This window comes from Phoenix dactylifera, chromosome 3 (genome assembly GCF_051530095.1).
Source record: "Phoenix dactylifera cultivar Ajwa chromosome 3, Ajwa_hap1_PhDact_Kaust_v1.1, whole genome shotgun sequence".
NCBI classification, from domain to species: domain Eukaryota; kingdom Viridiplantae; phylum Streptophyta; class Magnoliopsida; order Arecales; family Arecaceae; genus Phoenix; species Phoenix dactylifera.
In genome coordinates, this window is record NC_143192.1 from 32,657,959 (window position 1) to 32,713,155 (window position 55,197).

The window sequence follows — 55,197 nt, forward strand, 5'->3', positions numbered from 1 at the left end:
CCGGAGCTTCTTATGGGGCTCGTATGCTGGTGGGCATAGGGTGCACCTGCTTGCTTAGAATATCGTTTGCCAGCCGACTTAGGAGAGGGACTTGGCGTTCAGTCTCTGCTCAAGAGGACAGAGGTATTGGTCACCAAACATACCGCGAGGTTGTTCCTTGAGCCACAGAGCCTATGAAGTCTAGTGATGACAGCTTGGTACGACCTGGGGACCATTGATAGAGTATTCCAGAGAGGTCAAAGGTGCTCCTTTATTTGGAGAGAGATTTGCAGGCATGTACCTATTATCTTGGCCAACATCGAATGGCTGATCAGAGACGGGCACAATGTGCATCTAGTGGAGGATCCCTGGATAGACACCTTTTTGGTGAGACTCTAGCTGACAAGGTTAACGTTGAGGTTATGGATGGTTTGCAGGTTTGTGATCTCCTCCATCTGGATGAGACTGGGTGGGACTCTAGCCGGATTAGTCATCTATTTGGAGAGCACCTTGCAGAGAGAGTGCATTCACTGGTAGTTCCTGGATACGATGTCCCAGATGCGAGGGTCTAGAGTACTTTCTGCAATCTGAGAATCAATGTCAAGGACATCTACGACCTGTTCCAGAGTAAGCAGAGTCAAAGGCTGGATTGTGCCTGGATTTGGAGATTCGGTCTTCATCCAAGGGTTGCATTATTCTTATGGAAGGTGACTTGGGGACGTCTACTAACTAGGGCCATCCAGAGCAAGTGTGGACCGAGTATTTCGCCGATTTGCCTTGGGTGATAGGCGGAGGAGTCCGTGGATCACGTGTTATTCTAGTGTAATTGAGTTGTGAGGGTGGGGAGGTTGTTTGATATCCCGCTAGAGGCACTACGCTAATCTAGTTTCTTTACCTAGGCACTCAGTAGGTAGTCTGGTATGCCTTAGAATCGGTATGTGGCTATCAGGGTGACTTATGTTGCTTATCACATTTGACTAATTAGAAATGCTTAGATTTTTGGGGAGAGCAGTTCGACATGTAGGCTCGTCATGAAGAGGGCCCGAGGGGAGGCTACGAAGATTCCCTATACTGGTCCATCAGGCGAGCCGTTGATAGCTTGGGGTACCTGGAACTCTTCTTCTGCTCATGTAGCGTCTCAGACGGTGTCATCACCTGGAGCGTTCCCCCTCAATTTTTCTCAAGGTCAACTTTGATGGATATATTTTGGACGGTGGCAGGAAGGGTAGTGCGGGCTTTGTGATCAGAGGCCCGGACTCTAAAGTAGTAGCAATCGGAAGAAGCTTGATTTTCAACATCTCAGTCCCTAGGGCAGAGATGAGAGCAGCTTGGGCTGGCCTACGTCATGCTCAGCATGTGTTGCATGCCGGTGCCATCCTGCTTAAAGATGACCCGGCCACTGTGATCGGCTAGATCCGAGAGTGTCCTGGCGTAGCTGGGAGACACCACCCTCTACTTTCGGGATATATGAAGCATGGCTAGTGGTGACATTATCTTCAGGGCAAAGCATGTATTTAGGGAGGCCAACGGAGTTGCGAACTAGGTGGCCTCTTTTGTTGCAAATCACTTTAATTGGGGGAGTTCTTTAGACAGGCAACGAGGAACTGCCTCAGGCGCTTCATGACTTGTATTTTATTTTTTTTGGATGTATTCATACTAGAGTGGTATGATTCATCTAATGTAGCACAAAAAAAAAAAAAGCCCACTCATGCTTGCACATGCCTCTTCACAGATAAAGGTGACTTAGCATTTGAACTCTTTTTTCCTCTTTATGCCTACTCAAATTTATGTCTAATTTGCAACATTGCAGTCTCTCGAACATTATTTTAAAAAGAGACAATCCAGAAGAAAAAATCCACTCTTGAAGCTAGGTAGATTTATTTATTGATTCAAGCAACTTAAGCTTGAGTTGAAATAAAGCCCAAATAAGAATTGATTTGAGTGTGATTGAGTTGAACATGAAACTAATTTATAGGCTTGGAAGTAATTTCAAGTGGGGCCTAAGAAGAAGACTGATAAAGCTACGTAGGACTGGAAATTGGTCTGGTATATTATAATTAATATTAGATATAATAAAAGCAATTGTCAGATCTAATCGACTGACCAATCACTGAATCAAGTTTGAACTTAATTTAAATTAAGATTGTCTCAGGTTTGATTTGATATTAACTTAAATTAACAGAAGTGAGTATGGGGGGAGGGTGATTCTAACATATCCTTATAAGGCGAAACATTCAAACATGGTTCCCCGGCTTAGAGCTCTACTGTGGCCCCTCAAGACACATATTCATCAACAAATTGGTTTAGATTAACTTCAAGTCCATATAAGGCCAAACATTCAAACATGGTTCCCGGATTAGAGCTCGACTATGGCCCCTCAAGACACATTCATCAACAAATTGGTTTAGATTAACTTCAAGAAAAATGAATTGATGATGGATCACTTAGGTTTGGAAGATGAGTCGAGCCAAGAACTAGCTAGGATAATCAAACCTGGCTCGGTTTAATTCTAAACAATCTATTCAAGCTCGATGTGAAGTTGAGCGACTTTGAAAAACTTTTTCGAGATCAGCTTGGCTAAGCTTTGAGCTAAATATTAGTCCGGCCGAATCAAGCTTCCCCACTATATAACCGAACCAAGCTTTGAAATGTGTTAGCTGAGCTCATTTTCTAATTGAGCCTGAGCTCGTAGCAAGCCTAACCTGATTTGTTCATGAGCAGTAGGGTTAGTTGAGTCCGGGTCAAGCAGCGATCACGGTCCTAATATAATGGGCTAAGATCATGAAATATCTATAGTTACCACTTTTAAAATGGCTTAGTGAGGAGAAAATGGCGAGATGCCATAGGCCAGACTTTACAAAAGGCATCTTTGCGGTCTGTTTAATATGTGATGGCCTTTGTTCGTGCATTCCTGCCGCAATACATGGTGAGAAACCTCATGTTACCAATATTAACTAGAATTCTATATGGTGCAGTCCACAGAATATTGTGCATCTTTGGATGGTCATGATCATCGAAAGATAGACAGCCATCAAATAATGTGTATGGTGTATGATATAAGATGTTCTCGTAAACTGCCTTATTTGATAGCCGTTCATCTTTTGATGACAGTCATTCATAGCTGTACAGCATTTTATGGTACCATATGTGCATCGTAAAGGATCCATGCTCCACCAATACATCGTCGTTGTTTATTAGACAAATGACCTTGGTCTCCGTGTTCGCTTGACTCATTCCCATGCCAATACCAGCTTTTCGAATTTCCAATGTTTTTTTTTTCTGGATCATGTGGGTATGTTATATTTTCTCAATGGTTTCGTTAACGTGTACGTAGTCGTTTCTTGAACGTAAGTTTGTTGCTTTCTCCTGCATATCTAAATAAATTATAAATAATATTATAAACTAAATATATAGCTCAGTATAAAAATACTATAGAAAACACAACAGCTAGTATTGGAAAGGGCAAATGAGCCAACGGTATCAGTGGGCTAGTGGGAAGTAACCATTTGGAAGCCCGGCCATGGTAGAACCTAGGCTAATGTGACCTTTTTACACAGACAACATCATCAATAACAATATATAATTAAAAAAAAAAAAGAGAAACTATCACATGGACAACGTAACAGAGAGAGAAGTTTTAATTGAAGGGTCAGAGTGAATTTAGTTTAATATTGTATGCCTCAATCAATTCAAGTAAATATACATATAAAAGTTGCTTTAATAGTTGTGCTAGAGATGGCCATCCCATGCATTAATTGCATGCATATGCCTCCATGTAGCTAGCCACGAGTAAGAAGGATCCTTTTGCAACCCAGCATGAGATCAGTCAGATCAGATCGGAATGGGCAGTGCTCAAGAACTCGCATAAAAGCTTGAACCAAGGATGGGAAAGAAAGTCACAGTAAATTCTGAAACAAACTTACGTCAGTTAGCATTGACGCACTTGCCATGCATGCAATATGCCGAAGATGTGTGCTTGGGGTAACGACTAACATACTTGCTAACCAAGTTATGAACCGTATCGACTCACTGAAACACATGCCATATCATGAACTTTTTTTTACTATATTTTAAAAAGAAAAACACCTTAGTACTGCTATAACAGTGTAAGAAGAACGGAAGCGTAACATGCGCCGGGACTCCGTATGATAGGAAGAGTTCCTTGGCTGTTACTCAATCCTATGTTGATAACCAATTAGGTGAATTGGTGAGGAGAAATTTCTTATGAAATACTTTCTTTCTTCTTCTTCTTCTTCTTTTAATACATCAACTCAACTTATATTACCTTCCCCGAGGGCATTTTTCGGTGGTCATATATTTTATTTTTGGCTGGCCATACCATTAATCAAGTTGCAGCAAATCTTAGCAGCAAAACAGGAAACTAAATCTTGTCCTCTTGCATGCCCTGGAGCTCTATATAAACCTCTCTCCACCATAAGAACTCTCACCATCCCACACCTCAAAACATCGAGTCTTCTTTGATATCGATAGCATTTCTCCTTCTTTTCCACAACGCACATTGTTACTCCTCGCTCTCTGGTATGAAGATGGTGGGGAAGCAAGTTCTTTTCAGTCTCGCAGTCTTCCCTCTGCTTGTGTTCCATGTTGCCGTTGCCTATACTGGCTCCGGCTTTGCAAGGACAACCGGAACCCATTTCGTTGTGGACGGGCGCCCGTTCCACTCCAATGGATTTAACGCGTACTGGTTGATGCTCAAGGCATCGGACCCGGCCGAGAGGGGCAAGGTGTCCACCGTCCTCCAACAGGCGTCCGCTTATGGAATGAGAGTGGTCAGGACCTGGGCCTTCAGCGACGGTGGGAACAGTCCCCTGCAGTGCTCCCCTGGCTCTTACAATGAGGCTATGTTCAAGGTATATATTTACCACACATATACCTGTCTCGTCTTGGCATTTGACACCAACTTTAAATAGTTGACGTCAAGCCAAGAGCTTATTGTAGAATCTGCTCGATCTTTACGGAATCATCTCAACTTAAAGATAGTGGAACTGAAAACATTTGCAAGCAGGTAGTATGTAAAGATATTTATCAATTTATACCATACTTCATATCGGAATTGGTGATAAATTTCTTGAAAAATAAAGAAAAGGAAATTATAAAACATGCAAGTACGTAATAGTGCACGCATGCATGTAATTACTTCTATTTTCAAACTGCTGATGAGTCCTCCTTTTGCTTGGCGTTCTTTTCCAGGGTTTGGACTTTGTGATCGCGGAGGCTAAGAAGAATGGAGTGCATCTGATACTGAGTTTGGTGAATAACTACGCAGACTTTGGAGGGAGGAAGCAGTACGTTCAGTGGGCAAAGGGCAAGGGACAGTACTTGGGTTCCGATGATGACTTCTATTCGAACGATGTCGTCAAAGGATTTTACAAGGATCATGTGAAGGTGATTATGAGATCCTACCTTTTTCCCATGCACGCTATCATGCCTTTCTGCTTGCACCTAAGTGCTGACTCAAACACTTCACTTTCTTCTGCCATTTTGTAGTAGTAGATATATGGTAGAAATAGTTGGTTGAAGCTTGGGCATTATCCTAACATCTAGTACTTTTGTATTGTTTGATCTAGACGGTTCTTACGAGGGTGAACACGATAACGGGAGTGGCATATAAGGATGATCCCATCATCTTTTCATGGGAACTCATCAATGAACCATGCACGATGCCAAAGTGACCTCTCTGGCAAAACTCTCCAGGTTCATAACCCTAGTTCATTCTTTTCTACTAAACTAATTTCGATATTCTTGTTATGCTATTGTTGCCTTAAATCTCATTTAATTGCAGTTACAATTAAGCGCTCAAGCTATAGGAAGACGTAGTCTAAAATTAGCTCTATGAAGCAAAATTAAAGCCAAACTTCCATATTTTTTTTTGTGTGACAGGCTTGGGTCACAGAGATGGCTGCTTATGTTAAATCCATAGATAGCAATCACATGCTTGAAGTTGGGTTGGAAGGGTTCTATGGGGAATCTAGGCCTGAAAGGAAGCAATTCAACCCTGGCTATGAGGTCGGCACCGATTTCATCGCTAATAATATGGTCCCTGAGATTGACTTTGCCACCATCCATGCATACCCTGATCAATGGTAAGCCAGGTCTCTCTGATTGCTAACTCCTGTTACGCTTTAATTAGCAGAAAGAGTTGATACATGTGATTGAGTAGTATAAATTTCTGAACTGAAACTATGCATCATAATTTATAAGCAAGCAATTCTTTTCACCAGCCCATTAAGTTCAAAGTTGCAAGTTGTTCATGGTCATGAGTCCATCAACCAGCAACAGAATTCACGGGGGGAGTAGTCCATCAAATAACACTCGTTTTTTTTTTTTCAGGATTTCAGGTTCAAATGAGGCCCAAATGGCATTCCTCAAGAGTTGGGTTCAATCACATACTGATGATGCTGGTGCATTCCTTGGAAAGCCACTTATGATCACAGAATTTGGCAAGTGCTCCAAGACTTCAGGGTACACCGTAGGCGAAAGGGATGCCTTTTTCTCGGATGTGTACGGTGAGATCTACGGCTCAGCCAGAGCCGGGGGCCCGTGTGCAGGTGGGCTCTTCTGGCAGGTGTTGGCCCCAGGAATGGATAACTTTGGAGATGGCTATGAGATCATATTTTCAGAATGCCCCTCGACGACGAGTATCATTGCCCAGCAATCCCACAGGATATCGAGCCTTTAATTAGCTCCTAAATAGAGATGAAGAAATAAAGGAGTCTAAGTATTAAAGATATATATGAACTTTATTTGTCCTTATATAGAGACTAAATATATGGTCTCAGTAGAAAATATATGGTCTTCATTATATTATTATGTTTTATTAATGATATTTGTTGGATTCATCCCCTTGAACCAATTGAAACTAAGGACCCAAATGTTAGTGTTGCATGATTCTTTGATTGTACCAAGGGGACCAAATTATTGTTATAAGAACTAATTATTTGTTTCCTTGAAAGAAAAATAGACTTCATCTATGATGCAACTTTTTTTATAATATTGGTAAATTCAGTCTATTCATTTCATGAAGGGTATAATGATAATTTACATTTGTTCAGCTTCATGTGGCCTTCCTCTAGATATTGCTTTGCGGATCATGCTTTTGATGTTGTCTCAATTAACAAACAATAATTTGGTTTCTAGAGAAAACAACAAAAATGTTTCGAGGTGGTACCTTTTTCTTCATTGTGACCTAAATTAATCCTCGAGCACAAACTTGTTTTGGACTAGGGAACCCAAGGATGAGCCATAATCACAATCCAAATCATGTGCCTATTGGTTAAAATAGCTAGGTATCATGTACTCACAACATTTGCATGCCTAGAATGACATATTATGATAGCTTTTCTGTTTTTGATGAAAGATTGGGAGATTCATCAAATTCATTAGGATCATGAAATAGACATAAGATTGGGTAAGAAGTAATAGGTAGGTAGATGGAGAGAGGTTTGTGACCACCGCTACTGCTCAGTACTATCTAGTTTGCTCCTTGATCACCTATATGCTCACATTGGTGCCAACAAGAAAAAGAAGGTCACATGTGCATCAAGTACAACTTTTCAGTACCGGAAATTAATGGAAATCGACCAGAAGGACTATATTAAATCACATTTGAAAATCAATGGACCTAATTAGAGATTTTTAATCTAAAGGGCAATTTAAAACACTACCAGAAAACATGCCGGGGATATTCGGAACCTTGGCATTCTTAAAATTCATCTCTCGTCCTCCGCTCCACCTCAAAACTCCAAAAAATCTAGAGAAAAAGAGAAGATGCAGACCAAAAAGTCGAGGGTTTGGGGTGAAATGGAGATCGAATTCCTACTGAGGGAGATAATTTGGGAGGAGGAGGAGAAGCGGCGGCGATGGGGTCGGTGGACTGTTTGGGTTTTAGGAAGGCGACGATGTCCGCCTTCTCCTTGGTTTGGGGTTTTAGTAGGAGTAAGCGGGGTTTCGTTAAAATTGGGTAAAAAGAGATATGGATGGACAGCTTGAATTTGTTGGGTTTGGGGAGCTTGATCAAATGGCCACGGGTTGGGGTGCAATGATGTTGAGTATGGAATAACGACCATACCATAAAGTTGATGCAAAAAATCGTCGTAGTCATCATACTACCTTTATATTTTACACTTGTTATGAATTGAAACATCCCTAATAATCATATACAAAATTTGCCACATCAGTTGTATGCCAACAGTATAATAAAATAATACCGGTACGAAGCCCAATGCCGATATTTAAAACTTTGATTAGATGTATTGCCTAAATTATAAGTTATTGATAATTAATAAATTTTAAATTTTAACTAACATGATCAACACATACCTTATAGAAATGTTTACAAGGAGATCAAAGTTTTTAAATCATGCTACTTAGCTTGTATCTAGCTTGTATCTTGTTCAAACCGAAAAAACGTGGCAAGTTCAACTTATGTTGGCAAAAAAATAGCTGAGAGTGCCAATTCAAAACTAATAACTCCTGCTAGCGACTCATTGGATTTGGGACCAAAACATTTGGCTTTGATATTATGTATCCAGGTTGGGTTTGGATCAAGATAAACCTAAACCAGACCAGATCCATTTGTAGCTTGTAGTGTCCATGGCTCATCATTATAAGATTGTTTACCATTTGTAAAGTTTGCTCCACTATGAAAACAAAGCACTAAACACTTGGCAGCAGTAAAGTGTCAAATAAGAAGTAGTATGGTAGCCAGAAAATGAAAGCAACCAAGAAACTTTTGAATGGCAAGCACTAATCTTCCATGTCTTAATGCATCCTTGGAGCACAATGATTGATCTAACTTTCCGATTAAACCTGTAAATACACCTGATGTCCTTGAATATTTTTGAACTAACTATCTGGATTCGATCGGATGAAGAAAATAGTATCCGAATCCAACCCAAATCAAATACGGAAACGGATACGGTCGGATAAAATCCGACCCATTTTCAGCCTTAGGCGGAGCATTCCAAATAGTTTACTACCATTAATCACTAGGGGTGCAAAGGGGTCATCGTTAGTGGCCGACGCCATGGGATTTGGGAATGAGAAGAAGGAATTTGGGTTTTCTGGAGAACGATTGGGATTTGGGCTATCGAAGGGATATTTGGGCGGGGCAGTGGGCACACTTAATTTACCTTTTTTACTTGTCTATATCTGGCATTGTTGTAGAACTCTCGTACCAAGTCTGGGTAGGTTGGCACATTCAGTGAGCATAGATATTCCCAACCCATCTCCTTTAGATTCTGCCCTAATGGGAAGTTTTCCTTTTCTAGAAACTCAAAATCCACTCTTCTTCCGATAGAAACATTTCTTATAGAGAGGGGACCTTGCTTTAAAACTGAGGAACGAGGTAACAGAGGGGCCGTAATGGGTTGTGGTGGCGGCATTTGTTCCTTTTGTGGATTCATTTTCTTCTCTGCCCTAGCCTTTGTTCTCCTCTCAGTTTGTGGAATGATGTTCTTGCTCTTTGGTCCGGATGTTACTTGCTTTATTCTCACTATTGGAAGATCAATCAGAACCTCGGAAAGGTTTTCTAGGGTTTTGGAGATTTTTGCTCGAAAAAGAGTTTGAGGACTAAAATGCACTCTAAAGGGTATGCAACGTTTCAGGTTCAACGTTTCAGAGAGAGAGAGAGAGTGCTTTTAGAGTCCGTTTCAAATAGTTTTCACTTTAATCGACTCATTCAACTTATGAGTCATCTCCTGTAGATTAGGAGTCGACTCTTTTAACTTGAGAGTCGTCTCCTATAAGTTAGGGGTCAACTCTTTTAGCTTAAGAGTCATCCCTTACTACATGAGTCGACTCCTTATTCACATGAGTTTTCTCCTCAGATAGTTCAAGAGACAAAATCTTTTTAAATATGATTTGAAAATCAATTGTAAACCATATATCAAATCAACTAAAATTCAACCAATAATAGTCAATCAAAATATGCAATTTATCATTCATAATCAGTCATCAAAAAGGATCACAAATGCATAATTCACCTCTAAATTTACAAAAGACTTCTTCATTAAGAGGTTTAGTGAAAATATCTGTAATTTGTTTATCTGTATTTACAAATTTCATTTTTATATCCCCTTTTTGAGCATGATCTCGTATGAAATGATGTCTGATTTCTATATGTTTAGATCTTGAGTGTTGTATGAAATTTTTAGTCAGATTTATGGTACTAGTGTTGTCACACCTTATAGAAATTTTATTTTGTTTTATGCCATAGTCCTCGAGTTGTTGCTTAATCTATAGGATTTGGGCACAACAACTTCCTGCAGCAATATATTCAGCCTCAGCTGTAGATAATGCTACGGAATTTTGCTTCTTGCTAAACTAAGAAATTAAATTTGTTCCAAGAAATTGACAAGTTCCACTTGTATTTTTTGTCTAATCTACAACCAGTAAAATCAGCATCTGAATATCCAATTAAAGTCAATTGTAGATGTCTTAGAATACCATAAACCTAAATATTATGTTCCTTTTAAGTATCTTAATATCCTTTTAACAGCAATTAAGTGTGATTCTTTAGGATTTACTTGATATCTTGCACACATACAAACATTATACATTATATCATGTCTACTTGCTGTAAGATGAAGTAAAGATCCAATCATTCCTCTATACAGCTTTGAATCGAAGGATTTACCATGCTCATCTTTTTCTAATTTACAAGAGAGGCTCATAGGAGTACCTATTAATTTTGAATCTTCCATACCAAACTTCTTTACGATTTTTTTTGTGTATTTGCTTTGGTAGATGAAGATTCCATCTCTTGTTTGCTTGATTTGGAGTCCAAGAAAGAAGTTGAGTTCACCCATCAAACTCATCTCGAACTCACTTTGCATGAGCTTAGCAAATTCTTCACATAAACTTTTATTAGTAGCACCAAATATAATATCATCAACATATATTTGAACAATCAGAATATCAGCATTTTTCTTTTTAATAAACAGAGTTTTATCAACATTTCCTCTTGAAAAATTACTCTTTATTAAAAAGTTGCTTAATCTATCATACCAAGCTCTAGGAGCTTGCTTCAAGCCATAAAGTGCTTTGTTCAGTTTAAAAACATGATCTGAAAGTTTATGATTTTCAAATCCAGGTGGCTATTGTACATAAACTTCTTCAGTTATGAAACCATTTAGAAATACGCTTTTGACATCCATCTAAAATAATTTAAAATCCATGAAACATGCAAATGCAAGTAATAGCCTAATAGCTTCAAGTCTAGCTACAGGTGCAAAAGTTTCATCAAAATCAATTCCTTCTTCTTGATTATATCCTTCAGCAACTAATCTAGCCTTATTTCTAATTATAATTCCATCTTCATTCAATTTATTTCTAAAAATCCATTTTGTTCCAAATATAGAAATATTTTCAGGCATTCTAACCAAATTCCAAACATTGTTTCTTTCAAATTGATTCAGTTCTTCTTACATTGCCATTAACTAATTGTTATCTATTTCAGCTTCTTCAAAAGATTTTGGTTCTATTTGAGAAACAAATGCAAGATGATTACAAACATCTCTAATAGAAGATCTAGTCCTAATGTCTTGTGAAGGATCACCAATTATTAAGTCTCTAGGATGACTATATGCATACCTTCATTCTTTTGGTAGACTACTTCTATCTTTAGGCATTTGATCTTCTTCTCACTTGATTTTCATCATGTTCTGAATTTTCAGATGCAGAAACATCCTTTAGGGTTAACTCTTGAATTTGTTTGTTGAGTTCTTCTGCATCATCATTGAGATTTATATTCTTTTTTGAAGAAAGGTCATTAGATTCATCAAAAATAACATGTATTGACTCTTCTACAACTAGAGTTCTCTTGTTGAATATTCTATATGCTTTGCTTGATGAAGAATATCCAAGAAAAATGGCTTCATCTGATTTAGAATCAAACTTTGCCAAGTTGTCTTTGCCATTATTTAGAACAAAATAGTCGCAACCAAAAACATGAAAATATGAAAGATTTGGTTTCTTATTTTTCAAAAGTTTATAAGGAGTTTTCTTTAGAATTGACCTAATAGTAACTCTGTTAAGAACGTGACAAGCTGTATTTATAGCTTCAGCCCAAAAATACTTAGGTAAGTTACTTTTACATAACATTGTCCTAGCCATTTCAGTAAGAGTTCTATTCTTTCTCTCTACAACACCATTTTGTTGTGGTGTTCTTGGTGCAGAAAAGTTATGATCAATACCATTTTCAGTGCAGAAATTTTCAAAGTCATGATTTTCAAATTCAGTTCTATGATCACTTCTAATCTTGATAGTTTGCAATCCATGTTCATTTGAAATTTTTTCATACAATTTGGTGAAAGCTGAAAATGCTTCACTTTTGTGTGCCAAAAATAAAACCTATGTATATCTAGAAAAATCATCCATAATAACAAAGCCATAAAGTTTTCCACCTAGACTTGCAGTTCTAGTTGGTCAAAATAAGTCTATATGCAGAAGCTCTAATGGTCTATTTGTGGAGCCAATACTTTTAGATTTGAAAGAAGTTCTGGTCTGTTTTCCTAATTGGCATGCGGAGCAGATTTTATCCTTTTCAAATGATAATTTTGGCAAGCCAAAAATAAGTTCTTTTCGAATAAGTTTTGAAATTAAGTCCATGCTTGCATGAGCTAATTTTCGATGTCATAACCAGCTAGCTTCACTGTTTTTGATTTTCATAGCTACCAAACAGTCCATGTTTTTCATGAGTATTTGATCTAAATCAACCAAATACACATTTCCATGTCTATGTCCAGTAAATATTACACCACTGTTATTAGTACTTGAAACTAAGCACATAGATGATTCAAAAGTCACAATATATCCTTTATCACAGAATTGACTAATGCTTAGCAAATTATGTTTTAATCCATCTACCAATAAAACATTTTCAACAAAAGTTGTTGGATTAATCCGAATGTTACCAATACCAATGATTTTGCCTTTTCCATTATCACCAAAGGTAACCATTTCTTCATCTTTCTTTTTGAGGGACATGAATTAGGATTCATCCCCTACCATGTGTCTAGAGCACCCACTGTCCAAATACCATTTTCAGTTTAATGCTTGGGATGCTAGACACACATGCAAAACAAAAATTTAATTCTTTATCTTTGGTACCCAAGCTTTCTTGGGTCCTTGAATGTTAGCAATGATGGTTTCCTTTGGAACCCATATTTTCTTAATTAAAATATTACTTACAAGTTTTTGGCTTTTAGGATTGCATGCAGTGTATTCTTGTTTCAGTTTGTCTAACTTAAATAGTGCAAATTTCGGTTGAACATAAGTTGGCTTCCCAAATATGTTTTTCAATGATTTCTGATTTCTCCAAGGATTATATCCTAAACCAGCCTTATTATAAACAGCTTTCTGATTTTCTAGAATTAGATTTAATTTCTCAGAGCTTAGGGTGAATTTATCTATTATAGGTTTCAGTTTTTCAATTTCTTTAGCTAACTTCTGATTTTCTTCATGCAGTTCCTTCTTACTATCCAGAAGCAGAGCATTTTCTTTTTTCAATAATTGGTTCTTAATCTTCAGCTCCTTATTCTTTAAACTAAGCTTTTTATATTTAATCATAAGCTCAGAAAAAGCATCTTGAAGTTCATCGAAAGTGAAATCATATTCAGTATTTAAATATACCTCAGTTTCGTGTGCCATTAGACACAGATTTGCAGCTTCTTGTTGCTGTTCTTCTTCTCCAGAGCTGGATTCATCACTGTCACTCCAAGTAGCCAGCATAGTTTTCTTTCTTAACCTTTTCGGAGCCTTTTTTAATAGAGGACAGTCAGTTCTGAAGTATCCAGGCTTTTTGCACTCATAGCAAACATATTGCTCCTTATGATTATTTTTTTTGATTTGTTCCCCCTTGATTACATGTCTTTTTTTGAAGTTTTCTCCATTTCTTCTTAAGAATTTTCTGAACCTTCTTGTAATCATGGCTATTTCCTCACTGTTTTCAGATTCAGAATCCTCGCTCTCATCTTCATGTAGTGTGGACTTAAGAGCAATGGTTCTGTGCTTCTTGGGATCGTCCTCCTCAAGGTTCTGTTTCATTGAAAGCTCGTGAGTCATTAAGAAACCCAGCAGTTCTTCCAGTGGGAGTGAGTTGATTTCTTTGGCTTCTTAAATGGCAGTGACCTTTGCTTTCCATGCTCTAGGAAGAAACTTAAGAATTTTCCGAACAAGATCACTGTTAGAGTAAGATCTACCAAGGCTTTTCAACCCGTTTATAATATCAGTGAATCTAGTAAATATTTCAATTATAGATTCACTGTTTTCCATTTTAAATAATTCATATTTATGCACTAGCATACTGATTTTAGATTCTTTGACCTGGTTAGTGCCTTCATGTGTAACTTCTAGCCTATCTCAGATTTCTTTAGCAGTCATGCAAATAAATATACGATTAAACTTATTTGCATCTAAAGAACAGTAAAGAACATTCATGGCTTTTGCATTCAGCTGAGCCATTCTTTTATCATGGTCATCCCATTCAATCTCAGGTTTGAATATGGTGATGCCATCTATAATCTTAGTTGGTGTGTGAGGTCCATTGACAATAACAGTCCATAAATCATAGTCAAGTGCTTGAATAAAAATTCGCATACGTGCTTTCCAATAAGTAAAATTTGTGCCATTGAAAAAAGGTGGTCTGTTGGTAGATTGTCCTTCGGCAATAGAGGATCCCATGGTGGCTGCCATGACCTTTAACTCTTGATTGTTAGATCAAAAAAGTTTCTGTGAGTACCAGGCTCTGATACCACTTGTTGCCTAGAGGTACAACCCAAGAGGGGGGGTTGAATTGGATCTCTTAAACCTAAAGTGTGAAGAATATGAGTTACCGTTATCTTTCAGTAACTTGTAGATTTAGCAGCGGAAATAAGATTGCACAAATAAAGCTGTTGCTAAGATGATGAAAGCAAACAAAAATATGCAGTGGAGGAAGAGATAAATCACACACACAAACATCAGAAATTTATAGTAGTTCGGTGCACTCCCAGCACCTACATCCACTCCCCAAGCAAGGCTTGAGATTTCACTATAACCCAGCAGATTACAGCCTGATTGTTTTCCGGGCTCACAATCAAAAATTCAGTTGGTTTTTCAGGCAACCAACCGAAAACCTATCTCCGTTTGTTTTCTAGGCTCATAAACAACCCAGTTGGTTTTTAGAGAAACCAACCAAAAACTTTACACCGTTTGTTTTTCGGGGCTTACAAACAACCCAGTTGGTTTTCAGATAAACCAACCTACAACTATTTTCCTTGTTGAATACTTCCGATTCAGCAACTTCCAATCAAGGCTTGGAAGAGCCTTTACAAGTTTCAAATGAATGAAACTGTTACAGCAATAGTTAATCTAGATAAATGAAAGCTATAACCAAGATAACTTAAAGCTTCAGAATAAATAAAATGAATCAATAAAAATAAAGGCTGAAGCCGATGAAGAAGTTGGCTGTGGAAGACTGTCCCAATGCTCGAACAGCAGCTCTTCTCGGTGCAATGAGAAGCTTCGACTGATTTTCTCACAGGAATGAGATTCAGATGAATGCCGGTGAGGATGATGAACTGTTAAGCTTTTTTTTCTCTTTTTCTTGGCGGAAACTTTTCTTTCTTGACAGAATTTTTCTATCTTCCTTTTGTTTCCCTTCTAAGGTTCCCTCGAATTTACAGGCGAATTCCTCAGCAGGATTTGAATTTCTTTCTTTCCGTTCTGATGAAAATCTTTTCTGTTACAAAGGAAGACAAAAGTTGTTGCAAGCTTTCCGTTGTAGTCCCAGCAGTACAAGGGTCGGCTCATGTAACTCAAGGGTCGACTCATGCTTATTCTGGGTCGGCATTTCAAAATATTGAGATGGCTCTTGCTGTGACAACTTCAAAGGGTCGACTCTTTAATCTTAAGGGTCGGCTCATCTTCTTCAGGAGTCGCCTCTTTAAACACAAAGATCGACTCATCATTTTCAGGAGTCTTCTCTTTAAACACAAGGGTCGACTCATATTATAATTTTTGGCTGACGCTGAGACTGAACTGGGGTCGACTCTTCAATTTTGGAGGTCGACTCATCAATTTCGGGGGTCGACTCTTCAAACTTTGTTTCAGGCGGTAAAAGCTTTCTGTTTAATTTGAACTACACAAGGATCGACTCATGTTTTGCGGGGGTCGACTCATTGACTATGCTGCTTGAATAAAACTTATCAGAATCAACTCAAACTTTGTCCTTGTTTGCTTAGGGGTTGGCTCAAGCTTTTCAAACAGAAAACTTTAGACTTCATCTTTGATCTCCATGGATTAGATTAAGATCATTTTTCTTTTAGAATATATCCAATGAAGTGTTTGCGAAGAACTTATGATTTTGCAGTGCTTCAATTCTTCTGATTTTTCTTGACTTATAAAACTTCACAATTAAACCAACATCATTAGTACATAACATCATCTCAAGTGTTTTGTAATCATCAAAATTCATCCTTTAGGGTTGACATATCTCCAGCAGGTTGTAATGGTAATCTCGGAACCCAATGAACTTTCTTGGCTTTTGTCGGGTGTGTATGCCAATACTGACTATAGAGTGAGGAGAGCCCTTTGGAGAGAGGTGACTAACCTTGTTGCACAGGATATCCCGACCATGGTTGCTCGTGACTTCAACTGCATCCAGGAGCCCATAGAGAAAAGAGGTGGCAAGGCCTATACTGATATGGCAAAAAGAAGGGAGTTTTGTGACTTTATTGCGGCCAATGGATGGGTGGATCTCAGATTCTCCGGGCTAAGGTTTATATGGTGTAATAACCGATTGAGTGATGCCAGAGTGTGGGAGAGGATCGACAGAGCCATGGCACGACTTGACCCAACCCATTTGCACCCCTAGGTCTCGGGGGGCGATCTAGGCCTTAGCGGAGGACAAGGCTCCGAAGCCTGACAGATTTTTTCCATTCTTCTTGAGGAGATATTGGAGCATTATTAGAAAGGAGGTGGTGGAGGTTATTCAGTTGTTTTTCAGTATAGTCTCAATGCTGAATGCTTGGAAGGCAACCTACATTACCCTGATTCTAAAGTGCCAAGATGCAATGGAGCGCAACCATTTCAGACTAATCAGTCTTTGCACTACCCTATACAAGATAGTAGCGAAGATTATGGTGGCCAGGATGAAGCTGCTGCTATCTAGACTTATCAGCTAGGAGTAGGATACTTTTGTTAGGGGTGGAGCATCACAGATATTATCATGATAGCCCATGAGATGATGTGGAATATGCAGCGAGCCCCGTGTTAGCAGAGCTTCATGGTAGTAAAGCTCGACATGGAGAGAGCCTATGACATTTAGATGGAACTTTCTTCAGTATGCCCTGGAGAGCTTTGGGTTCCATGAAACTTGGATTAGTTGGATTCTAGGCTATGTACGGATGCCATCTTTTCTCCATCCTCATCAATGGCATGCCAACACCTTTCTTCCATTCCACTATCGGGTTGCATCAAGGTTGTCCCCGATCCCTTTACCTGTTCATTATTTGTACTAACGTGTTATCCCATGCCTTACGGGCAGCATGTCAGGAACGTGCGATGGACGTCTATGAGCTTGCCCCTGAGGCCAGATCGATCTCTTACCTACTCTTTGCAGATGGTTGTCTCCTTATGGTCAGGGCAAGGACAAGAGACACAATGGTTCTTAGATGCATTTTGGAGGACTACTAGGCGACCTTAGGTCAGAAGGTGAACATACTCAAATCTACTATTTGTTTCAGTCCAAAGACCAAGTAGGGGGTGAGGCAGACTATCAGGGAGCTCCTTGGTATGAGGGAGCACGAGAGGTCATGGAGTTACCTGGGTGTACCTATTATCGAAAGGAGACTTCGAATGATGGAGTACCTTGGTGTGGTGCAGTGTATCCAGGAGCGGCTGGACGATTGAAGAGCTACTTCATTATCCATGATAGGTAGGCTGCCCCTTGTGACATCGCTTCTCAACTCTATGCCGATCTACCTCATATCCAACATGATGGTTCCAAAGTCGATGCTGCTAAGGATTGACCAGATGCTTTAGAGCTTCTTGTGGGGCTCGTATAGTGAAGAACACGAGGTGCATTTGCTTGCTAGGGATGTCGTTTGCCAGCCGACTCGGAGGGGGGGTTGGGTGTTCAGTTTTTGTTCATGAGGAGAGAGGCACTGGTCGCCAAACATGCTGTGAGGCTGTTTCTTGAGACACAGAACCTATGGAGTTAGGTGATGACAGCCCGGCAAGGCCCTGGGACCTTTAATGTGGTATTTTAGAGGGGTCAGGGGTACTTCTTTATTTGGAGAGAGATTTGCAAGCATGTTCCTATTATCTTGGCCAACATCAATTGGCTGATCAGAGATGGGCACAGTGTAGATCTAGTGGAGGCCCCCTAGATAGATACCCTTTCGGTGAGACTCTAGCCGACCATGGTCAACATTGAGGCTGTGGGTGGTTTTGCAGGTTTTTGATCTCCTTTGTCTGGATCGGACTAGATGGGATTCTAGTCGGACTGGTCATTTATTTGGGGAGTATGTACCTTGCGGAGATAGTGCATTAACTAGCGGTTCCTGGATGCAACGTTCCAAATGTGAGGGTCTGGAATATGTCCTACAGTCCGAGGATCAGTGTTAGGGATATCTATAATCTATTCCAGAGTGAGCAGAGTCACAGGTTCTAGATTTGGAGGTTTGATCGCATCTGAGGGTTGCATTATTCTTGTGGAAGGTGACTTGGGGACCTCTACCAATTAGGGTCGTCCTGAGTAGGTGTGGACTGAGTATTTCGCCGATCTGCCCTGGGTATGAGGTAGAGGAGTCTGTGGATCACGTGTTATTCTAGTGTGATCGAGCTGTGAGGGTAGGGAGGCTATTTGACATCCCACCAAAGGCACTATGCCAGTCTAGTTCCTTTACCTAAGTACTCAGAAGGTGGTCTGGTATGCTTGAGACTTGGTATGGGCCATCAATGCGACTTATATTGCTTATCACATTTGACTGGGTAGGAATGCTTGGATTTTTTGGGGAGAGCAGTTCAACACCTAGGCTCGTCATGGAGAGGACCCGAGTGGAGGCTGTGGAGATCACCCACGCTGGTCCATCGGGCGAGCCGTTGATAGCTTAGGGCATTTGGGACTCTTCTTCTACTCATGCAGCATCTCAGACGGTATTCATCACCTGGGAGTCCACACCCCTGAGCTTCCTCAAGGTCAACTTAGATGGATGTGTTTTGGACTCCAAAGTGGGGGCACAAAGGGTGGTGCGGGCTTCATAATCGGAAGCCTGGACTCCAAAATGGTGGCAGCGAACAATCCGATCTTCGATATCTCAGCCCTGGGGGGAGCTGAGAGTATTTTGGGTTAACCTGTGTCATGTTTGGCATGTGCTGCATGCTAGCGCCATCATGCTTGAAGGTGACTCGGCCATTGTGATCGGCTGGATCCAGAAGTATCCTGGTATAGTTGGGAGACACCACCCCCTGCTTCGGAACATATGAGGTATGGCTAGTGGTGACATTATCTTCAGTGCAAAGCATGCGTTTAGGAAGGCCAACGGAGCTGCGGACTGAGTGGCCTTCTTTGTTGCAAATCACTTTGGGGAAGTTCTTAGGACGAGCGAAGAGGAGCTGCCTCGAGCACTTCATGACTTGTATTTTGATTTGTTTGGATGCATTCATACTATAGTAGTATGAGTCATGTGGTGTAGCAAAAAAACAAAAGCCCACTCATGCTTACACATGCCTCTTCATAGGTAAAGGTGACTTAGCATTTGAACTCTTTTTTCCTTTTTATGCCTACTCAAATTTATGTCTAATTTGCAACTTTGCAGTCTCTCGAACATTGTTTTAGAAAGAGAAAACTCAGAAGAAATTAAAAATCCACTCTTAAAGCTAGGTAGATTTATTTATTGATTCAAGCAACTTAAGCTTGAGTTGAATAAAGCTCAAAAAGGAATTGATTTGAGGGTGATTGAGTTGAACATGAATCTAATTTATAGGCCTGGAAGTAATTTCAAGTGGGGCCTAAGAAGAAGACTGATAAAGCTACGTAGGACTTGAAATTGGTCTGGTATATTATAATTAATATTAGATATAATAAAAGCAATTGCCAGATCTAATCGACTGACCAATCACTGAATCAAGTTTGAACTTAATTTAAATTAAGATTGTCTCAGGTTTGATTTGATATTAACTTAAATTAACAGAAGCGAGTATGGGGGGAGGGGTGATTCTAACGCATACTTATAAGGCCAAACATTCAAACATGGTTCCCCGGCTTAGAGCTCTAGTGTGGCCCCTCAAGACACACATTCATCAACAAATTGGTTTAGATTAACTTCAAGTCCATATAAGGCCAAACATTCAAACATGGTTCCCCGGATTAGAGCTCGACTATGGCCCTCAAGACACATTCATCAACAAATTGGTTTAGATTAACTTCAAGAAAAATGAATTGATGATGAATCACTTAGGTTTGGAAGATAAGTCGAGCCGAGAACTAGGATAATCAAACCTGGCTCGGTTTAATTCTAAACAATCTACTCAAGCTTGATGTTAAGTTGAGCAATCGACTTTGAAAAACTTTTTCGGGATCAGCTTGGCTAAGGTTTGAGCTAAATATTAGTCGGGCCGAATCAAGCTTCCCCACTGTATAACCAAACCAAGCTTTGAAATGTGTTAGCTGAGCTTATTTCCTAATTGAGCCCGAGCTCTAGCAAGCCTAACCTGATTTGTTCATGAGCTGTAGGGTTAGTTGAGTCCGGGTCAAGCAGCGATCACGGTCCTAATATAATGGGCTAAGATCATGAAATATCTATATATAGTTACCACTTTTAAAATGGCTTAGTGAGGAGAAAATGGTGAGACGCCATAGGCCAGACTTTACAAAAGGCATCTTTGCGGTTAGTTTAATATGTGATGGCCTTCCTTCATGCAGTCCTGCCGCAATACATGGTGAGAAACTCCATGTTACCGATATTAATCAGGATTCTATATGGTGCAGTCCACAGAGTATTGTGCATCTTTGGATGGTCATCGTCGAAAGATGGACGACCATCAAATAATGTGCATGGTGTATGATTCAAGATGTTCTCGTGAACTGTCTTATTTGATAGTTGTTCATCTTTTGATAGCGGCTATCTATTGTTGTACAGCATTTTATGGTACCATATATGCATCGTAGAGGATCCGTGCTCCACCAATACATCGTCATTGTTTATTAGACAAATGACCTTGATCTCCATGTTCGCTTGGTTCATTCCCAATACGACCTTTTAGAATTTCCAATGTTTTTTTTTTTCTGGATCATGTGGGTAATGTTATATTTTCTCAATGGTTTCGTTAACGTGTACGTAGTCGTTTCTTGAACGTAAGTTTGTTTCTTTCTCCTGCATATTAGATAAATTATTAAATAATATTATAAACTAAATATATAGCTCAGTATAAAAATACTATAGAAAACACAACAGCTAGTATTGGAAAGGGCACATGAGCCAACGGTATCAGTGGGCTGGTGGGAAGTAACCATTTGGAAGCCCGGCCATGGTAGAACCTAGGCTAATGTGACCTTTTTACACGGACAACATCATCAACAACAATATATAATTAAAAAAAAAAGAGAAACTATCACATGGACAACGTAACAGAGAGAGAAGTTTTAATTGAAGGGTCAGAGCGAATTTAGTTTAATATTGTATGCCTCAATCAATTCAAGTAAATATACATATAAAAGTTGCTTTAATAGTTGTGCTAGAGATGGCCATCCCATGCATTAATTGCATGCATATGCCTCCATGTAGCTAGCCACGAGTAAGAAGGATCCCTTTGCACCCCAGCATGAGAGTCAGATCAGATCGGAATGGGCAGTGCTCAAGAACTCGCATAAAAGCTTGAATCAAGGATGGGAAAGAAAGTGATCACAGTAAATTCTGAAACAAACTTACCTCAGTTAGCATTAATTGACGCACTTGCCATGCATGCAATATGCCGAAGATGTGTGCTAGAGGTAACAACTAACATACTTGCTAACCAAGTTATGAACCGTATCGACTTCACAGAAACACATACCATATATCATGACACTTTTTTTTTATTAAATTAAAAAAAAAACACCTTAGTACTGCTATAACAGTGTAAGAAGAACGGAAGCGTAACATGGGCCGGGGCTCCGTATAATAGGAAGAGTTCCTTGGCTGTTACTCCATCCTATGTTGATAACCAATTAGGTGAATTGGTGAGGAGAAATTTCTTATGAAATGCTTGCTTTCTTTCTTCTTCTTCTTCTTCTTCTTTTAATGCATCAACTCAACTTATATTACCTTCCCGGAGGGCATTTTTCGGTGGTCATATATTTTATTTTTGGCTGGCCATACCGTTAATCAAGTTGCACCAAATCTTAGCAGCAAAACAGGAAGCTAAATCTTGTCCTCTTGCATGCCCTGGAGCTCTATATAAACCTCTCTCCACCATAAGAACTCTCACCATCCCACACCTCAAAACATCGAGTCTTCTTTGATATCGATGGCATTTCTCCTTCCTTTCCACAACGCACATTGTTACTCCTCGCTCTCTGGTGTGAAGATGGTGGGGAAGCAAGTTCTTTTCAGTCTCGCAGTCTTCCCTCTGCTTGTGTTCCATGTTGCCGTTGCCTATACTGGCTCCGGCTTTGCAAGGACAACCGGAACCCATTTCGTTGTGGACGGGCGCCCATTCCACTCCAATGGATTTAACGCGTACTGGTTGATGCTCAAGGCATCGGACCCGGCCGAAAGGGGCAAGGTGTCCACCGTCCTCCAACAGGCGTCCGCTTATGGAATGAGAGTGGTCAGGACCTGGGCCTTCAGCGACGGTGGGAACAGTCCCCTGCAGTGCTCCCCTGGCTCTTACAATGAGGCTATGTTCAAGGTATATATTTACCACACATATACCTGTCTCGTCTTGGCATTTGACACCAACTTTAAATAGTTGACGTCAAGCCAAGAGCTTATTGTAGAATCTGCTCGATCTTTTACGGAATCATCTCAACTTAAAGATAGTGGAACTGAAAACATTTGCAAGCAGGTAGTATGTAAAGATATTTATCAATTTATACCATACTTCATATCGGAATTGGTGATAAATTTCTTGAAAAATAAAGAAAAGGAAATTATAAAACATGCAAGTACGTAATAGTGCACGCATGCATGTAATTACTTCTATTTTCAAACTGCTGATGAGTCCTCCTTTTGCTTGGCGTTCTTTTCCAGGGTTTGGACTTTGTGATCGCGGAGGCTAAGAAGAATGGAGTGCATCTGATACTGAGTTTGGTGAATAACTACGCAGACTTTGGAGGGAGGAAGCAGTACGTTCAGTGGGCAAAGGACAAGGGACAGTACTTGGGTTCCGATGATGACTTCTATTCGAATGATGTCGTCAAAGGATTATACAAGGATCATGTGAAGGTGACTATGAGATCCTACCTTTTTCCCATGCACGCTATCATGCCTTTCTGCTTGCACCTAAGTGCTGACTCAAAGCACTTCACTCTCTTATGTCATTTTGTAGTAGTAGATATATGGTAGAAATAGTTGGTTGAAGCTTGGGCATTATCCTAACATCTAGTACTTTTGTATTGTTTAATCTAGACGGTTCTTACGAGGGTGAACACGATAACGGGAGTAGCATACAAGGATGATCCCATCATCTTTTCATGGGAACTCATCAATGAACCACGATGCCAAAGTGACCTCTCTGGCAAAACTCTCCAGGTTCATAACCCTAGTTCATTCTTTTCTACTAAACTAATTTCGATATTCTTGTTATGCTATTGTTGCCTTAAATCTCATTTAATTGCAGTTACAATTAAGCGCTCAAGCTATAGGAAGACGTAGTCTAAAATTAGCTCTATGAAGCAAAATTAAAGCCAAACTTCCATATTTTTTTTTGTGTGACAGGCTTGGGTCACAGAGATGGCTGCTTATGTTAAATCCATAGATAGCAATCACATGCTTGAAGTTGGGTTGGAAGGGTTCTATGGGGAATCTAGGCCTGAAAGGAAGCAATTCAACCCTGGCTATGAGGTCGGCACCGATTTCATCGCTAATAATATGGTCCCTGAGATTGACTTTGCCACCATCCATGCATACCCTGATCAATGGTAAGCCAGGTCTCTCTGATTGCTAACTCCTGTTACGCTTTAATTAGCAGAAAGAGTTTATACATGTGATTGAGTAGTATAAATTTCTGAACTGAAACCGTGCATCATAATTCATAAGCAAGCAATTCATTTCACCAGCCCATTAAGTTCAAAGTTGCAAGCTGTTCATGGTCATGAGTCCATCAACCAGCAACAGAATTCATGGAGGAAGTAGTCCATCAAATAACACTCGTTTTTTTTTTTCAGGATTTCAGGTTCAAATGAGGCCCAAATGGCATTCCTCAAGAGTTGGGTTCAATCACATACTGATGATGCTGGTGCATTCCTTGGAAAGCCACTTATGATCACAGAATTTGGCAAGTGCTCCAAGACTTCAGGGTACACCGTAGGCGAAAGGGATGCCTTGTTCTCGGATGTGTACGGTGAGATCTACGGCTCAGCCAGAGCCGGGGGCCCGTGTGCAGGTGGGCTCTTCTGGCAGGTGTTAGCCCCAGGGATGGATAACTTTGGAGATGGCTATGAGATCATATTTTCAGAATGCCCCTCGACGACGAGTATCATTGCCCAGCAATCCCACAGGATATCGAGCCTTTAATTAGATCCTAAATAGAGATGAAGAAATAAAGGAGTCTAAGTATTAAAGATATATATGAACTTTATTTGTCCTTATATAGAGACTAAATATATGGTCTCAGTAGAAAATATATGGTCTTCATTATGTTATTATGTTTTATTAATGATATTTGTTGGATTCATCCCCCTGAACCAATTGAAACTAAGGATCCAAATGTTAGTGTTGCATGATTCTTTGATTGTACCAAGGGGACCAAATTATTGTTATAAGAACTAATATTTGTTTCCTTGAAAGAAAAATAGACTTCATCTATGGTGCAACTTTTTTTTATCATATTGGTAAATTCAGTCTATTCATTTCATGAAGGGTATAATGATAATTTACATTTGTTCAGCTTCATGTGGTCTTCCTCTGGATATTGTTTTGCGGATCATGCTTTTGATGTTGTCTCAATTAACAAGCAATAATTTGGTATTCTAGAGAAAACAATAAAAATGTTTCGAGGTGATACCTTTTTCTTCATTGTGACCTAAATTAATTCTCGAGCACAAACTCGTTTTGGACAAGGGAACCCAAGGATGAGCCATGATCATCAATCCAAATCATGTGCCTATTGGTTAATTAAAATAGCTAGGTATCATGTACTCACAACATTTGCATGCCTGGAATGACATATTATGATAGTTTTTCTGTTTTTGATGAAAGATTGGGAGATTCATCAAATTCATTAGGATCATGAAATAGTCATAAAACTGGGTAAGAGGTAATAGGTAGGTAGATGGAGAGAGGTTTGTGACCACCGTTACTGCTCAGTACTATCTAGTTTGCTCCTTGATCACCTATATGCTAACATTGGTGCCAACAAGAAAAAGAAGGTCACATGTGCATCAAGTACAACTTTTCAGTATCGGAAATTAATGGAAATCGACCAGAAGGACTATATTAAATCACATTTGAAAATCAATGGACCTAATTTGAGGTTTTTAATCTAAAGGGCAACTTAAAAAAGGTACCAAAATTTGGAGGACAAAAAATATAATTTACCCAATTACTTATGAATGGGACTCTTCCAAAGTAATTTAATTGGACAAAAAATATAATTTACCCAATTACTTATGAATGGCTTCTTAGTGTCGTTGTTTCTTGAGATTTCCCGACGCTAAGGAAAAGCGTCGGCAAAAGTTGGCGCTGAGCAAAACTTTACCGACGCTTTTCCCTAGCGTCGGAAAAAGTCAGTCGGCAAAACCCACATTTGCTGTAGTGTTCTATTCCATTTGGTTTTGATCACAAGAATCTCAGCCTTCTTTCTCTCTTCCAATTACTTATGAATTTACCCAATTACTTATGAATGGGACTCTTCCAAAGCAATTTAAACGGACTCTTCTATTCCATTTGGTTTGATCACAAGAATCTCAGCCTTCTTTCTCTCTCCCATGTTTTTAATCCCCTTGATCGCGCCCCCCCCTTCTGCTTTCCCTGTCCCATGTCCATTTGGCTATTCTCCCACTGATATTTTTATTGACCTCTTCCGAATTAGCCAGAATTATGACATGGCTGAATATATGAAGTTGAAATTCTTGAAGAAGTTGGTCAGGTCTTGTATTCTTCTGTCCTACATTTTCTCCAGATTCCTTTTTATTTGGTGGGTACCCCATTTTATTTTATTTTATTTTATTGAGACTAGGAATGGGTCCTCCGGCTTTCATATTTGAACATGGTCGCCATGCTTCTCTTAGTTCAAGAAACATGAGAATCTACAATGGAGTAGAAGATTGTCCCACATGAGAAACTGCAATGGAATAGGCTCACTTTTTCAGCTCTCAGATCTTTCGGCCAAGCTTAAATTAGGTTGAAATATAGAGAGAATTCAGATTGTATCTAAAATCCCCTTAGCTCTTTTAATTTAGAGAGAATTCTCGCATATTTTCTATCTAAGCCCTAACATCCTCGCCAGAGAGAATCCAATCAAAATCATAAATACAAATGCCATAATTGATTGGTGGTCAACACTAAAAATGACCATCTATAGTGTTCCCTACATCACATAAACCATATATTATGTTTGATTTGATTCCATTTATAACCATCCAAAATTAACCTAAAAAGACTAGCAGCAGTTAGTTCTTAACGCTGCTTAAATATCTAAAATCTTTCTAATATACAATCAATGAGAAACTAAATAAGCACCTACATGGGTTTTCACATGCAGCTTTTTACTATTGTGCAGAGAGGGCTCATGTAGTAGTCCACGGTGAGAGATCCGAAAAACTATACTTGAGTAGTCCGAGCTGATGGTAATATTCTAAACGTTGATAATAATATGTAATTATATTCTAAAGCAGTCGTTGAACCAAAAAATGTTTGTCTGGGTGGTGTAGTTGGTCATCACGCTAGTCTCACACACTAGAGGTCCCCGGTTCGAACCCGGGCTCAGACAAGTTTCATTTTTTTTTAAAAAAAAAAATTGATTCCCTTAAAGCTTGCTAATTGCTGCTTGGAACATTATTTTCATTATTTTTCCTCAGCAGATTCATGGCTCCACACCTGTATGTATATCTATCTAACAACTGATGTTCATCTACCTATTTTAGAGATAAAAATTTAAATTTTAGTTGATTTAGATGCTTTTTTTTTTATCATAGATCAAATAGAAATATGATATGATGTGGTTAAGGTTGTTCATTTTTTATTCACTTTATGAATGATTAAAAGACCTCAACAATGCGCACCAAAAAGCATAGGATGATAGACCTCCTGCCTGGGACATTGTTCGCGATGCGTGGCGCATCCCGGTGCGGGGGAATGCGATGCAACGGGTCTCACGCAAACTTGAGATGACCAAACGTTGGCTTCGCCGTTGGAATCGCGAGGTAGTGGGCGATATTTTTCGGAGATTGGATGGGGTGGAGACTGCGATTACTGAACTGCAGAGGAGAGAAGACCTAGGAGGTGAACTCCCAGAGGGGGACATGACCGACCTTCGGGGGCTTCTAGCGACTCACCACTCATTACTACGACAGCATGAGATATTCTGGCGACAGAAATCTCGAGTCCAGTGGGTATGCGAGGGTGATCGCAACACTAGGTTTTTTCATCGGACGACGGTTATCCGGAGACAGCGGAGCATGATCCATTCATTGCGTAATGGGTCTGGACTCCGAGTGGAGGGTGAACCTGCCGTCAGACAGGTCTTACTTGATTTTTTCCGCACTAGATGGACGGACGATGGAGGCCCTGATGATGGTGACCACCTTCTGAGGGCTGATGTGGGTATTGATGATGACGAGAACACGACCCTGGTTCGGCCGGTGTCGGCGCAGGAGGTGCAGGACGCAGTCTGGGCTCTGGCGGCAGATAAGGCTCCGGGACCCGATGGGTTCCCCCCATTCTTTTTTTGAAGATATTGGGGCATCATTCAGGGAGAAGTGGTTGAGGCTGTGCAGTGTTTCTTTACTCAGGCAGCCATGCCTGAGGATTGGAAGGCCACCTTCATTACGCTCATCCCGAAGCACCAGGAGGCGGTAGAGTCGGGTCACTTCAGGCCCATTAGTTTGTGCACTACCTTGTATAAGGTTGTGGCGAGGATTATGGTGGGCAGGATGAAGCCCCTACTGTCGGGCATCATCAGCCAAGAGCAGGGGGCCTTTGTAGCGGGGAGGAATATCTCCCAAAATGTTATGTTGGCTCAGGAGATGATGTGGGACCTTCAGCGAGCACCGAAGCGGCGCAGCTTGATGGCAATCAAGCTGGATATGGAGAGAGCGTATGACTGGATCAGGTGGAGTTTTCTTCGGAGAGCACTGGAGGCCTATGGCTTCCATAGGCGATGGATTGGATGGGTCCTAGGGTGTGTCCAGAGGCCAAAGTTCTCTATCTTGGTCAATGGCACACCGTCAGCCTTCTTCGAGTCCACTATGGGGTTGCGGCAGGGATGTCTCTTATCCCCTTACTTATTCATTATTTGTTCTGACATCTTGTCACGTGCTTTGCAGAGTGCGTGCACTCGCCGGGAGCTGGAGGCCTATGTTCCAGCACCGGGGGCGGGACCCATCTCTCACTTACTCTTTGCTGACGATTGTCTTCTTTTGACTAGGGCGCGGGTTTCTGATGCACGGGTACTTCGCAGGGTGCTGGCAGATTACCGTGCGGCGTCCGGCCAGAGAGTAAACTTCATGAAGTCAGCCATTCAGTTCAGCCCTAGCACGGAGAGCAGAGTCAGACAGGAGATCAGGCGGATTTTGCAGATACCAGAGCAGGAGGGGACACTGGTCTACCTGGAAGTCCCCATCATAGGCCGGAGATTACGGGTGGCAGAGTGCTCGAGGTTGGTACAGCGGGTCGAGAGCAGGCTGGAGGGATGGCGGGCATCATCTCTCTCCATGATGGGGAGACTGACACTAGTTAGATCGGTGTTAGGATCCATGCCGGTATACCTTATGGCCAACACTGTGATCCCAAAGACGACCCTATTGAAGATTGAACGTCTCCTCAGGAGTTTCTTGTGGGGGTCTCATGGTGGGGGCCATGAGGTACATCTGGTGGCCTGGGAGCAGGTCTGTCTTCCCATCAGTGAGGGCGGTCTGGGAGTGCAGTCCCTTTTGGAGAGGTGTGAGGCCCTTGTCACTCGACACGCAGCCCATTTTTTGTTGGAGCCACAGGGGCTCTGGAGCCGGGTGATGGCAGCCAGATATGGCCGAGGGGGCTCTGAGGTGGTAAGGAGTGGCCGCCGAACCTCCTTTATGCGGCGTGAGATCGGGAGGTACTTGCCGACTATGTCGGCTAACACCAGATGGCTGATAGGCAATGGACGGAGCATCGATGTGATTTGTGATCCGTGGGTGGATACCCTTCCTTTGAGATGCTGGCCGACGATGGTGGATACTGAGGCAGCAGAGGGGCTCCGGGTATGCGACCTCCTAGCACCAGGGAGGACAGAGTGGGACGAGATCAGACTACATCAGTTGTTCGGGGCACATTTTGCTGAGAGGATTTGCTCCCTCCCAGTACCTGGATGCGAGGGGCCAGACGTCCGGGTATGGGGCACCTCATGCAGGGCCAGTGTCAGGCTGGGTGATCTGTCACGAGTTATCCAGCAGGAGCATGAGCGGGGACCGGACTACACCTGGATATGGAGGTCCGGGCTCCACCCGAGAGCAGCTCTCTTTTTGTGGAAGGTGATGTAGGATCGCCTTCCGACGAGAGCAGTGCTGAGTAGGCGTGGTTTGGGGATCCCTGTGGAGTGCAGGGCTTGCGGCGTAGACGAGTCTGTGGACCATGTACTATTTCGGTGCACTTGGGCAAGGGCGACATGGCAGTGGACAGGTATCCTGGAGGAGGCATGGCGGGAGAGGAGATTCTTCCTTTAGATGATACGACAGTGGTTGGCCAATCCCGACACGTCAGGAGGCCATCAGAGCGACTTGCACAACCCATCAGATCTGGCTGGCAAGGAATGCTCGTACTTTCGGCGAGCGCAGGATGTCACCGAGGTTTGTTGCGGAGTCTGCTCGTGCACTGGCGATGGAGTCCAGACTCACCATCCCTTCAGATATACCCTTGATAGCTCGGGACAACTGGAGTTCCTTCTCTGCTCAGGCAGCTTCTCGGACGGTGTTTTTCACCTGGGAGCCTCCACCCCCGAGTTTCCTCAAGGTCAACTTTGACGGGTCGGTGTTGGATGGAGATACGCAAGGCGGGGCAGGCTTTGTTATACGGGACCCTCATTCCAGGGTAGTGGCAGCAGGCGGTTGCCAGTTGTTCGACATATCAGTTCCAGGGGCGGAGTTGCAAGCTGCTTGGGCAGGTCTTCGCCACGCGCGGCAGGTGCTGCGGGCTAGCTCGATCATCTTGGAGGGCGATTCGGCTACAGTTACTGGGTGGATCCGGCAGGGACCGAGTGGTGAGAGAACAAACTACCCTCTGATCCGGAACATCAGGATGATGGTGAGGGATGGCGCGGCCTTTTAGGCCACGCATGTATTCAGAGAGGCCAACGGGGCGGCCGACTGGGTGGCTGCATACGCGGCCTACCACTCAGGATATGCCCTGTGGGTAAGAGAGAGGGAGCTGCTATTGGCACTACGTAAGATTGTGTATTTTGACTTTTTTGGATGTATTCGGACACGTGTTGCCTGAAAAACCCGTTAAAGCAAAAAAAAAAAAAAAAAAATAGACCTCCTGCCCGTACACCATCTTTAATTGGTCAAACAGGTTACTTTATTTGTCATTATCATGTGAAAAAGTAAGAAAAGGAAAGATTTATTTGTGCCATTTTGCCTTCAGCAATTGATCCATTGTGGCATGCATTATGTTCATATTCATCCATGTAGTTGATTTTTCTATGGTTTTTTTAAGATTTTTGGTGAGGGGTAGAGTTTTCTTTCTCCTATTCGTTTAATAAATCTAGAGGTTTGTAAAGAGAGGAATTAATAATATTCTAATCAGAAAATTTAGATGAAATTTAGATCAACTTATTCCTCTCTCATTTAATAATATAATATAGATGTGTCTATATATAAAGTAGGATATCCTTCTAAACCAAGACCCAACTAATCAACTAGTCATTTCCCTTTTTCTTATAGAAGGAAAAAATAATAAGCTTAGAGCGATTCTCATTTTTTTCCACTCACTGGCTTCAAGTCTTAAAATTTGAAAATGTAAATCTGCTTATTCTGTGTCTGATTGCTGCATCACCATGGTTAGTCTTTATCCTTTTTTCTCAAACATAAGTATATAACTTAGCAAGGCCAGAATTAAAAAAAAAAAAAAAAAATCATAGACTATTCATTATATTAAGGGTATCAGATTTGAATCATCTATTCAAAGGATATTGCTAACCTCTAGCTTATTAATTTGCATGATTAACCACTAAAGTATGAGCAAAGGTGAAAGCATAACACGCACAAGTAGTAGTATTTAGCTATGAATGCAGAATTTTTTATGAAGAGAAATAGGTTAAATTTTTCTTCTTAGTCGCAATTTGGAAATCCTTCTCGAATTAGAGTATCTTAGATGTCACTAAACTTGTAAAAGGAGTCATGAGGAGCCAAAATCCGAAGTGGATTAGAGACCAACCTTAATTTTTATATTTACTAGAAGAAGACCCCATTGAAAAGCTAGCTAGACATACCAGGTCTTCCAAGAACAAGTATTTTGATGGCTAAAACATGTGACCCAACTTAACTGCCAAGTTGACGCCCTAAATCCCCATAGTGCCATTGATATTAACTTTGCTACCAAGCCTGTCAATTATCAAACTATATTTTCTGTAAACAAGATTTAGCTAAATATCTCCATTAAAAGGTTAAGTATTCCAAACATCATGTTTAGAAGAGAGGCAATTAAGCTGGCGTGTGAAGAAGCTGCAAAGAATCTATACAATCTGTCTCCATAATGATTCACAATACAATACCATCATGATTCATTTTCCTCAAGAAGAAATAGAGATGCCCATCGATCATGTATTGAGATCATGAATTATGATGAAGGCATGACTTGTTTAATGGATGTCTTGAAGAAAGGCAATTCATAGATGAAATGAGTCAAATCCCTGCTAAAGACTACATAATGGTAATTCGGATGAGTTCACAGGCTTGCATCCATATGAACTAGGATAAATTGATTACACTTGCTATTTGTTGAACATAGAGCTGATCATAGGCCAGGTCTCGGGTCTAAATTCTATTTATTTTTAATCCAGTTTCAGACAGGTCTATTTAAAATATATATGTTTTTGTCTCTAAGCCTGGCTCATGGTCAGCCCCGTTGAAGATATTTTGGAAAAAGTTGGAAGAGAATAGAAATACCTAATCCGGTCCAACTTGATCCTTTGGACAGGTAGATTAAGCAAAGCCGGGCTGCATAACCTATGTGGTAAGCGAGTTAGATCTGGGTTTGGTTTTGTTGACATGTTTATCAAATAGATTGTGTCTGAGTTGGCTTGCGGTCAAGCACCCAAATTAGAACTAAATAATTGTGGTGCGAAAGTTAATATTCTAATAAAGAAAGAAAGGAACTTCCACAGAACCGCACCGAATGGGGACCTTTCGTGCGTCCCTCGTCATGTGATAAGATTCCATTGGAAATGGTATGTGCCAAACCGAACAATGCAATCACATCCGTAGCCTCCCACAAGCTTCCAAGCCGCTGGTCCCACCATGTCCTCCTCGGGCCAGCCGCCCCCTCGCCATATTCTTATCTAACTGCTGCTTCTCCAGCAGTCCAAAGTCCATATACCCATTTCCCTACTCTCCTGTGTCTCTGTCTTCTTTCTCGATGCTGTCGTAAGAGCTGAGCCATGGAGAGGCTTCCAGCAGTGGAAGAAGAGGAGCAGCAGCAGCAGCAGCAGCATGGATTCTTCTCGTGCTGGGGGTCGTTGTGTGGAAAGATAAGAAGGTTAGGGAGAAGGCGACGGCGGCGGCGAGGAAAGTTGTATGTGAGGAGGGGTAGTTTCAAGTATGACCCACTAAGCTACTCACAGAATTTTGATGAGGGTGGAGGTTGGGAAGAGGAGGAAGAGACGGAGAGATCCTACCGTGGGTTCTCTTCGAGGTATGCCGCGCCTCAGCCTCTGAATTCAGGTCGGCCACAGAGTCCATGAAGAGCTCTCTAAGGTGGGTTGCCCTAGCTCTCTTCTCCTTCTCTCCTTTCTCTTTGGTGATTGGTAGTTTTGGAGGTCAGTAGATGGGTTGGTGGGATGAGGATGTGCTACCAGAGCTACCTTAATTATATATTAAAATAACACAATTTGTTTGGATATATTGTAAATGTTGTTTGTCATGTAACATTTGTTTATGATGATTGATATGCACTTGCCAACTTTCCAAAACACACAAAGAAAAGGTTAATTTCTTTCCAAGCTACTGCTGACTAGTCCTGCTTGTAAGTTCAACTATTTTTGCTTTTTGAAGAATTTTCAAGGTGGAAAATCTCTTCTGGCTAAAGCCAGGTAATGAGACATCTTGTAACTAAGGGGGCAAGTGGTGATGGAATAAAAAATATTAACGAGTGTTCTCTATTATTCTCTCCTACTCTCCATCTCAATATTAAAATAGAGTGATTTAGAATTGTGTTTGCTTCCATTGTCCTCAATATATATATGAGTATCAGAGTAAGAATAAATTATGGAATGAAATAATATTAGAGTGTTATGTTCTATCTACCCTCTCCTACTCTGTTATCATATCATTTAGAGTGGTATTAGACCTTGATGCTTCCTTTACCCCAAATATACTTTCAAAACACTATTTCTAAGCTTGACTATCGTCCTCATGCTCTAATTGATGATGCTCCTTACCCCAACTCCACGAAGTCTCATTCGAGAGAGTGGTGGCAACTGGGTCAGAATTCCTACCTGCATAGCTTAGGGATAATTCCTTTACGATTACACTAAGGGCTCGTTTGGTTTGCGGGAAGCATTTTTCCTCTTAGGAATATGATTCCTGAAAAGCAGATTTCTAGAAAGGATGCCTAAGAAAGTACTTTTGGCATGTTTGGTTAACCATCGAAAAGTGACAGATTTCCAAAGTGCTTATATTTGGTTGACCATCCACTTTCCTGGGAAAGTTATATATAATTCCTATTATACCCTTAATAAAAATTAGGTCTTTAATGCCTCTTTAATGCTTCTTTAATACTGAAGGGCATTTTTGGAAAAAAATAAAAATGGAGTGATTCCCGCCTCATGGGAAAGTAACTTTCCCATGTTTCTCATGGGAAAGACTTTTCCATGAATTGTGGAAATCATATTCCCATGGCAATGCAACTTTTCCGTCTCTCTCATTTAAAAACTCCAACCAAACAAGAGGCATCTCATTACTTTTCCGTTGACCACACTTTTCCTCTTTTTTTCCCACGAACCAAACGAGCCCTAAAGGAGCCAATGGCAATTTCATCTGGAAAGAAAGGAGCATCTGCTTCACCTAAAGAGAGGAAAAGCATGTCAACTTTGTCCGACAACGCAGCATCCATTCCTATCGAAATATCATTGGCTGCACAATCCTCCATGGAGCATACTTTTTATATCGCAAGCCATCTTTATCGCATTATCGAGTGTATTGGCATTTTTTAAGGCTGTTCTTACCAAGATGCTTGCCATGGCGTGCATCATCAAATTGGAGACATCAACACTGCTGTTGCTCCTTTCATGGCCATTGCATCTGAGAGAAACGTTCCTGATGAGCTTGTTGTTGCACTTGGAGGCTTCGAACTCCCACCATCCTTTCCATCAGGCAAGAGGAGGCATCCCTTCACAACTACAGGATAGATGGTTGGGGTTGTTGATTTAGTTCCACATCAATTATGTATTAGGTAGTTCTTGTATATAAAGCCAAGAAACGCAAATAATATTTTTTAACTAATACTTTTGGATGAAGCTTTGGATCATTAGAAATAGTATTAAAGTGAACACAACCTATGGCTTATATGGATCAAGAAATATTATAGCATGTGCCCTTTTGGAACTGACCATGGATTGATCGTGGTATTTGTGATTGGATTTGGTCGGATTGAATACTTAGCTAAGTAAGCATGTCGAGATTTAAACAATGTAAATACATGAAGACTCATACAAATATGTATGTAGTCTTATATAGTTATATTGGTGGTCAGGATCCTTTAAGGTCAGCCTCACACCAAGCCACTAATTGAGTTTTGAGTTGTTGTAAGAGTGGACCATCCGTAACCCTTCTAAGCTTGCGGTAGTTGCTCATAAGAATGATCTATACCAACTCTGGAGCTTGAACAGTTAGTCTGGCATGTACGAATTAACCTATCCATCTTCTTCATGTCCTTCACTTCCTCCTTGGTTAGCCTCACAGTGAAGCCACTAACCGAGTTCTTAAAAGAGTAAACCATTTGCGACCCTTCCCAGCTTACTCTTCCAGTCACAAAAAAAAAAAAAAAAAAAATTTCTTTTAATTCTGTCTATCAATTTTTATATTCAGAGTTCTACTCTTGTTTATCTTAAAAATACAATACTTATCTTTCTCCTGCATACTTGCTTTCTGCTTCTTTTCCAGTTATATATGACCTCAAATGAACTCCTAAATAAATTAGACTCCAACTTTTTCTAATTCACCTAAACAAAGTTGACTCGGATGTCACTTCTAAATAGGTGGCATGCACTTTATCATCATTTGTTCCCCTTTCTCTCTTCCCTCAAATGTGTATTGCACGCGACCTTAGGATTGATGTAACCAGTACTGTTACTGAAAAACGAAAGCTTGATATATATTGTTGACCATTTTTATAAACTTAGGCTTCTGGGTTCAATCTGATTAATTAGGAACAGCTAATGCCACAGAAATAAGGAGGGATAGAAAGAGAGGTAAGGGAGAGGAGGGTGAGAGAGAGGGAAAGTACAGGAGAAGCTTAGGGGATCACAAAGAAACAGAGGTAATAATTAGGGAAACCGGGCTCTCGGCTTTGGGATGTGGCGTGCCTCTCCGTTTTCTATTTTTTTTCCTTAAAAAAAGTTCTCTTCCGGTTCAAACTTGAACCATTTGGTTTGATGGTCCAATAAGTTTTAGATAATCCAGACCTTGAGTTGCCCAACACTTACTGGCCTGCAGGTAATTGGTCTGACAGTTTTTTAAAAATTAAACTTGGTATCCAAAAATCAACTGAATAGCAAAATAAACTTTTTGTACAATAGTCACATAATTTGAAATCTTGAGATTGTGTGAGAGGTCGTGTGGACATTTGTTTAGTTCCACATCGGTTATTCATCATGAAGATTTTGGATATTTATACAGAACTAATGAATCCAAAATAATACATTCTGGCTCGCCATTTTGGATAAGATACTGGGTTTTTACAAATAGTATCAGAGCGAACTCGGCCCATAGCCTATGTGAACTAGAGGACACTGTAGCACGGATTTGTGGAGGCTGATCATAGGCCTATCGTGTTGCCTGTGATTAGATTTGAATGAATTTGAACTCTTATTCTGATGAGAACGTCCGGACTTGAATAAAGATAATATATTGGTTATATTTATAGAGCCAACTATTCAGTTGTTGACATCTGAATTAATAAAGGCTGGGTGGTTAGTACATCCCTTTCAATCAAAAAGAAAAAGAAAAAAAAAACTGTTCAGTTTCTTGGTAACCATATTACAGTCTGGCATTTTCTCTTTTGTGTTGTGTTAACCAACAAAAAAAAAAATAATCTTAGTTTATATAAAAGCCACTCTTTGTAGATGATTGTTGATGTCTGCATCCCAAATTGGCTAAGAATCTTAATTCAAACCAGAGCAACATACATCAATACTAAAATGATACATATATTGTACATAATACTTTGATTAATAAATGTGGGGGAAGTATTTCACTTCCTCTATTATTCGTGAAAAAAAAAGATAAATATACTCGGAAATGCCTATCGATGTAAGAAACTAGTATATATGCTTTTTATACAGTTACTCATCAGTTTGTCTTCTTGAAATATTTTGTATTGCTTGTCAATCAAATCTTATACAGAGTGCATGGTTGCTAATAATGTCTTTATATTGTTTAGTTGTTATTATGTGGCATAATGTATTTATGATTTGATTAAATTATTAAGCACGTTATATGATTTTTGTCTGGAATCAAAAAATATGATGGCCGAATAAGATAATTTTTAAACGAATCTCATGACCAAATCCAAATGAAAATGAAATCAAGCTTGGATTTGACATTTTGTAAACTACTTATAAAATAGATAGGGATTTTGTGTGTGCCAATCTCCAGCTCAAACTTGTTTAAAGCCTTTTTGAACCCCTCTTGGTTCTTTCCTTGCCCAATTCCTCTCACTCGCCCTATCCAGTCAAGGCCCATCGAGAAGTAGCCGAATGTTTTAGATGCTCGGGTGAACAATGTTGGAGATGTCAAGTCCCACTGCTTGTTTCCACTAGATGCAATTCCTTCTCCTAGAACATGACCTCTAATTATTTACCAATCTTGGCCAAATGACATGGTCACATGAGGGGTAGTTCTAAATACACCCCCCCGATTGCTCCGGACACCCCCCAAAAACCAAAAAAAAAATACCCAAACTAACCTTTAGTGTAATTACCATATTGCCCTTGAAATTTTCTCAGTACACCCCCTTCCTCCTCCTCCATCTCCTCCTCCGTTTCGTTTTGAAAAGGAAAAAAAAAACCACCCCTCAAACCCCCCTTAAACCCCTCGATCCATTTACATCGTTTAGGCGATCTTTGAAGGAGATTTAAGCCCCATTCGAAGCATGGACAAGCAACTAGTGATTTGGGACGAAGAATCGGCCGCAAAGGTACGTGTTCCACCTTGTTTCGAAAGTTTTTTTTTTTCACGGTTCGTGCTCCGTTCGGCACTGGATCGCCGAACAAAAGGCTTCTGTTCGGCTGCATAGTGCCGAACAGAAGCCTTCTGTTCGGCAACGCTCTACCGAACAGAAGGCTTCTGTTCGGCTGCACAGTGCCGAACATAAGGCTTCTGTCCGGCACACTGCAGCCGAACAGAAGGCTTCTGTTCGGCACTCTGCAGCCGAACAGAAGCCTTCTCGTGCCAAATCGCGTGCCGTGCTGAATTTTGTGCCGAACAGATCCTCTGATTCATTAATTCTTGATGATAAATTATTTTATATGTAGGGCTATGCTACAACCGAATCTAGTATAATTGGATCAGAATTTGTACTGGATTACACAAGCGAATTTACAACTTACGAGGTATTATAATATATTGTGCAATTTTGTATTAGTTTAGCGAGCTATTTTTACAACTGTGTACTTACATAAATTGTTTAATGTATAGATCTTCAAGAGTAGAGAGGACTTGTGTAATTGGTGTCGTGAAGCTGGGAGGCGAAATGGTTTTGTTGTTGTAATCAAATCATCCGATGCAGGTACCATTTCTAAGAAACCCAGAATTACGTTAGGTTGTGAGAGGGGTGGGACGTACCGAACCACAAAAGAAAAGCGAATAAAGACTGCCTGTGGGACAAAGAAGTGTGGATGCCCTTTTGCATTAAGAGGAAAGAAATTGGATACTGCGGATGATTGGATATTACTGGTCGTATGTGGAGTGCACAATCATCCCGCTGCAGAGAATCTGGAGGGGCACTCATATGCAGGGAGATTATCTGAGCAGGAGACGGAATTGTTAGTGGATATGTCGAAGAGTTTGGTTCGTCCAAAGGACATATTATCCACATTGAAGGAAAGAGATGCCCTCAATATTACGACTATCAAGACTATCTACAATGTACGTCAACGGTTTAAGGTTGCAGAGAAAGCCGGGAGGTCTGAAATGCAACATCTATTAGGTAAATTATCAGAGGCTAAATATATTGAGTGGCATAGGAATTGTACTAATACGGATGTTGTGCATGACTTATTTTGGGCACACCCTGGCAGCATTGATTTGTTCCGTGCATTTCCCCGTGTGTTGATAATGGATTGCACGTACAAGACGAATAGGTATCGTCTTCCGCTCTTAGAGATTGTGGGGGTGACATCTACTGACATGACATTTTCAGTTGCTTTTGTATACTTAAATTCTGAGGGGGAAGAAAGCTATACTTGGGCATTAGAGAGATTGCGCAGTGTCATAGCTGATGATGTTTTGCCTGAGTTGATTGTTACAGATAGAGACTTGGCTTTGATGAATGCAATTCATAGAGTATTTCCTACTGCTAGACATTTATTATGTAGATGGCATATTAGTAGGAATGTTTTGGCCAAGTGCAAAAAAATTTTCGAATTGAAGGAGAAATGGGATAAATTTATTATGAGTTGGAATGTACTAGTGCTGTCCTCCACGGAAGACGAGTATAATGATCGCTGGAGTGCACTACAGAGAGAGTTCGGTACCTATCCAGATGCACTACAGTATGTGTCAGATACTTGGCTGAGCAAATACAAGGAAAGATTTGTTGCGGCGTGGACTGATACATGCAGGCACTACGGAAATGTGACGACAAATAGGTATCACAAATAAAGACTCATTTAAATTTAATTTGCCTCAATTCTTATATCTAACTTTCATTTGTTTACTAGGGTCGAGAGTGCACATGCAAAGCTCAAAAAGCAGCTTGGATCAAGCCAAGGAAGTTTCGAGTCATCTTGGACTAGAATACATGGATTGATTGAGTTGCAGCACAGCTCTGTTAAAGCCTCATTGGAGAAGAGTTTATTGGTAGTGCAGCACAACTTCAAGCCAGCTGAATTCAAAGAGTTGCGAGGTTTCATATCTATAAGTGCGTTAAATCATGTCCTCGCCCAATCGAAACGAGCCAATTCAGTTGGGTTTGATGATTCAAATTGTGGGTGCGCTATTCGACGCACACATGGTATACCATGTGCTCACCAGATTGCGCGGTACAGGGTGGAAGGTCGGCCCATTCCTCTCGACTGCATAGATCCTCATTGGAGGAAACTTGATATTCTGCCTACCCCCCCCCCGTGCAGCCAATTCAGTTGAGTTGTGATGCAGAGTTAGATTTGATTGCGCTACGATTCAAGAAGTTAGATGGGGCTTCTCAATTGCAGATGATCAAGAAGTTACGAGAGATTGCAAGTCCAGATAGTACACCTCTTTTAGAGCCTGCAAAACGGAAGACCGGTTCACGTGGGCGCGCTTCACTGAAGGTTGATACGTCTACTCGACGTGACCCGTCTGCGTTTGAGTTGGTTCTATCTGGACAGGATAGTTATTCACCTGGTGTTGAGAAAGTTACCATCCGCAATCCATCTACTCAGATTCAAAAGAGACGGCCCAAGCAAAAGGTAAGTACCAAATATTTATTTCCTTACAATAGGTATCACAACGTCTACGGGACGGTCCGTGCCGTGCCGGTATGTCATGTGCCGATACGGGACATGTCGGGACGTGCCGTGCCGAGATGTGCCGATACGGGACATGTCGAGACGTGCCGTGCCGAGATGTGCCGATACGGGATGTGCCGTGCCGAGATGTGCCGATACGGGATGTGCCGTGCCGAGATGTGCCGATACGGGACATGTTCTGCCATTGTTACATATTTTCTATCATTTGATATTATTTGCAGATTTTTCGTACTAGAGCCCAGTCACATACGCCCATTATCTATATTGATGCTATTCCTTCTGCCTTGAGACCATACATCCAGCATATCAAGGATGTAAAAGCTGATGGGAATTGCGGATTTAGGGCAATAGCTGACTTACTGGGATTTGGAGAAGATGACTGGGTGCGTGTTAGGAAGGATTTATTGCAAGAGTTGCAATGTCATTCGGACCACTATCGCACATTATATGGTGTGGAAGGGACGATTGCTGAGATCACTCATGCATTATCATATTATGATGATTGTCCACCATATGACAGATGGATGACTATGCCGGACATGGGTCATCTTATAGCATCCTGCTATAATGTTGTCCTATACCATCTCTCGTTGCAACAATGTCTGACCTTCCTACCTCTCCGTTCTGTGCCAGTACCTCTTCTATCCCGCAAAGATATCGCTATCGGATTCGTAAATGGAAATCATTTTGTTGAGGTACTACGTTCACAACACTTGCGAATATTTAATTTTGCTTATTTAATTTTGCTTATTTATAATTTTGTAGCTATTAATATTTTCTTATTTCTAATTTTGAAGGTGTTCTTGTTGCCGGGACATCCCGTTCCGCCAGTAGCGACCAACTGGCGAAAATATCATCTTCCTTGTGCTACCGGATGGGAAAATTCATATGAAGCACGGATTCAACAGTTCAAAGAGAGCATCTCACCTAATGTTATAATTAGCGAGACAGTAGAGTTAGATTGATTATTTATATATGTACAATTTTTGAAAGTTGTAAATTTTTTGGGGCTCTTAGAGTCATGTACTGTGAAACTCCATCATCAGCTGGGAATACATATGACGACTGTTGTTTCCGTTGAGATTTCAGATGTAAACAGAAACATACTTAAGAGCTGGTGGGAGCAAACAAATCAAACAGGGGAACTAATAGACCTTTCTGATGTACAAGAACTTAACGGTGACAAGCTTGAGCAGATGATTAACACATTTGTTGGAAAAGAGGGCTCTGTGATGTTCTTGGTTAAGAGGTTAATCGGCTGCCCTCTCCTTGCAAGGCCAGGTCTTGCCACTGGCACCCTCTTAGGCTTTGCTGCCTTTTTTGGAGGGGAACTTTGTCCAGGGTCAGCTTTGATTGGAACAACATTTGGAGGTACCTCAGGGGGAGGTGGAGGCAGAACATCAGTCGTATCAGATTCAGGGTCAAACCCCCCACGGGACTCCATCTCCTCAGGGGGAGGTGGAGGCAAGACAGTAGAGTTAGATTGATTGTTTATATATGTACAATTTTTGAAACTCCATCATCAATATAAATCAAAAAATATCTGTCTTCGCATTGTTAGATTGATTGTTATGTGCACTGTTATATTTATGTAAAATAGAACGGGCCAGGCTTTACAAAGATTACACGTAAATGTACCAAAAATATATATTTTTCATTAATATCAAAGGCTTTACAAAGATTACAAAGGCTCCATCATCAATCCCTATGACGCCATCGTCGACGCGTGTACTGCTGTACGTCCGAATGAGAGGGTCCTGGATCCAAATGAGAGGGTGCTGTACTCGGGCCAGGCTCATCACCCAGAAGTACCTGATGCATCTGAGAAATAGCATCATATAGGTGCCCGGCACCTAGTGACGTAGCCTCTGAGGGACCCATCCGTACAATGTCGGTACTGATACCGAGTGCAGCTGCATTACGCCGCCGGTGCATGTCAGCATCATCATGACCTCCCCTAGCTCCAGAATGAGTACTCGAGCGCAGATGAGGAGGCTGAACTGCAACGTGCGTGATACGGAGATACCACTCCATGTATCCCGGTACGCTGTCTGATGGCCGGGTAACTGGGTGGCTCCTGCTCGCCTGGCTCAGCACGTGGTCCTCCCACCGCTCCCAAAGCTGATCCATATAGGAGTAATGTATCCGGTACGAGCCTGCTGTGGAACCTCTGTTGGCTCGCGTAGGGGCTAGTGGCGCTCGAGGGATGGTCTGAATACGACCAAACTGTCTAAGAACCCTTTCTGGATGATAGGGTTCTACGATATCAAGGCACTTGATGGAGCCACTAAAAAATGCGACGGGTATATATGGGCGATCTCCCCGAAGCCGATGATGGGGATCCCAAATAACCTGTAAAACAAAAGGTCCATTTCAGTTTTATACTATATCGCATATTAAATGTACTGACAAACACAAGCAAATGGTAATATGATACGTACCTCATCGATGCTCAAAAGGTCCAATGACTCACGTAGAACCACTAAATGGTCCATCGTGGTACGGGATGGAGTACCGGGCATCCAGCGGTGCACGCGGGGACTGGCATCAGTATACTCGAGCGACGGGTGAGGACTGAGTGCTGGAAAATGCTCATAAATCCATGCCTGCAGAAGCGTCATATAACCACTGATCTGTCTCACTGATGACCTCGACGCAATCCCCAACTGCCGATACAAATATGCTAAGGCAGCTGTACCCCAGGCATATGTGCTCACCCTATCCAGATCCCGCAGTAAACACAGATACGCTATAGGCACCCTGGTCCCACTCTTATCAGCAAAGAGTGTGCAGCCTAACAAAAATAACAAATAGGCTCGTGCTGCACACTCTATCCTCTGCTGCCTGTCTCTATCAGATACAGAGTGAAACTGAGTCCTCAGCCACTCCATCCTCACAGACTGACCGCGCGATGACAGTACCTCCTGACGCGCGTCTCCAGCTGACACCCCCAACAACTCCACAAGTAGCTCCTCAGCATCCCGATCACTCATCCTCTCAGGAGAAACTGATACTGAGGAACCTGCGACAGGAATCCCTAAAATGGCGGATACATCATCCAACGTGATAGTGATCTCGCCAAATGGTATATGGAAGGTGTTCGTCTCGGGCTGCCATCTCTCTACGAAGCCCGAAATCAGAATCTTATCGATGAATCGATAAGAGCACTGTACTAACTCTACGAGGCCCGACTGCCTCAATAGTGCTCTGAACCTGGTATTTGGTTGGTTTGAAGACCACCACTTCCATTCACCAACCTTGGCAGTATGGTTCATGCACTTTAGTGGAGCTCGTTCCTGTAATATAAATGTATAATTACTACTACTTTATAAAACATCAATAAACAAAATATAATGCTATAACAAATAAACAATACCTGTTGCCTCCAGATGGAAGCTGCTATATGCGTCCTGAAACTGATCAGGACGGACTCATCCTCTGGACCTCCTGGACATGGTCCAACGGACTCATCGTCTTCGCCCCTAGCGGGCATATCATCATGCTCTGACTCAGGAGAGTCCGATGGCATATGAGCAGGCTCGGGAGAAGCAATCCTAGCACGACGTCTCCTAGCTGACGCCGTAGGTCTAACTCTGGCGGGATGGGGATCCATGTCTGAAAATATAGAAATTCAATGTTAGGCTATATCAAAGAAAATAATTCAATTGCATACATAAATGTTCGGCACAAAATTCAGCACGGCACGCACCAGAACCCTTCTGTTCGGCTGCACAGTGCCGAACAGAAGGCTTCTGTTCGGCTTCACAGAGCCGAACAGAAGGCTTCTGTTCGGCTGCTCAGAGCTGGACAGAACCATTCTGTTCGGCACCGTGCAGCCGAACAGAAGGCTTCTGTTCGGCACCGTGCAGCCGAACAGAAGGCTTCTGTTCGGTTGAGTGTTGCCGAACAGAGGGCTTCTGTTCGGCACTGTTCAGCCGAACAGAACCCTTCTGTTCGGCGATCCAGTGCCGAACGGAGCACTGGAGGCGGGGGGGCGGGGAGCTACCTCGACGTGGTCGTGGAGGCGCCGGCGAGGTGCTCGTTGCTCGGGAGATGGCTGGGGAGGTGGTTCCGGGAGAATGCCGGCGACGAGAGGGAGAAGGGGAGAATGCCGGCGACGAGAGGGAGAAGGGGGAACGGGGGGGTTTTGGGCGAGGGAGAAGGGGGAGACGGAGGGGGTTTGGCCGCCGGCGAGGTGCTTGAGGTTCTTGAGGCGAAGTTTTTTGGGGGGAAGGGAGAAGCCGGCTGGAGTGGAGTTTTGGAGGGGAAGAGCGGGGTTGGGGGGGGGGGGGTTTGGGGGGTGTAGAGAGCAATTTAGGTGAGGGGGTGGGGAGGGTGAAGGGTAATTTAGGATTTTTCAATTTTTTAGGGGTGTCCTTAGCAAATGGGGGGGTGTAGAGAGTATTTAATTTTTTTTTAATTTTTGGGGGGTGTCCTGAGCAATCGGGGGGGTGTATTTAGAACTACCCTCACATGAGCCAGATCATACAAGCCCTAAGGTGAACAAAGATCGAATAACTCAACAGTGAATAATCAAATAATCAAACTAGATAGATCCACCACATTCAAATGGATTTAATTATAAGATCTTCAAATGTTCATCGGTATCAGAAAATAAACTAACTAATTAACTCATAACTCTAATGCTTGAACTCCACATCTAACACATTCGAAACTACATATCCTACGACTCTGAAAGAAGAAGGAAAGAGCTGGTGTGATCTTTACTTCCTAGTAAAAATTCCACACACACCAATATAGTAAATTTAAAATAAGAATTCGCTACAAACCTCATCAAAATGCAGACAAAAATCATAAAGCTTCAAACTGATTATTCAACATAGCTCAATAAAATATGCATCCATAAATGTAAGTCATCAAATGTATAACCCATTCCAAAAAATATGTAAGATATAATAATACAATGGTTTTGTATTTTTAATCTTTTATTTTAATCCCAATTTTCGATCAACCATTATCTTTTTGATTTGGACTATTAAACGTCACGTTTTGGCCCATGACTAGCAAACTATAATTTTATGCTTCAACCCATGGTGGCAAACCAAAATATCTGTGCTTCAGCCCACGGTGGCAAACTAAGATAACTGCGCTTCGGCCCGCAGTGGCAATCTAAGTTAACTGCGCTTCGGCCGACAATAGCAAACCAGAATATCCTTGTTTTAGCCCAAGGCGGCAAACCAAGATAACTTTGCTTCGACCTGCAGTGACAAACCAAGATAATCGTGCTTCGACTCATAGTGATAAACCAGAATATCCATACTTTGCCCTGCGGTGGTAAACCAAGATAACTGCTATAACAACCCATGCTTCACTCAAAAAAGCTATCTGAAAGGTATATTTTGGATTTCTTGGTTCTGTATAAGTACCCAAGATCTTCTCGACGAATAACCAATATGGACTAAATACACACCCACACAAGTTTTCCTCCATTCAAGCCCTAACATCCTCATCAGGCTAGAGGTTTAAATCTATTCAAATCTAATCAAAAGCACCTCAATCGGTACGTGGTCAATCTCCATAATCCGTACTATAGTATCTCCTAATTCACATAGGCTATGGTCCGAGTTTGCTCTAATACTATATTTGTCATACCTCAGATCCGAAGTATGACATAGTCGTGCTACCAAGGGATACAACCTATGATAACACAAAGCCAACATTATATTTAGCTTTCAAATCTATCACAAACAAAATATAATAATTAAAAGTTTGATTTCATCATTCATTAAATAAAATCAATATTGGTTCAGAGCATCTAAGTTCAAACATAAATACCAAGCCCATAATCCTTACTATTCAAAAAATCACTAACTACAAGTTCATAATCAATTGAAAAACTAAAGTTCTGCTCTACTATATAGATCGCCAAGCTTGCTGGTATGAATTTTAAGTCTGGATTATCCTTTGTTTCTATCGGTCCTATTTGTATGAAGAGAGAAAAAGAAAAATAGAGGTATATGAGTGACACAGCTCAGCAAGTAAATTTTACTCTACGTTACCAGATTAAGCATAAGTTCTTTTATGTCAATATATCATTTAAAAAAATAACAGATATTACAAAATAAAGTATTCATAGTACAGTATATTAAAACAAGTCATAAAGCCAATTATACATAAACAAATAATCCATCTTTCATAAATATAGTACCAAATTTATATTGCAAATAACTTCGTAAATCGTTCTTCATGTCATTTAATCCTATCGTGGATCAAAATATTGCTCGTAGATATTCGTTCCACAGTCATTATATTCGATGATGGGGCTATTTTCGTAATTGATAAGATATCATAATTCGTATTCGTTACCAACTTTAACCCATAGGCAGAGGGCCAGTTTCTTTGGATGCTAGCTTCAGGGTGTCGATTGACCCTCATTTTGGAGTCGCCCCAAAATAGGGCACCCCTATTTCGGTCTTCTTCCACCGACTCGGCTGGTCGGCTGCCACCGCCTACTGCTCTCTGCTGCCCACCACCGCCATCTTACCGGACCATCGCAGTCATAGCCACTAGTCACCCCTTTCTCTTCTATTTAGCTAAGAAAAAAAAAGAAGAAAAGAAGATAGAAGAAAAGAAGAAGAAGAGGAGAGAAAACCATCCCTCTCTTTTTCTCTTATTTTCTCTCTCTTCTCTCTACTCTTTTCTCAATATGAGGGCCTGGTCCATTGACCGGCCCGCACTCAATTTGGGCCTGTGGGTTGGCCCAAAGGGGCCAACCCAGCCCTTTATGTGCCCTACACGTGATGAATCGGAGAGGACTCCAACTAGGAGTCTTTTTCCTCCCCGATTTTGATCGTGATTGAAATAACTAAGTCCCAAGCCTATTAGAATACCAAAAGCTCGGAGTTTTGCCTATTTAAGATTTCTCATCCTCCCGCTTTGAGATCCATCAAAGAATAGGGGATATTCGAATGTTGATTCACTTGTAAATAGAGGATCCATAGGAAAACAAAAAATCTTGAAATCCAACAAAGAAAAGAAAGATGTTCATGTGTTGATTCACCAAAAAACAAAAATCGATAAATCGGTAATAGGGTCTTCAAAACTTCTAGACATAGCAACGATGACCATAGCAAATGAGAAAGAGATGGTGGCAGCAGATTAGGTGATCGATGGTTCTAATATCATATTAAATATTTAAAAAAAAACAAGAGAAAAAGAGAGAAAGAAAGGTGATTTTATTTTTCTATTTTATTGCATTCGATAAATCTAAGAGATTATATATATTCACGTATACGTACAAATTTTATATAAAAAAATAATATAGATTGATATAAGATCATATTAATAAAAAAAAATATTATAGGTTGATAGAAGTTATTAAGTAATTTTTAAAATTACTTGAATAAAATGATGCTAACAAAAAAAAAAAAAAAAACTAGACGCTGATAAAAAAATATATTACGAGCTAACAGCACCTCTATTGCCAAGTCTGCGCCTCAGCGGCCCTTGTAAAGAAGGCACATCTTGCAGATTGAGGGAGGATGGATTTGGAGGATGCGGATTCACCCGCGTGTGGCGCTCTTCATATGGAAGGTGGCATGGGGATGCCTACCGACCAGAAGCTTGTTAGTTCGGCGAGGAGTTCGGAGCACCCAGTTCTGTGAGATGTGTACGGAGATTGAGGAGACCATTGATCATGTTCTTTTGCAGTGTCCCAGGGCGAGAGAGATATGGAGTAGATCACCTGCTCCCCTGCCCCAGGTGGTGGAGTCGGCACAGGACATGATCCACTTGCTGAGAGTTTCTATGCGGAGCCCCAGACTCTGGGAGGTGGGGATTCTCAGAGCATACCTCGCTTACCACATTTGGTTGGACAGGAATGCTGGTATATTTGAGGGAAGGCGGTCGACTCCGAGGATGGTGGTGGATAGAGCTGTACTGCAGGCGAGGAAGGTTACCGTAGCTACCACGTTGTTCTCTTCTGAGATGGCCAGGGATATCTGGGGTACTCTTTCCGCTGTTATAGCGCCCAGGTTCGCCCTTGTTTCTTGGGTGCCCCCACCCCTTGGTCATCTCAAAGTGAATTTCGATGGTGGTATGTTGATGGATGGTGTAGCTGGAGGCATCGGATTCGTGATCAGAGATTCTTTTGGCAGGCTAGTAGCAGCCGGAGGACGGCGCATTTCTGGGATTACTGTTGTTGGGGCAGAGCTTCGGGCTGCATGGGAGGGGTTGACATTTGCGAGGAGGGCCCTTGGAGCCGAGAGAGTGTATCTCGAGGGGGACTCTTCTGTGGTGATTGACTGGATCCGAGGTGTGGATAGATATGGGGACGGCCATCCTCTTATCAGAGAGTCTCGCAGGATGGTTCAAGAGATGGGTGGGTTGGCTGCTCATGTGTTTCGGGAGGCGAACAGGGCAGCAGACTGGGTCGCCTCCTTTGCCACTAGGCACTCCGGAGACTTTTTATGGACATCTGCAGGAGATATTCCTTCTCCTTTGTACTCTTTGCTTTCTCGTGACTGGGCAGGATGTACTCTAGTTAGAGCTATATAAATTGCCGCATTTACCAAAAAAAAAAAAAAAAAAAAAAGAAGGCACATCCTGATTACCTGCAGCAATCAAATCAGCAATAATGACGACGGCTCATGTAGGGGACCGCGACGGGAAGCATATCGCCGACGAGAGACACCCCTTGGCCGACTACTATGCCATGGGCACCGGTCATGCGGAGCCTCCGAAGGCTATGGATCCAGGGCTGGTTTACGACATCAAGGTTAGTGATTACATTGCTTACTTTTGTGGCTGGGACTTCAGTAGCGATTATGTGGGAGTCCATGCTCGATTGTTCGACCAACATCACCGAAGCAGAGCTGAACTACCCTTCTACCATGGTGTCTCTTCGGCCAAAACAAAGGTCGATTAGGTTGAACCAGACAGTGACGAATGTGGGGGATGCCAGGTCCACGTATTGGCCGGAGATCGACATGCCAAAGGGTGTTTAATTCGGTGCTGGTGAAGCCTACGAAGCTGTGGTTTACGAAGGTGAACCAAAAGAAAAGGTTCAGAATTATCTTCAGGATGGATGAAAGTAATGGTGTGGGAATCGTCCAAGGGCGCCGATTAAAAGTTTCAGAGCCCAATCTTGATCACTTTCAAGTAATCTTTGTAGTAATGCAGGGTGCGTAGATTTTAGATTAAAAGCTTGTAATGCTTTTCTACTGCATGCACATCTTAATGATTCACTTATTGTCATTATTTGTTGAAACTTGAAAGCCTCTTTTTCTGTATTTATCCAAAATTGTGTCTCAGTTGCTAACTTGCAGTGCTGCGAATTGATAAGGCGTTTAAAGAAATGCCTGCTAATAGGCCATATTAGGCACTCCTTGTGTTTGCCTTAATGGAACGAAGTCAAGACTAAATGAAGTTTTGGAATTGGACCTTGAAGAATTTAGAGGACTGACCCAGAGTCAACGTGTTCAATCCTTCCTTTATGTAGCCACACCGACCTGAACATATATAAAGTCCTTAAGCCCTTTGTTGGGTGATCACCTGTATGGCTTAACTAATCCCTACTCAATTTTGTCAATTGGTCTTGGGAAGCCAAATTGAGGAAAAACTAGGTCCAATCATGGACCTACCTCGAACCTCACCCAAAGCTGCGTCAGAACACTATAAGAAATTGGAAAATTTTCGATCAACTTTGTATTGCCGATGCTAGATAGAAGCGTCGGCAATTTCATTCGCATAGCAGAACTTTCCGACGCTATTAAAAAGCGTCGGGATATTAAAGGTTATGTCGACGCTTTGCTTAGCATCGCTGGAAGCTCTTAATTACCGACGCTTATAAGCGTCGGAAGGCTTAATTATCTACTCTTATAAGCATCAGCGAAAGCTAAAATCTGACGACATTTATAAGCATTGTTGGACTTAGATACTATAGTAAAATACAGTAAGATTTCAATTAAGATAATATTAATCTTATTATTATATCTAATTAATAATAATATAATTTTTTTTCGTAATTCAGATTGAATCTTAATGTCACACAATCCGAATTTATTAGAAGGCAGAAGAAGTAGCATTTCATTTTTGGATTGGAAAAATACCAAATAAGTTCAGTCTAGAAACTTCAATGGTCGCATAGATCTAGGATCTATTCGTCTTTTCTTGTATTTGTTTTATGGAGTCGCCTGACTAACCCACCCCGACCAACCCCCTCCATCAGCCCCAAATCTTTTTCACCACTTCTCAGCCTCTTTCACTGCACAGCCTCTTTCACCGAACGCCTTCCCAACCAAGCTTAATGTGCGAATTCATTTAAATCTAGGTGGAAATATTCTGCCTAGATTTAACTAATCCCTAACCGAGCTTAATGAAACGAAGTCAAGACTAAATGAAGTTTTGGAATTAGGCCTTGAAGAATTTAGAGGACTGACCCAGAGTCAACGTGCTCAATCCTCCCTTTATGTAGCCACACCGACTTGAACGTATATGAAGTCCTTAAGCCCTTTGTTGGGTGATCACCTACATGGCTTAACTAATCCCTACTCAATTTTCTCAATTGGCCTTGGGAATCCAAATATAGGAAAAACTAGGTCCAATCGTGAACCTACCTCTAACCTCACCCAAAGCCACATCCGAATTGTGTGATATGCGTTTGCCTCCCCAACCGAGCTTAATGTGCGAATTAGTTTAAATCTAGATGGAAATATTGCGGTAAAAGATACCACTTTTTTTTTTGCTTAGGGAAAGGGGTAGGGGGGAGAAAGGAATCTCAGCCCACCCCTGCATAGCAGCCCCCGCTGGACCCCGCTCCACCAGGAGAATGTTCAATGCGGGTAGACACCGTTTTACTCATACCCTCCCCATCCGAAGGCGAATACGTCACACCTAGCACCACCCAGGTACAAGTGGAAGGAAGGCATAACCGCTTTCGAACCCGGGCAACTTGGACGGAATTATCGCCCCTTACTACCAGGCTACCACCTTTGTGGCTAAAACATACCACTTTTGTTAAAAAGAAATAAATTAGTTTTAATTGCAATTACCAAAATGAAGTAGTTCTTTTTTCCTTCGCATGCCACTTGACTCACACCTCAAAAGCTTATTTGTTCAGAGGCTCGTCGTCCATGAAAGCCAGTGAATAACTGCATGAGAATACAAAACAAAACCAACAAACACGCGCGTCACCAAATGGGCAAGCACGAACGCCTGAGCTTTGGCTTCATCGGAACTTCCCCAGGGGCCTGCAATCTGCATTCCCTAGTTACCGAAGGTGACAGAGATCGGACTCCTCACCATTCGCTTCTCCGAGACCCAATTCAGGTAGCCCTGCGAAAACCTCACACCACCACCGCTTCTGCTCGCTGAGAAGGTCACATAAAATTTCATCTCCTGGTTCACCTCCGAGAACTGGAGCTTCGCCGGACTGACACTCACTGCCACTCCATAAGGAGCATCAACGTCTGCCGAGTACTCCGACATCGCCTCCCCAACATTCTTCACAGTCCGTTCCACGGTGATCGACGTCGTAGCAGCACCAAGAGACACCGAGATCGAAGGGTAGTTAAGCTCTGCTTCGGTGATGTTCTTGATCAGCAAACAATTGACGTGCTGGCGAGCAATTGTTGTCACTTGCGAGCTCGTGTAGCCCAGGCCACAGAGGTACGGAATGTAGTCACCGGCGCTAAGGTCGTAGACTAGCCCCGGGTCATCAGCCTTAACCGGGTTGACATGGCCAGCGCCCAGGGCAAAGAGATTAGCTGGGAGGTGTTGCTCGTTTACGATCGGCTTCCCACTATGATCCAGTATGTCGGCCGTCGTCATGATCGCCGATTTGATTGCAGCCGGGGACCAATCTGGATGTGCGGCCTTGACCAGCGCCGCGATGCCGCTGAGATGAGGAGTGGACATGGAGGTGCCGGATATTATGTTGAAGGTCGGACCGGTGCTGATAAAAGTCGGCGGCCCGACCTGGAAAGGCCATGCAGCTAGAACGCTTACGCCTGGACCAGTGATGTCCGGCTTCAGAATACCTGGGCTGGCCAGACTCGGTCCTCTTGACGAGAACGATGTGATCGCCGGAGCCGGCGATACCCCGAGAACGGTGCCCTTGAAAATGAACGACGCAGTCGGGTTGGACGAAGCAGCGATGTAGGATTTGATCTTGACTCCGTCGGAGTAACCGACGTAGGACGCCGGAAGGACGTGAGCATCGGCAAGGGTACTGTATCCATCAAGAGGTCCGTTTGTGAGAACCAAGCCGACGCCGCCGGCACTCTGCACGGTTATGCCCTTGGCTATCCTCGCGACGTCGCCACCGCGCTGGCAGAGCACTATCTTACCCTTCACGTCCAGGCCATCCAACGAGCCGTTGCCACAGAAGGCGGCATCAGGCTTTGGGCCGGCACCGGCGTAGACGAGAGGGTAGAAGGTGGGGGTGTACATCTGTGGCTGGTAGAGCGACTCGCCGTTGAATTCTTGGCCATTGCCGAGCTTCACCGTCACCCTTATGTTCCTGTCCATGGTGCTTGCAGCCACTGTAAGGATCCATGGGGCCTCATTTGAGAGAGAGCTTGCATTCGGGCCGGAGTTACCGGCGGCACAGCTCACGAATACTCCATTCTTGATGGCCCCGAAAGCACCAATTGCGATCCCATCAATGTAAAATGGAACGGAGTCTCCTCCGAGGGAGAGCGAGAGCACGTCGGCTCCATCACCCACCGCCGCGTCCATTGCAGCCAATATGTCGGAGTCGGCACAGCCATCCTCGGTGCACACCTTGTAGATGGCGAGGTGGGCAAGAGGTGCCATCCCGGAGGCGATGCCCTTGGCATTCCCTAGAACATTAGCACCCGCCACGCGTGCTCCCGCCGCTGTGCTCGCAGTGTGGGTTCCATGCCCCTCATCGTCAACTGGAGGTGTCGCGGCGGTACCTCTTCCTTTCATGGCCATCGCGCCGCTGATGAATGACCTCGCACCGATGAGCTTGTTGTTGCAAAGGCTGGCGTTGAAGTCGCACCGCCCTTTCCATTTGGCAGGCGGCGGCGGTACCCCATCGCCACTAAAAGAAGGGTGGTCGGGGAAGATCCCGGTGTCGAGCACTCCGACTATCACCCCTTCGCCATAGTTGGCGTCCTTCCAGACCCCTCTGTTGAGCTGCAAGCCTAAGAATTCCGGCGTATGTGTAGTCTGAAGGGAATAAAGGCGGTCGGGATAGGCATGGACGAATCCAGGCTTCTTCTTGATGTCCTCCAGCTCCTGCTCGGTGAGCCTCGCGGCGAAGCCACTGGCCACATTGGTGTACATGTGGACCATTCTTGCAGGGGTCTCCGGCAGGAAGGACTTGTACCACATCTCCCGGTCGGTGGACGTGGCAAACACAGTCGATAATGGCGGCTGTACATGGACTACATAGGTTTGTAGTTCAGACGCATCGGCGCCGACGGTGATGAATCCGACATGGTTGCGAGCAGTTACAGAAAAAGGGCTGAAGAGAATGAAGAAGAAGAGGAGGTGAAGGAGGGTGAGGAGGCCTAGGTTTCCCATTGGGATGGATGTGGGTGATTAGAGAGTGATGGGGCTGGGTTCATGGAACTTGGGTTATATATAGGAGATGGATTGAAGAAGAGATGCAGAAATGGACAAGCCATGGCTTTGTTGAAAGGGAGAGGAGGCCGGCGAAGGTTTTTAGCCAATGTTTATGGCCATCTGTTACTAAGCGATTTGTCGGACTCCTACGCCTGCAAGAAAGGTTAAGCACGGCTTCATGGCGAGGGTTTTTGGATGCTTGCAGCTCGGTTTTTCCGCCAAGAGGCGAGCAAGAAGGAAGGTTCTGAATTTCTGATTGCCAGAGGTTGTGGAAAGACCGCTTGCATGGCTGTTAATTGCCTGGATGGCCGGCGGTTGTTTCGAAACCACTTTGAAAGATTCACATTCATTTGGACTGGGTGGATCAAGCTTGAACTAGTTGTATGTTGGTCTGACTTGGGTAGTTTTGAATAAGCTATGAATTATTTAAAACAAATTCTCTCAAAAGCAGAACCGTGGCAAGTTTAACCTGAGCAACCCATGCCTTGAGCTCCCCCACCACCAACTCGATTAGGCTTGAATGTGTTGCATGTCTCTGCATGTTCATGTACGCATGCATGCATATGTGAACATCCGCCTCGTAATAGACATCAAATAGCTGACACATGGATTAATCAATACAATCTCCATTTGTGACTGCTTGGTTTTGTGCATGGTGGTAGAAGCACTTGGGCCATCGATGACCACCAGAGAACATAGATCCAATGTCTACAACTAGGTGTTTTCAGAAAGATATTCTGAAGATTGGGAATATGAGGACCCGTGCAAATATGTGTTTAGTCCCACATCGGTTATTCGCTGGATAGATTTTGAGTACTTATACAGGATCAAGAAACCTAAATAATACCTTTCGGCTAGCCATTTTGAGTGAGTTCCTAGGTTGTTACAAAATAGTGCCAGAGTGGACCTGGCCTATAACCTATGTAGACTAGAAGATACTACTACCTGAATTCATTGGGGCTGACTATGGGCTGATCATGGTGTTTGTGATTAAATTTGAATGGATTTAAACATTTAGCATGACGAGGACGTTAGGGCTTAAATATAGGGAGTATGTGAGAACCTATGTGAGTGCAAGTATGTGTTTAGTCCTACATTGATTATTCGTTGAGTAGATTTTGGATACTTATACAGGATCAAGTAACCCAAATAATACCT

General features: G+C 42.1%; 3 protein-coding genes, 1 long non-coding RNA gene, 1 other non-coding gene and 1 pseudogene across 6 annotated transcripts; 4 read left to right on the top strand and 2 right to left on the bottom strand.

Annotated features, from left to right (window-relative positions):
* Nucleotides 1-4,526: 4,526 nt before the first annotated feature.
* LOC149768045 (putative mannan endo-1,4-beta-mannosidase 9) lies at nt 4,527-6,845 on the top strand (annotated as a pseudogene).
* A 15,706-nt stretch (nt 6,846-22,551) lies between these two features.
* LOC103717437 (putative mannan endo-1,4-beta-mannosidase 9) lies at nt 22,552-24,881 on the top strand. Its single transcript, XM_039123093.3, has 5 exons — nt 22,552-22,875; nt 23,217-23,411; nt 23,595-23,717; nt 23,904-24,106; nt 24,353-24,881. The coding sequence occupies exons 1-5, from the start codon at nt 22,552-22,554 to the stop codon at nt 24,699-24,701; spliced, it is 1,194 nt and encodes a 397-aa protein (XP_038979021.3). The 3' UTR covers nt 24,702-24,881.
* A 1,838-nt stretch (nt 24,882-26,719) lies between these two features.
* On the bottom strand, nt 26,720-30,987 carry LOC148714322 (uncharacterized). The gene is made up of 2 exons (XR_015976218.2): nt 30,855-30,987; nt 26,720-27,431 (listed from the first exon to the last, which is right to left on the bottom strand). It is a non-coding gene; the product is annotated as an uncharacterized LOC148714322 (long non-coding RNA).
* On the top strand, nt 27,044-27,117 carry TRNAV-CAC (transfer RNA valine (anticodon CAC)). Its single transcript has one exon. It is a non-coding gene; the product is annotated as a tRNA-Val (tRNA).
* Nucleotides 30,988-35,580: 4,593 nt separating the features above from the next.
* Nucleotides 35,581-41,689, top strand: LOC148714323 (protein FAR1-RELATED SEQUENCE 5-like). 2 transcript variants are annotated; one of them, XM_088718015.2, is made up of 6 exons: nt 35,581-37,952; nt 38,290-38,367; nt 38,453-39,624; nt 39,697-40,425; nt 40,707-41,180; nt 41,283-41,689. In XM_088718015.2, exons 1-4 carry the CDS (start codon nt 37,908-37,910, stop codon nt 40,118-40,120), a joined length of 1,719 nt encoding a protein of 572 aa, XP_088574141.2. In that variant the 5' UTR covers nt 35,581-37,907; the 3' UTR covers nt 40,121-40,425; nt 40,707-41,180; nt 41,283-41,689. The 2 variants fall into 2 exon arrangements, with proteins under 2 accessions (XP_088574141.2, XP_089785679.1); XM_089929553.1 differs by having other exon boundaries at nt 39,697-41,180.
* Nucleotides 41,690-51,457: 9,768 nt separating this feature from the next.
* On the bottom strand, nt 51,458-54,942 carry LOC103717438 (subtilisin-like protease). Its single transcript, XM_008805819.5, has one exon. The coding sequence runs from the start codon at nt 53,995-53,997 to the stop codon at nt 51,712-51,714; it is 2,286 nt and encodes a 761-aa protein (XP_008804041.4). The 5' UTR covers nt 53,998-54,942; the 3' UTR covers nt 51,458-51,711.
* Nucleotides 54,943-55,197: the final 255 nt, after the last annotated feature.

Coding starts and splice junctions, on each gene's coding strand:
- LOC103717438 (XM_008805819.5), bottom strand. CDS start 53,997: ATGGGAAACCTAGGCCTCCTCACCCTCCTTCACCTCCTCTTCTTCTTC.
- LOC148714323 (XM_089929553.1), top strand. CDS start 37,908: ATGGACAAGCAACTAGTGATTTGGGACGAAGAATCGGCCGCAAAG. Junction 37,953..38,289: donor ACGAAGAATCGGCCGCAAAG/GTACGTGTTCCA, acceptor TTTTATATGTAG/GGCTATGCTACAACCGAATC. Junction 39,625..39,696: donor GGAAATGTGACGACAAATAG/GTATCACAAATA, acceptor TTTGTTTACTAG/GGTCGAGAGTGCACATGCAA.
- LOC103717437 (XM_039123093.3), top strand. CDS start 22,552: ATGGTGGGGAAGCAAGTTCTTTTCAGTCTCGCAGTCTTCCCTCTGCTT. Junction 22,876..23,216: donor ACAATGAGGCTATGTTCAAG/GTATATATTTAC, acceptor GTTCTTTTCCAG/GGTTTGGACTTTGTGATCGC. Junction 23,718..23,903: donor TCTCTGGCAAAACTCTCCAG/GTTCATAACCCT, acceptor TTTGTGTGACAG/GCTTGGGTCACAGAGATGGC.